General features: G+C 41.0%; 1 protein-coding gene across 2 annotated transcripts; it reads left to right on the top strand.

Annotated features, from left to right (window-relative positions):
• The first annotated feature begins 7,381 nt into the window (after positions 1-7,381).
• Nup58 (nucleoporin 58) lies at positions 7,382-42,401 on the top strand. Of its 2 annotated transcripts, XM_036198770.1 has the most exons (15): positions 7,382-7,668; positions 11,389-11,528; positions 15,444-15,593; positions 16,772-16,909; positions 18,381-18,491; positions 20,127-20,151; positions 21,552-21,617; positions 22,282-22,456; positions 26,028-26,107; positions 27,400-27,518; positions 27,909-27,991; positions 31,322-31,523; positions 37,059-37,157; positions 38,812-38,907; positions 40,316-42,401. In XM_036198770.1, the coding sequence occupies exons 1-15, from the start codon at positions 7,562-7,564 to the stop codon at positions 40,483-40,485; spliced, it is 1,761 nt and encodes a 586-aa protein (XP_036054663.1). In that variant the 5' UTR covers positions 7,382-7,561; the 3' UTR covers positions 40,486-42,401. The 2 variants fall into 2 exon arrangements, with proteins under 2 accessions (XP_036054663.1, XP_036054664.1); XM_036198771.1 differs by lacking the exon at positions 37,059-37,157 and having other exon boundaries at positions 7,408-7,668; positions 40,316-42,400.
• The last annotated feature ends 25,245 nt before the right edge of the window (positions 42,402-67,646 follow it).

The raw sequence follows: 67,646 nt of genomic DNA, 5'->3' as shown, positions 1-67,646 counted from the left end.
AGGAGATATATAGTAATTTAAGTGTAAGAGCTAGTTAGTAATAAATCTGAGATACTGGCTGAGCATTTGAAAATAATATTAAACGCCGAGTCAATTATTTGGGAAGTGGTTGCTGAATATTTGGGATTTGCTGGAGGGACAGAGGGAAACCTCTGATTACACTGTCATCCTATAGAGGGATGTTCCTCAACAAAAACAGTGCTGATGTATTAGCTCATAAACAAAAAGCTAGCCACCATACCGCAAGTTCAATGTGACCAGCAAATAGTTTGCAGCTGTTGCAAATAGAACCACGGGTGATTTTTGTAATTCCTCTGACAGTATTTAAAAGTATTTTCTTTTCATGGGATGTCTGGTGAAATCTGGAGATGTTTGTGTTGTCTTGGTTGGGGGTTTGACACAATACTACTGGCATCTAGTGGGTCCAAGCCAGCTGCAAAGTGCCAGAGAAGCCCACACCACAAAATCCTCGTGCCCTAGAGGGCACTAGTGGAGAGGTAGAGAAGGCCTGCTCCATGCTGTCTAAGACTTCTGAACTCAGAAATTTCACATTTGTAATTAGGGAATGTACTTTTAGGACTGGTGAAATGGCTCAGTGGGGAAAGCGCTTGCTACAAAAATCTGACAATCCAAGTTCAATCCCCAGAACCTCTAAACATGTCCAGTGGTACACACACACACACACACACACACACACACACACACACAAGAATTGAAATGGTAAGAGGCAAATTACACTTTATAACACAGCAAGACTCTCACAATAAAACTTGACTGAAACCATTCTGTTTTTCACCCTCCTCCTCTTGTTTCGTGACAGTTATCATTTTCTCCCTTTCAAATTTTCAGACGGTAATATTGATGTTAGCTATGTCAGGTGGCGGCAGAAAGGTCACTAAGTATCTTTTCAGTGTTGTGGGGAAAGTACTGTTTCTTCCCTTATTTCACAGATGACAAAAATGAAATACAGTGAAGTGAGTTGTCTGACATCGCAAAGCAGATAAAGTCAAGAGTCATGGCATAAAGCCAGACACTCTGACTCCAGAGTCTGTGTTCTTATTAGCCATTCTATATTGACTTGCTTTTTAAAATCCATATTAAGGTTCCATTTATTGGTAATATGAGAGGCTAGAAAATCACTCTGTGTTAAGACCAAACCTCAAGTAATGGAAACTATAAAATCAAGTTCTATGAAGCATTAAGTAACTGGTGAGATAGTGAGAACTTATATAGAAGTCTGAAGGAATGCATGTGTCTATAGAGGTGAGCAGGCCACTGATACTGATACTGCAGGAAGACCATTTCAATCAGGTCCATTTACTATCTGTTTGATACCCTCCCAGGATGCCCAGCTAAAAGTCCAATTTAGGCGGGAATCTAATGGGAGCCCCACGGACATAAAGCCATAGCCAGAGAGAAACTCAACCAATCCAGTGTCCCAAAGAAGGGAATCTACCTTGACATTGAGGACAGAAGACAGGGAAGTGCCTGATTTGGAAACGTTAAAACATGACAATGTCACTAGACAGATTTATATCTGTAGTGGATAGCCATCCCAGCATTGGCCTGGAAGTTCCAACCCCCACTGAGGCTTTGGTAATGGTCACGCCCACAAGGCGGGGCAGAGGAGGAAGCGGAAGACGAAGGATCGGGAAGAACTCACTCTCTTGGTTCCGGGACGCGGGACGCGAGAGGTGGACCGAGCAGAGTTCTCCAGAGAACGCAGAGAACGCTGCCGAACTACCCTATACCTTTGTCTTCCGTTTCCTCCTCCGCCCCGCCTTGTGGGCGTGACCATTACCAAAGCCTCAGTGGGGGTTGGAACTTCCAGGCCAATGCTGGGATGGCTACCCACTACATATATCCTGAATTCATTTTCAATTATCCAAGAACTGAAAATCAAGTTATCTAGAGGTAAATGGAGTTCAAACGGGCCAGGGTTAATTGTGCCTCAAAACTTCATTGTAGCAAACACAAATCTTTTGTGGTGGAACATGCCCCTGTAATGAACCTCATGTAATTCTTATAATTAATCTTCCAAGGAAAAATTGCATTAAAATCACAGTAAGGTAGCACACAAGGAAAAGATCTTGAAGTCAGAGCAACATAGTGACAATAAGATTATATAACGATCAGGCTTAGCTTACTAAAAAAATATGCTAGATATGTGTAAGGAAAGAAAAGACAGTGAAAATACTTGCAATACTTAGACAGTCCTTAGGAGAAGGCCTTGTTGCTTACATCAGACCTCTTTTCGGGGAGATGTGAACAAATGTCTACTCACTCTAGGTAGAGCACACAGGACACATCCCACCCAAGTCTAGTTTGGGCAACCAACAACTCATTGGGCTTGCTTACAGGAGTGGGCTGGGGCAGTCAAGGCAAAACAACTGAACAGTGAAGTCTTAGCTTAGTGGTGACTTCTCTACAAGTGTACAGATGGAGTCCCTTCTTCAGTTAACTTTCCACATGCTCTAGTTTTACACGCAACTCCTCACACCACGCACTGCTGGGGCAGAACTACATACAACTGGGAAGTATCAACAGAGGGAAAGGACTTTTTAGGGTTAGTCTTAAACTTGGCAGACCTAGTAGCATGCAATATGTACTACCATTGCTCAGACATTCCGAGTTGTTTTTGTCTATTCACTGTGTCTCTGTGGAATATGGGGGGTCATTGATCACTGTAGAATAATTGAAGTTTGACATATATCAAACAAGAACATATGAAAGTTTTATTAGGTTGAAAGAATAATTTTCTTGTTAACTTGAAGGGTTCATCTGAAGGCACAGCTTTTCTCCTCCTCCTCCTTCTTCTGCACAAACTTGTAAGACGAATTGCTAAACAGTCTTATTAATAAAAAACCCAAAGCCAGATATTGGGGTGAAACTGAGAGATCAGAGGAATAGGATAAGTCACAGCCAACCTCACCTCACTAACTTCTCAGCCTCCAGAGAGACATACTTCCTGTATGTCCATGCCTATATGGTTTTCTGTTCTACCATCTCACTTCCTCTCTACGTCCAGCTACATCACTTCCTGTCTGTCTGTACAGGCCTCCAGACTTCTATGGTTAGTGCTGGTATTAAGGCATGTGCCACCACAACTGGCTCTGTTCCCCATGTGGCCTTGAACTCACAGAGATCTGGATGGATCTCTGCCTCATGAATGCTAGGATTAAAGGCATGTGCTACCTACCATTGCCTGACTTCTGTGTTTAATATAATGGCTGGCTTTTTCCTCTGATCTCCAAATAAGCTTTATTAGGGTGCATAATATGTTGGGGGACACAATATACCACCACACAAACTTTTATTAGAGTCAGGTTGAATTTTTTTAGTAAACTTTGAGTTTTAAAGTTATAGATTTTATAGATTACTGAGTGTAGTTTTTTTTTTTTGTTTGTTTGTTTTTTTAACTCTTTGGGAGCCCGCCACCCACCTCCCAAAGAAATACATGGAGAGTTATCCTTACTTATGAATACCTGGCCTTAGCTTGGCTTGTTTCTAGCCAGATTTTCTAACTTAAATTATCCCATTTCTCTTTAACTACATTTTGCCTCTGGGCTTTTTACCTTTCTTATTCTATATATCTTTCTTTCCTTTTTACTCCATGGCTGGCTGTGTTGCTGAGTAGCTGGCCCCGGGCATCCTCCTCTCTTTCTCCTTTTCTCACTTTTTCTATTCATTCTCTCTACCTGGCAGCCCTGACTTTCCTTTCTCTCCTACCTAACTATTGGATGTTCAGCTCTTTATTAGAGCAATCAGGTATTTTACACAGTCAAAGTAACACAGTTTTACAGAATTAAACAAATGTAACATAAAAGAATGCAATATATCTTTGCATCCTTAAACAAATGTTCCATAGCATAAATGAATGTAACACACCTTAAACTAATATTCTACAACAACCAAGTGTTCCAATATGCCCACAGCCAGTTTTTCTGACCATAAATTTATTAGTCTCTACTTTATTTTAAAATAATCATCCCTTCTCACTGACCTCATGTGTCCTAAGTGGGAGACATGTTGCTCTTGCTAATTTTATGTTGGCATCTTCAAGTTCTGGAAAGAATACACTGGAGAATTAAAAGACTATCTTTCTATCAAAATCTGAACTCACTTTAAAAGTTTTTTTTTCAGTCAAAAGGAAATATTTTCAATAGTAGGACAGCTGTCCCACTACCCTATAGCCATAATTTTCTCTAGAGTTTAACACATAATAACTAATTGTTTTTCTCCTTTCAGCAGCTATGATTTTTCCCATAACAGTTTATGTCCCTCTTCTTCAAAAAAATCATTTCCAAGGAAAAAAAAACACAGAAAAAAGAAAAAAAAAATCATTTCCATTATCACTTTTGTTTAAAGTGCTATTTATTTTTCTTCTAAAATACATTTTTAGCCATCTTTTGATAATTTCATACATATATACATCATGTTTAGGTCATATTAAATCCTCCCCATTCCCCTTTGAACTGTTTCTATATCCTCCACCATATGCTCCTCCCAACTTTAGAGCTTCTTTTCATAGCCCAGTGAGTCCAACCAGTGCTCTCTTTATGTGCGCATGTAGACCATCTACTGGAGCATGGGCATTCTAGTAGGGGGCACTTCTCTGAAGACACGTGACTCTCCTACCCAGAAACTCTCAACTGTCAAAGCTTCCTAGCTAGGAGCAGAACTTTAGGAGCCCTTCTCTCACCTGCACTGGAATTTTGACTACTTGATCTTGTGTAGGTCTTGTATGGCTAACCACATATCCACCCAGTGTAATGGCTCTTACCTATCCACAAGTCAACCTTTCTAACCCATCTCTTGTCTTTTTGTCTCCTCCTTCAAGAGGTTTCCTGACGTGTGTGTGTGTGTGTGTGTGTGTGTGTGTATGATATAACATCTTATTTAGGAGTGTGCACTCCAATATCACTCATTTTCTGCACTCTGGTAGCTGCAGGTCTATGTTAATTTCCATCTACTGCAAAATTCAGCTTCTCTGATGAGGGTTGAGTGTTGCACTAATCTATGAATATAGAGCTAGGCATTAGAAGGCAGTTGGATGTTTGATACTATGCCTGGTTAGCAAAACAATATCAGATTATCCCCTACGGTCTATAACCTCACCAACCATGGGTTCTTGGTCAGGTTTACAGTATCAGATGGGAGTTCCATTCTATGGATTGCACGTTAAATCCAAGCAGAGGGGTGCTGGTTGCTCCTATATCATTCATGCCACTACTGTATCAACAGAGGTATCTTGCCATGCTAATCCTTATTGCAGCCATGGTTCATGGCTGAGTAACTGTTGATGATTTTTCTCACTCAGCAGTCTATAAAGCACCCTCTGGCTCTATGTACACTACTAACCATAGGGAATAATTTTTCAGGTCAGTGCCTGCTAAGTTTGTGTGTTTGGTATCTTCTAGAACAGAGTTTTATCACAAGTTCTGGTGAGTAACCAAGAGAAATGGCAATAGCCCTTTTTGTTTTGGCACTCTATGGGACCTCTCTATCAGCACATAGATGATGTGTTAGTTTGCTTGGGCTACTGTAACTAAATACAATACACTAGAGTGGTCAAATATTTACTTCTCACTGCTTTTGGAGTTTGAGAGACCAAAATCAAGATGCCTGCAGACTGAGTTCCTGCAAATGGTCTTATTCCTGCCTTTCAGAAAGCCCCTCACAAGATGGAGAGCTCTGTAGTCTTAGAAGGCACTAATCTCATCATGTTCAAAACACACCTTCTGATGTCATCTAACTTTAATCACCTCCCAAAGGGAAATGCTGAGGAACAGAGCTTCAACATTGCAAGTGAAGGGACACTAGCCCATTGGAGCATGTGGCTCTGGGAGGCTTTGCCCTTCTCTCCCATTCCCTCTATCTTGCTGAAATCCCTTACATTACATTCCTAAAGCTAGCCACTAAGGTCTATTTCCTTATTTGGCCACTTCTTCCTCCTAAGGTTGACCACCAAGGTCTAGTTATTAAAGTGTTGAAGTCTAGCAATCAAAATCCCCTTTGGTTCACCCAGTTAACAAGCCCATTTAAAATTAAACACCTCATCCTAGCACGGTGTTTCCCCTTTTAACCTTTATAAACCAACATTTTCCTATGGGCCATGTCTGTCTCCTCTCTCTCCAGAGCCAGTTCTTTGTCTCACTCAGGGACAAATATCCCAGCCCCCTCTCCCTTAATACCCTTTCCCTTCTCCCTTATCCTCTATCTCCTGTCTTTGTCTCTTATTTCCTGCTCTCTGTCCCTCTAGGGCAAATAAATCTCCTTTGTGCTGAGAACTTGGTTTTGGTGTGTCCTGAGCCAATAACGATACCCTTGCAATAAATACTTGGGGAGAGGACAGTTCTAGACTACGGATTTGGAGGATGCCCTAATTCAGTCAGCTGCAGGTCGCAATGCCCAAGGTAAACACAAAAGAAGTGCTGAATTATAGATAAGTCGAGAGAAAGGAAGTTCCAAAGATTTGTCATATAGAGGGCATCAAGCGCTAGATTTAGAGACTTCTGAGCTTTTGTTCAAAGTACTGCCGTGGAAAAGACTGTGCTTTAGAATAAATCTGAGTGATGGGACGATGGGACCAACTTCATTAACGTGATCCTGAAGGTAGGCAAAGAGCTTGCAGGAACAGTATGCCAATTTCTGACAGAGAACTAAAGAGCCACAAGAGCCACGTCATGATGGCAGCGCTTCCAGACCACCGTTAGGAAGCTTTCCTTGGTGCTCAGGTTGCTCCAGGTCCCCGTACATTCCATCTCTTAGATAGCAGGTTTCTGTCCTTTTATCGTCCACTTGGTAATTCATCTGGTAAATAGCCCAAGGTGGGGGAAAGGCATGACCACGAAGCAGCCATCAGGGAAGGTCCTCAAGAATGGCATGCGCCACACCCTCTGCCCACTAGGGGCTGGGACACGGTGTCCCCTGACCTCAGGCTGGGTGGCAATGGAGACAGGGAGTGCTACGCCGCTCCAGGACCCCTCCGCACACCAAAATCGGGAGCACCAGGGAAGGCTCTGGTCAGAAGCGTGTGTGAATTAAAACCCGGAGCATCAGAAGGTAGACAGACACCCAATGAAACCCAGATGCCCCCTTGGAGGAATATGAAGTGACGACCAAGGTTCTTCCCAACTCCGGGGTCTTTCGTATGGTTTTTGGCAGAAAGCCGGACAGAAGCAACATTTTAAGGGTTGGGGTGGGGGGGGTCTTCATTCAGGAAGTAAGGCACGAACTACCGCGAGACTCTCCTGAGTAGTTGGCACTCCCCGGTGCTTATCTCTTTAAGAGAGTAGGCGGGGCGCCCATCCTGGCTGCCTGACGCTAGCACCGCCCCCACTCCGGTCCCAGGGTCCCCTGCGCGGCGGGTGCGCTTCCGGTACGTTCGGCGCGCGTGCGTGCACGTGTGGCTCCGCCTCCTCCGGTCTCGCCGCGAAGCTGCTGAGGTTGAACTTCCCGCCGGGCCACAGCGATGTTGCACGTCCTGCCTCGGCAGTGAGGGGACAGAAGCGTCCCAGGTTTCTCCACCCTTGTTGACGGCGTCGCGCCCAGAGCCGCCATGTCCACGGGGTTCTCCTTTGGGTCTGGGACTCTGGGCTCCACCACCGTGGCCCCCGGAGGGACCGGCACAGGCAGCGGGTTCTCCTTTGGGACCGGCACGTCTAGGTAACCGTGTGAACAAGTCTTCAGTGGTCTGGGGCTTCCCCCGCGACGCTCGGCTTGTCGAGGTCTGCCTGGCTTCCCCGCGACCCCCGCAGTGTGTCGGTCACGGTGGGGTTGGGGAACCTCTGCTGCCAAGGCTCTGCGATCCCCAGACACGCGGAGGCCCGACTGCAGGAAGCGGCCTGGCATCCGTCTCAGGGATAGAATGGGTGTTGAATGAATGACAGCTTGTTGCTGACTTTTAGGAATAGAAAAATCGGAGGAGGATAATTAGAAATTTCCTCTTGATAGTTCAGATTTCATTACAGTATTTACGATTTTGAACGTTACGGTGCGTTGAATTTGCGATTATTTTTGTTTCGCGAGATTTTCAAGTCTTTGTGCACAGAGGACCCAATCTGTGTTTTTAAGCATTTATAGCGCTTATTAGTAGTAATTTCATTTCGTATGCGGATTAGCATAACATCCTAAAGAATTTTGTATTATAACCAACCGCATTATTGTTTCCTTTCACTACAAGTTTAAGTAGTATATTCATCAGTTTGTGTAATATATTCAGGTAGTGATAAATGTATAGCGAGGGACTTCAGAAGACCATATCAGTGAAGGAGTTAAACGTTAGAACTCGGGTCTCTTGTAAAGCGTTCGTAAAATAAGGAACTCTGTATGCAAACGATGAGGTATCTCCTGAAGCTTAACCATAATGTGGCTGTAGACTAAAATGGCTAGACATTTAATATCCCGAGAAAGCTCTTTTTTTTCCAGCCAATATTCGATACAGCAAATCAAAAATAACAGTACTGTCAGACAGCTCCAGTCAAATAATGTTTTGGGGTATGCTTTCTTGTACTACTTATGCCGTCTAGACACAAGCCACTGTGCTATACTGCCCTTTTTTTCTTTTGGTTTTTTCAAGACAGGGTTTCTCTGTGTAGCTTTGCGTCTTTCCTGGAACTTGCTGTGGAAACCAGGCTGGCCTCGAACTCACAGAGATCCACCTGCCTCTGCCTCCCAAGTGCTGGGATGAAAGGCATGCACGACCACTGCCTGGCACTATACTATCTTTTTTTAAACTTTTCTCTTTGTTTCTTTTTTGAGCGATTAATTGGTTTTAGGTTTGTCGTTTTAATGGTGTATCTCACTTAGTTCTTTTTTTCTTTTTAGATTTCATTTATTTTTATTTAATATGTGTGTGTGTTTAGCCTGCGTCAGTGCCACATGCATGTGTGTTGCCTTCTGAGGCCAGAACAGGGTGTCAGATACTCCCCTGGGACTGGAGTTAAGGCCCACTGTGAGCTACCACAGTTTAATCTGGAGAGAGAGAGAGAGAGAGAGAGAGAAGCAGAGAAAGACAGTGAGAGAGAGAGAAAGAGAATGAGTGTGTGTGTGTGTGTGATGCTACAAAGGCCAGAGGGGTGCTGGGAACTGAACACTGACCTAGCTCTACTTGGTTTTAATTATAGTCAGTAATATGTTTTAAAAATGCGTTTTAGACTCAGTGGGCAACCAACACAATGGAGTACTCATGCTATTGAACTCATCTAAAGTTCTCACTCTTCGAGCAGCTCCTTGTCACCACGCCCCACCACTCATTAGGCATCATCTGCTCCTTAACTTAAGCTTCCCTCTTGAAAGTATACATTTCTACTGCTTGAATTGCGGCTTTCCCCTCTTGGGCTCCTCAAGTGTGCAGAGGGCTGTATGGCTCTTCCAGCTGACTGTGGGATTCATGGTTCTTGAACTTGAGTAACTTGGAGTGATATTCTGACCAGGACTGTGGCTGTCTGAATTAGCTAGCAAACAGTATGTTTGTTAAATAGGAGCTATCTTAATGATCTCAGTACTCCATCACCATGTGGTTGGTTTTGATTTTGTTGTTATTGTTGATTTTGGCATATGTGTTGTGGATTGCATCTGAGGCTTTGTGCTTGGTTGGCGAGCATCCACCTCTGAGCCATGCCCCTGCCTCTTCTTAATTTTTTAAAACAAGAATTATGTTGCACGGAAATGAAGCTGTTACATGTGTGCAAGTGCTCCATTGCTGAACTGTATCCCTAGCACTCTTTCTATTTTTTTTTTAGTTCATAGCAATCTCAGACGTCCAAGTTGGCCTTGAACTCAGTCTGTAGCTCAGGAAGGCCTTGATTTGACAACTCTGCTTCTCCTGAGTAGCTAAGATTACAGACAAATACCACCAATCCAAGCACCTTTTTAAATAAATTTGAGGCTGGAAATTGATTAAGCTAGCATCAAACTTATAATTGTTCTGCTTCAGCTTCCTGAATAACTGGGATTGCAGGCATGTTAGCATTCCTGGCATGATTTTGGCTTTCTGAAAGGACAGAGTTGGAAGTAATGAGTATGTAACACGAGTAGTAAGATTTCCCATTGTGTTTTATGTGTTATAATCTATTACATGATTTTTGAGGTGTCAAATTGTTGAAACTTTGTGTTTATTTTCCTATCCCCTCCATAGGTAGCAAATGTGGGTCCCTGAGGCTTGTTATAAACTCAAGAGGCTTTGAATTTCACATTGACCTGTTTTTACTAGCTGTTCTTTTATTTTTTAACAAGGTTTTTTTTTTTTTTTTACAATTTATTATGTATACAGTGTTCTGTCTGCAGGCCAGAAGAGGGCGCCATATCTCATTACAGATGGTTGTGAGCCACCATGTGGTTGCTGGGAATTGAATTCAGGACCTCTGGAAGAACAGCCAGTGCTAGTAACCACTGAGCCATCTCTCCAGCCCTACTAGCTGTTCTTTATTCAGGTTTCCAGAAGCTCTGTAAAGAGTTTCTCCGGTGAATACAGTCTTGACAGAGGACATGGTATTATAACAGTGATGGAGTAGCAGAGACCTAGAGTAACTTTGATTGGAATGTGTGCCTTATGTGAGTAGCTGTGGAACTGTGGTACTTAGAAGTGTAAACTGTACTCGGGTAATTCAAAGGAAAAATAATCATCTTTGGCCATTTCAAAAATTCTAGGGTTCAGATAAAATTTCAGAGCAGTATATTTGTGACCCTGCTGATACTATCCTGTGAGCCAGCCCTCATTGCTGAAGACTCTGCCTTCCCAGGCTGTGTATCCCTTGTTTCTGTAGTAGTGAGGGCAGAACAGTGCACCTGGGAAGAGTGCGCTCACTGCTGCACTGAGGTGTGGTTTCATTAAGTTGCCCAGACTGGCCTTGAACTCACTCTGTCATCCAGCCATGAAGTTGTGATTCCTTTGCCTTAGCCTCCCAAAGAGCTAACAGGTTTAGGTGTGTTTAAGCATTGTAATGTTTAAGACTAACTTTACATTTGACGTCGTCTTCTTCTTCTTCTTCTTCTTCTTCTTCTTCTTATTATTATTATTATTATTTGGGGGGTTTTTGAGACAGGGTTTCTCTGTGTTGTTTGGGTGCCTTTCCTGGAACTCACTTTGTAGAACAGGCTGGTCTCGAACTCACAGAGATCCGCCTGCCTCTGCCTCCCGAGTGCTGAGATTAAAGGTGTGCGCCACCAACACCCGGCTTGACTTATTTTTAAAGGAGGCTTGACTTATTTTTAAAGGAGGGAAGGGAGGTATTTGAATTTGTTAGTATTCCTTTTAATATCTCTTAGATCTTAGATGTTTTGAGAGAAAACAATCGTAGGCAGGTTTGTTTTTTTTTTTTTAAATTTTTCCAAAGTAAATACTAGCCTTTAATAGACTTTTTTTTTTTTTTTTAAATAAACAAGCACACCTTCTGTGGGGCTCAACTTTGGAACTCTCGGAAGCTCTGTCACCCCAGCATCTACAACTGCTGCTAGTGGTTTTGGAACAGGACTCTTTGGAGCTAAGCCTGCCACTGGGTTCACTCTAGGAGGAGCAAGTTCAGGTAAGGAGGATGCTCTTGTTCTCCAGGGTAAAATGAGATATTTCTTTCCCAGTGTCCACCTTCTATCTTTATTTAGGCAGCCATCACTGATTGTAAAGCTTTAAAAAGGAGGAAAGAGTTGGAGGATTGGGTGGGTGAAGGAGCAGCTCTAGACAAACACTTGAAAGTCAGAATCAAGATGATTTTTGTAGTAGATTATATGATGCAGTATTTTGTTTCTTTAGTAAAGGTTGCTTTTACCCATTTGTTTTAAATTTTGATATTAAAACAGTTGTTTTAGCAGAAAAAAAGTGTAGTTCTTGAAAACTTCTGGTACACATTTGAGTGATAGCTTTTGTATCTAGTACTTCGTAGCTTTAGTACTACGTGCTTCAAATATCTGTTTCCTTAGTTACCTTTTATTCTCCACCTCCAGAACCTCTTGGTCTCAGTTGCTGCCTTTCATTGGCTGTTCAGTGTGTAGAGCACATTTCATGGGTGTGCCCATGGAATGTGATAACAGCAACAGGGGTTCTAACCAGTGAGGTTGCTGAGCTAGTTCTCAATTCTAGGGTTCTGCTTGGAATACCCCCCCCCCCCCTGCACCCAGGCTTTGGTCTAAGTAATACTTGTTGGCATTTTATCCACTTTTAAGTCAAATTATACACAGCCTGTTTGATCAAAACCAGTGCCCTAGGGAAAATGCTTGTGTTTGTTGCTAGATAGAATACGTGTATCTGTCTTATTAGGAGTGTGCTAGTCTCTGAAGGTGGAGTCTAGAAGGAAGTCGTCTTCATTGATCATTCATTTTTGTCTGTTTGTCTCTGGGAATAACTACAACTGTAGAATTAATTCTGGGTAAGAATATTTGAGAAGAGATCAAACTCTGGTTTTCTAATGAATTGAATAGCTTTTCTCCTCATCTAATATTTCAGAGTAGGGGGAAAGAAAATAATTATAAAGAACTTTGTCTGGATCCCACATAATTATTTTTTAAAAACTATTCAGTATTTAGTATATAAAAAACAATGCTTCTATATAGTGCCTTTGTAAGTTACCAATGTATTTTAAACATAGATGGCTTTTGATGTGGAAGTTTATGTCACATTACATTTCTAGGTATGGCAAAAGCACCGAACTATGGGGCAGTCTTATAATTGAGCCCTGGTCACATCTCTCAAAATTGAGATGTTAACTGTCCTATCAAACCTGAAAACAAAGCTTTTAGTTATGTATACTATTACAGAATTATGGGGCTGGGGTCATAGCTCAGTGGAAGAGCACTTGTCCTGTCTGTCTTTGTGTGTGTGTGTGTGTGTGTGTGTGTGTGTGTGTGTGTTTTAATCCTCACTGCTGCCAAAATGAAAAACAAAATATATACTAATGAAAGTTTTGGATTCTCTTCCACCTTGAAGACATAATAGTTTTTTAGTGATAAGCTTAAGGGAATGTAAACAACTAGATTGTCAGCCTCTATTCAGTCTGGAGAGCAGTAAATGATGGGTGGCCATAAAATAGAAAGAGTGAAGGGATGATAAAACCCAGTGTGGAGGTGCATGGCTATAGTTCTAACACTCAGGAAGATCACAAGTGGAAAACCAGTGTGGGCTACTCAGTGACTCCTGGGCCAGCCTGGGATAGCTAGGGAGACTATCTCAAGAGAAGTGTATGGGTGTGTGTGTTAAAAGTCTTGTATGAGGTTAAGGTCAACACTGGCAAACTTTACTAAGTTGCTGCTTACCTGTTAACTGTTTTGACAAGATTGGCTATGAGGACAAATAGTAGACATTTCTTGTTCTCTTATACCCCATCCACACACATTTTAAAGCACTGTGCCTTGGAACAAACTCTCAGTTGTCCTCAGGGCAATCCAGAAGCATGCTTTCTGACTTTTTTCAGCAACTCCAGAGAAGCCCAAATGTGGGTTATATTTCTTCATTTGATAGTATTTAAGCAATTAGTGCTTCCGAACTGTGTAGCCTGCCTTGGACATTCAGTATTAACTTGAGTTTGCAATAGTGAACATGGTACTAAGAAGATGATTACATCAAAACCATTAAGTGCATGGACAAGGCATTCATGAGCTCTGACATGGAGAGATAGGCAAGTGTATGAACATATTCTTGTGTTTGATACTGTGGACACAGGAATGACAGCACGGAAGACAGAAGACAGAGGAGAGTAAGCTTATCTGGAGTTGGGAAATACTTTACGCAAAGCAGTTAAAAATACAATGTTACATAATCATAAAAGGATCTAAGGGAATGTAAAAAAAATTGTTCTTGGAGCATAGGATTCAGAGGTGGAAATGGAAGGAAGAATTACCATTTAAATTGCTGGTTGAGACCACATAAGAATGAGCAGTATTTTGTCAGGCCTTTAGACTGTTAGACATGCTTGAGAACTTACGGGATCCTTAAGGTGGACAGATGTTGTAGAGCACTATCCTCTTAGCTCTTGCTGATTTAAAATGAGGTTAAGTGTGGTCACCTACTTGGGACTCAAAAGATTGAGTCCACTAACATTCCCTCACTTATACTGGGCTGGAGAGGGAAGGCTCACTTATACTGGACTGCTCACAAAGGCAGGCCTCAGGTCCTGCCCTTCCATGAGAGTAGATAAGCAATTTAGTTGCTGTGGAGAGAGAACTGTTTTTTCAATGGTATAGTTGCCCATGCTCCTGTAGATAAGCCCTCACTCATGCTTCTTTGAGTCTCCCCAACTAAACTCATTGTTGACCAGTGATTTCTTTTGGTTCTTTCCATGTGGGATGAATAGACACTAGTTCATGTCTCCTAAAGAAAAGTTAATGCCAACACTACGATGCTGTTAAAGTAACTGAGATGATACTAAGAGTAGATGAGAGATTGGAAGACACTGACAGGTTAAGAGACTGTTGAGGTGGCCTAAAGCTTTTGAAGGTGCCAGTAATCCACAGTACTTTTGAAATAGAATTATTAATAAGATTTGGAAGTAAAGCAATGCAAAGGAAGAAAAAAGTATCATGATTTCTTCCTGGAGTGATTGAATTGACGGAGGAGGGACTTAGAAGGTTTTGTTGTGAAATGCATGAGTCAAAGAGCCGTCAAAGTCCACCGACCAGTGGGGATTCAGGTAGACATAGATTTAGATTCATAGCTGGGTGTGGTGCATAGGTTTGCTTTTTCAGCACTCGGGAGGCTAAAGCAGGGGCCTAGTGAGTTCAAGACTAGTCTCGGCTACTTAGTGAGATGCTGCTCGGGAAAATAAAGAAGCTAGTGGTAGTTAGGGTTAGATTCATGTACCTGTAATTGACTGATGAGTGGAGAGATCAGTGGAGGAAGCAGCCAGAGAACTCTGGGAGTCCACTTAAGACTGAATGGAGGAATGAGGTCTGCAGGCAGGAGTGGAAGAGAGCTTGGTGCTGACGGAATGGGGTGCAGGAAGAAGAGGGTCTTCAGGAGCACACAGTGGTGTTTGTGTAGTCCCGGACAGGACAGGAGGGACTACTTTTTTGTTGAGAGCAAAGAGTAAAGGGACAAGTGCTATTATAGGTAACTCTGGGCATGGAATTGAAATGTGATTGTGTTCATATTTCTTTTTCTTTGTTGTTGTTTTGAGATAGGGTCTCACTATATTTCTCTGGCTGTCCTGGAGCTCACTATGTAGACTAGGGTGGTCTAGAACTCATAAGAGATCTGCCTGCCTCTGTCTCTCTCCTGAGTGTTGGGATCAAAGGCATGCGCCACCACACCCATCTTGCATTTTTCTTTTCTTAATCCACAGGACTATCTTTTTTATGTTCACCATGATTTAGTCTCAATTTAAATATTTTCTTTCACACCTACAAATCCTTCCATCCTATTTATGATAGAGAAAAGGATACTAATTAAAACCAGCACAATATCTATGTGATAAGAGAAAATGAGTTGTTTTTTGTTTTGTTTTTTTAAACAGGAACACCAGCTACAACATCTGCATCTACAACAGGCTTCAGTTTAGGATTCAGTAAGCCTGCAGCATCTGCCACACCGTTTGCCTTGCCTGGCACTTCTACCTCAGCTAGTGGTCTCACTCTTTCGTCTGCTCTGACATCCACTCCAGCAGGTGAGACAGAACGGGAAGAAAATTGAATTTAAATTAAATTTAAATACATTAAATTGTATCCAGTTAGAGAACATCAGAAGCCATTAATATTAAACATAGCATCAGGCTGGGGAGATGGGTCAGCAGAGAAAGCATTTGCTGTATAAGCATAAAACATTTAAAAACTATGCTTTGGGAAATTTTTATTTGAATTAGTTAGCAATTTTGTCTTACTGAGCTATTGGCTTTTTAGAGCTAGGCTTAGTGGTCCACACCTATAATTTGAGAGGATGCCTCAGGAGGATCTAGAGTTCAAGGCAAGGCTTGGCTATGTAACAAGACTTTATCTGGAAAAAAGTTAGCATTAACCATTAAAGCAGTTATAGCCATCTTGAAATATGGTCTCTACTCTGAATAAAGAGCATCAGAGGACTGAAATACAGAGATGTTTTTATCTCTGGTTTGTTTTTTTGTTTTTGTTTTTGTTTTTCCCCAAGACAAAGTTTCTTTGTGTGGCTTTGGAACCTGTCCTAGAACTCACTCTGTAGACCAGGTTGGCCTTGAACTCACAGAGGTCTGCCTGCCTCTGCCTCCCAAGTGCTGAGATTAAAGGTGTGCACTACCACTGCCCAGCTTCAAGAGACAGGAAAAAGTATCACGGTTTGTTCCTTGAGTGATTGAATTATTTATGGCAGGAAATATAAAGATATTTGTAGCTGGGTGGTGGCGCACGCCTTTAATCCCAGCACTAGGGAGGCAGAGCCAGACGGATCTCTGTGAGTTCGAGGCCAGCCTGGTCTACAGATCAAGATCCAGGACAGGCACCAAAACTACATGGAGAAACTGTGTCTCAAAAAACAAAAACAAAAACAAACAAACAAAAGACATTTGCAAACTCACCTGGCTCAGGATTGATTTGCTTTTAAAGGCAGACTTGTTGGTTGGGATTATAAATTATTGTTGTCTAGAATCAGTTACCCTTGTAATAGTGGACTGAGGGGAGGAACCCTGGTTTCTGCCTTGAAGCTACCATTCCTCTTTATTCGGAGTATTTTGAAGGTTGTCTTGAGCAAGTGGTTTCCCCAAAGATTTAACTGTATCAATGGGATTCTGTTTTTGAGAATGTGCTATTTTCCTGTGGTGTTAAGTGCTCTTTTTATATGAAGGCTTATTCATCTCTCTCTCTCTTTCATTCTCAGCATCCACAGGGTTTACTCTAAATAACTTGGGAACAACACCAGCCACAACTACAACAGCATCAACAGGACTTTCTTTAGGGGGAGCCTTAGCTGGTTTGGGAGGTTCACTTTTCCAGAGTGCAAACACAGCAACATCGGGTAATTGCTAGTATTTTTTTTTCCAGAATAGTAAATACTTGTATTTAAATTTACTTTATTTTAGCGTGTTAAAAAGAACACTTTTTTTCTAATAATCTATTTTTCTTTCAGTATGAAAACCACAATAATGGCTTTCCTATGTTAGTGGACATCTTAGCCACATTTTAGAATATGTTGTCCTTTTTCCTCAGTGAGCCTATTTAAGGAAAGATTCTGAAAGCTTCCACAGAAATTTGTCTTTTAAATAAATGTCAGTTAAGTTGTCTTGGGCAGGGGATGTGGCTCAGTGGTAAAATTTGCTTAGTAGGATAAGCATGTGAACATTTCTCACATAGATTTCTATAATAGCAAAAAGAAAATACAATAGAAAAGAGAGGAGGTCATTTTATAACTTCCCAGTGCTCTGAATTTTCTTTTCTTATTGCTGTAACCAAATATTCTGTAGAAGCAACTTGAGCTCAGTTAAGGGAGTACAGCAGAGGTTAGGGATAGCCCCTGGGCAGTGCTGCCTGTGGTGGCAAGACCTTGCATCTTCCTGGCTTGTTTATGTCTCCACAGGATCAGGAAGCAGAGGATTCTCAGACAAATCTGCACTACTTAGTAGACTCTTGACACAATACTCAGTGTTTGCTTTATGCCTGTGCTAACCTAAAAGTGCCATTGACTTTAAAAAGTTACAGGTGGAGTATCACTTTGATGAAGTGCTTGGAGCCAGAATTGTTTCATATTTCAGATTGTGAGTTGGGGTTACCTAGCATGATATTTTTTACCTATTCTTTTAGTCATTGCCACAATTTAAATCTAGTTTTCAGTTATCAAATCACGTTTTTTCTGCTTTTAAGACAGATAGCATTTTGTCTAAGCAACGGGCATACCAGTGTAGAACTGCATTGGTTTGTGGGAAAATAGGTTTGTCAACACAAAATCTATTGGCTTCTGAGTATAATTACTATGATTAACTGTAGTCCATTTGAGCCTTTTTTGCCAGTGAGGTAAGACTTAAATAAGAAAATAAAGGCTATTTACTTTTAAAATAAGCTTTTTTTTTTTCTTAACACCTTTTTATGATGTGTATTTAATATTTAACATTTAAGGTATATCATACTCATATCTTATGAATTCACACTAGATTGTTTTAAAATTGTCCAATTCCAAAATATCAAAAAGCAGTTGTATTCACCTGAAAATATGTGAAACAAATTTTGTAGAAAAAGTTTTAAAAATAAATAAAAATAGAATGTTTACTTGTGGGCCTTTTAATAAGTTCTCAACTTCCAAACTAAGTGTATTGTTAAATCCAACAAAATTAACAAAATTTACCCAAATCATTTGCTACAGATTTGTTTCATATTATTTTCCTAAAACAGGTAGTAAGAAAATCTGTGTTCTTAAAGTATTGTGTGCTTGGTCAGTAAAGGGAAATTCTTTTAAAGTCAGCGAAGTTGATAAATGTTATTTGGTTCATTCACAGGTCTCGGGCAAAATGCTTTAAGCTTGTCTTTGGGAGCTGCAGCACCTACTTCTGCTGCAGGCAGCGAAGGCCTTGGTGGTGTAGATTTTAGTACCTCCTCAGATAAAAAGAGTAAGTAATGTTACTCAGATTTCATGTTGTAACAGCATTGTGAGGAAACTTATAGGTTACTCGTAATTCCTGCCTCAAAGATCCCCTTTAAATTTGTTTATATTATCATCGCTATTTCACATATTTGAGCATAAAGTATTAGCTTTTGTAAATAGCTTAAACTTGTATGTATATATATGTCTTACATAGCTACAATAATGTGAATGTTAATGCTTATTTATAAATCAAGATCATAGTCTGTATGTTTTGTAATCTACTCTTAGTCAGCTAACATTGGAAGGACTTGTTTCTGTCAATAATTTATTTAGTTGGTTTTTTTTTTTTTTAATCTGAATAGGGGAATAAGAGAAATGTACAACTTCATTTCCCTTCTTCCTGTTCCTCCATTGTCCTACTTTTATACTGTGTCTGAGCTAGAGTAGAAAAAGATTATGTGAGAGTTAGTACCCATGATCTCATGTACCACCTTTTGTTTCCCTTAATTGGTGGTTGTCTGTCAGGATTCTTTGGTTAAATCATAGGATGTTTCCCCCTCTCTCTGTTATGTGTATATGTGTGTGTGTTAGAGGAGGCAAGTGCTCACAGAGTTCAGAAAAAGGATGAGATCCCCTAGAGCTGGAACTATAGGCAGTTGTGAACCACTGAAATGGCATGGGTGCTCTTAGGCTGCTGTGCTGGTTAGTTTGGTTAACTTGACACACACAACCTAGAGTTCTTTTAGAAGAGGGAACCTCAATTGAGAAAATGCCCCCTTCCCTCTGAGACTGGCCCATGGGCAAGTCTATGGTGCGTTTTCTTGATTAGTGATTGACATGGGAGGGCTCAGCTTACTGTAATGTCAGCCAACTTACCATTTAACCATTTAACCGACCCTTCATTTATTAATAAATGAAGACATTTAAAGACAAATGGAAGGTCCTGGAGATTATGTAAAGCAAATAACCCAAATACCTCTCGTTTCTCCCTCCCATGTGTGTAGGAGGTTGTGGTCATGAAAGGAGAGAGGACTGAAGTCTGAAGGAACAGGGGAGCAGGAACGAAAGAAGATAATCAAATGTGTATGCCATGAAAGCATGAGCGGGAAGTGTTTGAGGGGATGAAAGGAGCCTTTGAGACGATAGGGAGGGAGCAAATAAAGCAAGTTTAGTGATTGATGTGTGTGGAAAATACAAGGGAAGTGGAGGTTAAAGGATGAGGAACATTGGGATGGCTGTGTGGAAAGTAGCGAGCCAGAGACTGCAAGAGCAGGCACAGGAAGTGTTTGTAAGTGTGTTATTAGTGAGGGTCCGTGCTAATGTAACCTGTCTTACGCGTTGTGTATGGAGAGTTATAGCCCAGACGTGAAGTGTCAAGGAAACAGTGACGTCTTAATTACTGTCATGTTGCCATGCTGAAACACTGCGACCAAGGCACCACATAGAGTTGTTTCTTCCAGAGGGCAGTAGACACAGCTGAGCTCTGCGATTGTTATCTCCATCATCATGCTGTGTTCTTCCTCCAAGTTCAGGATGGGGAAATCACATTGCATGGTGTTGAAAACTTGTGTTTGTATTTTATTTCTGTTCATTAGAACTCGGAATGTGCTAATGTGTTGTTAAATGACCTCTTTTACATGAAGCTTCTTGGATTTTCTAGGTGATAAAACAGGAACAAGACCAGAGTAAGTTTAAAATTTAACTTTAAAATAGTTTAATTACTAAGTTGTTGGCAGATTGTATAGACAAAAGCATACATTTAGAAGACAAAAATCAGTGTTTGCCAAAATAGATAAATATATGTTCCGGAAAACCTCTGAAATATCAAATCTTTGATTACTAGTCAATTTTTTCAAATTTCAAATTTCAAGCCATTTCTTTCGGAAAAGGTGGTTGACATTTCCTAAATAATACAAATACTTCAGTTTTAGTCTTTTCAGTGCTGAGTATTGAGCCCAGGGCTCTGTACTTGGTGAGTGTGTGCTCTACTACTGAGTTCTTCCTGCGGCCCTTATACTACCAGTTCGACATACACAAATTACTACACCATTTTACACTGGTACCATGTTACTCCCGTGTGTCTTCAGCCAAGGTAATAGCTTCCATATGTATTATATGTATGCTTGGAATATGATCACTGTTTGACTCAGCAGTCACTGTGGTATTTTTATTGCCACTTGCCCACTTAGTTTGTCTTCTGTTAAGTGAGTCATTTGTAAGGACATAGTCAGTTTCACTCTTCACAAACATGTATTGCTTTAACCTGTTAAGGTTGAGTATTCATGAGATCAGAAGTGTTTCAGATTGTGGGTATTTATATTAACAAGTTAAACATCTCTAACTCCAACTCCAAAGCTTTAAAAGTTTTGAATGGAGGATCTGAGAGATATTGGGGTTTCTAGCCAGCACGGTAAAATGATTCTATTATCAAGTTTTATTTATTTTCTGTGTTACTTATAATTATATCAGTAGGGCTGTCTTTTCCCATTTGAGTGAAGGTTATAAAATACTAAACTATGGGCCAGGCAGTCAGTGGTGGCGCACGCCTGAAATCCCAGCACTCGGGAGGCAGAGGCAGGTGGATCTCTGTGAGTTTGAGGCTAACCTGGTCTAACAGAGCTAGTCCAGTTCCAGGACAGGCTCCAAAGCTACAGAGAAACCCTGTCTCACCCCCCCCCCCACAAAAAAAGTACTAAACTATGTTGAGTTTCTTATGAAAAATGCTGTTGTCTTTCTTTAATTAATACCTTACTGTTTTTTTAATTGAATGTCAATCATAGAATCTTTGAATCAGAAGAAAACATCTCGTTCAGTCTAGTATTTTCTGATTTTTTTTTCAGACATTTACTTAAATACTTCTAAGAATATTTATAATGGATACCAGTTTTTGTTAAGAAATGTTGTGTCAAATAAATTGGTAAAATTATTTTCAAGTCAAGTAAATCATTTTTAAGACTTTGAAATGAAAGAAAATATGAGTAGAGAACATTGTTATATTGTTAGCATAGGGAAATACAACTGATTGTCCGAATCGCATAGTGTTAATGTGTGTGTGGATGGCATTAATGGAGGTGTGCTTTCTTAGGGACAGTAAAGCACTGAAGGATGAAAACCTGCCTCCTGTCATCTGTCAGGACGTCGAAAACCTCCAGTGAGTACCAAGTGGGATTAGACAAATAGAACTTGAAAGATTCTTGGATACATTTAGGGGAAACATCTTTCTCCTAAATACTTTGTGGGATGGGCCTTCCCACATTAATTAACAACAAAAAAATGCCCAACAGACTTGTCCATGGGATAATCTGGTGGATTAATTGAATTTCCTCTTTCTAGGTGTCTCTAGTTTATGTCAAGTTGATAAAAATTAGCAGGCACACACACAAATAATGTTGAAAAAAAGAAAAGTAAGAATTAAAATTCAATATTATTCTATTAAAAAGTGTGAATTGTAATTTTCAAACATTAGACTATGACCAGCTTATTTTAAATGTACTTCTTTTTCTCTAGGAAAAAAAAGACAAACATTTTTATCTTGATTTCTTTAAATTTTTTTTTACTTAAAATTTTTTTCTGAAGATTTGTGTGTATGTCTGTGCACTGTGTGTGTACCTGGAGCTTGTGCAAGTCAGAACAGGACCTTGGACTGGAGTTAGAGATTGTGAGCCACCATGTGGGTGCTGGGAACTGAACTTGGGTCTTCTGCTAGAGTGGTCTATTGCTCTTCCCTGCTGCGCCATCCCCATCATTCCTTCCGTTCCTTTCCCGCCTCTAGCTCTCACCCCCACTCCTGTCACTTGTGGTGTTTGTTCTTTTAGGAAATTTGTCAAAGAACAAAAACAAGTCCAAGAAGAAATTAGTCGAATGTCTTCCAAAGCGATGCTTAAAGTCCAGGAAGACATCAAGGCGCTGAGGCAGCTGCTGTCGTTGGCCGCTAGTGGGCTGCAGAGGAACACCCTCAATATCGACAAGCTGAAGCTAGAAACAGCTCAGGTATGCTGGCCACCAGCCGTGTACTGTGAAATAAGAATTTACTTAATTATGAAAGCTTGATATGTACACACTAATTAGAAAACCAGAACGGTCATAAAATTTTAAATTGCTATCTTGTTTTTATTTAATGTCATATATGCTCTCTATGTATGTATAACAATATCCTAAGTAGTTTATACTTTTTTAGCCTAGATTAGTGTTCATGACAGCCGTTTGGGGTAGATACTGTTGTCTTTAGTATGCAGTTAGATACACACACTGAGAACTTCTAAGAGGTTGAGGAGCAGTCCCTGCTAGTCCTGCCCTTAACCATGAGCTCTCATAAGAGCTTCTTGCTAAGTTTATCTTACAAAGGAGGAAGATAGCTGACAGAAAACGTTTTCTATCTTGTTAGTTATTAGATTGAAACTGTGGCATGCCTTGTTAATACTAAGCTTAACTGGTTATCTGCTAGCCTTGGTTAAACCTGCCTACTGAGAATAACAATGAGACTAATGTCATCTGTCACTCATGCTACCGAATTTTTCCACCTGTGGGCCATCATACACATGCTACAGTAAGTGGTTCTTAACTGTACCACGGAAGAAGAGTGATAATATATGAATTAAATGTGTTTTATGTATTGTAATTAGGAAGTCATCTTTTCCTATTGTCTTAACTGAGTTATTGGCAAGTTTCATGTGAAACCTTTTTACTGTAGGCTTATCAAGTGCCGTGCTCTTCAGAAGTGAAGGGATAGAACCAAATATGGTTATGTAATAAGTCATTTGTTCAAGAATACTTTGTAACTTTTAAATAGTATTATTAAATTAGCTATTTAAATTATGATATTTGCTGGGCAGTGGTGGTATATGCCTTTAATCCCAGTACTTGGGAGGCAGAGGCAGGTAGATTTCTGAGTTTAAGGCCAGCTTGGTCTGTAGAGCAAGTTCCAGGACAGCTAGGGCTACCCTGCACAGAGAAAACCTGTCTTGAAAAAACCAATAAATAAATAAACTATGATGTTTAAAAAGAATTGGAAAACTTTGTTGTCTGTTCTCAGATTCCCACTTCCTAGTCTTTTCATGAAATATGAATGCAGTATTCCTTTGTGTGTTCTTGGTCACTTTTCCTTTACCATTAGGTACTTTCCAGGAAAAACAAAATGTTAAGTATGCTTTAGATAAGTGAATAGTTAAGCTTTAATTAAACCTGAATCATATGAAACTCAATTTTGTATGTGAAATACATGAATTTATATGTTTATAAAAAGATATAATTAGCCGATAATGGAGGTAGCAAAAACTAAGAGAACCTGTATTAGCCAAGGTTTTCTAGAGGAAATATATAGAACTTATATATTCGTGTGTGTGTGTGTGTGTGTGTGTGTGTGTGTGTGTATTCACCCTATAAATATATATGTATATAGAGAAAGGGACTTATTAGAATGACTTGCAAGCTGTGGTCTAGCTTGTCCAGTGATGGCTGTCTATCTATCTGTCTACCTACCTACCAGAGATCTAAGAATCTGTTAATAGTTGAGGCCATGAGGCTAGATGTCTCAGCTGGTGTCACATGCTAGAATCCCAGAGTAGGCTGTAATGCCCATGAAGGAATGGACTTACTTACCAGTGAGAGCGGGCAAGCAGAGAAAGCAGCTTCCTTCTCCCGTGTCTTTTATATAGGCTGATAGCAGGTGTGGCCCAGATTAAAGGTGGGTCTTCCCACCTCTGAGGTCTGGATTAAAAGTGGATTTTCTACTTCAGACGATTTCATTTAAAAAAAAAAATCCCTCCCACATGTGAGGGTTTTAGTTAATTCCTGATGCAGTCCAGTTCATAACCAAGAATAGCCATCATTGAACCCAACACTATACTTGGATTCACTATGATTCTAAAACTGGATATTTCCATCTATAAATGTGTGGTATTTGTGTGTAGTAGAATTGTTAAGTCAATTTGAGATAAATTTGGGTTTTAGGGAATCAAAAGACTAATTCTGCTAAAATGACAAACAAAAAACAAACAAAACCAAAACCTGAAATCAATGAAACATAATGTGTTTGGACACAAAGGACTCAAGTTGACACTTTTACCGTGAGTCTAAAGTGTGATGTTTGTTTGGTTCTTGAAGGTGTGTAAGTGTTACAAGGGCTTGCGCTCAGGAAAGAGAAGGGGGATGGCCAGGAGAATGCCCTGGGTGTGTGTGAAGGAAGACCTGCTAGCGTCTTCTTACTGCAGAATGCCTGTCAAGAACCATGCTCTCCTGAGAGGGAGTGAGAACTGCTGAGGTGGTAGAAACCAAGGGTAAAAGGCAGTGCCAGGCAGGGTTAGTGATGCAGGACGTGTAGGGACTTAGGAGACTGAGGCAGGGGGATCTTGAGTTAAAGCTAGTCTGGGGTACATAATAGGGTATTGTCTCTCTCTCTCTCTCTCTTTTTTTTTTTTTTTTTAATTGAGACAGGGTTTCCCTGTGTAGTTTTGTGCCTTTCCTGGAACTCACTTGGTAGCCCAGGCTGGCCTCGAACTCATAGAGATCCACCTGGCTCTGCCTCCCGAGTGCTAGGATTACAGGCGTGCACCACCACCGCCCAACGGGCATTGTCCTAAAAGCAAACAAAAAGTAAAATGGTACAGAGAGCCAGTTAGACTTAAAAGCTTGGTAGTTTAATAAGGGAAAAAGTTACTATTGGCAGCATAAATTTAAGACACTTCTTTTAAAAAACAAGTTAATAAAATAAAAGAGAGAGAGAGAGAGAGAGAGAGAGAGAGAGAGATAGATGTAGCCAGACAGTGGTGGCACATAGCTTTAATCCCAGCACTTTCGAGGCAGAGGCAGGTGGATCTCTGTGAGTTCAAGGCCAACCTGGTCTACAGAGTGAGTTCCAGGACTCCCAGGACTGGTTACACAGAGAAACCCTGTGTCAAAAAACCACACAAAAAAGAAAAAAGCAGCGGAATGACAAGAATGTGGGGTATAAATGTTAAAACAGAATAATAGTCCTGAGGACTCATTGCATAGAGGGTAAGATGACATTGAGGAAGAGTAGAGGACCGGCATTCAGCTCTCAGACTTAACTTGTTGTGTATTAGGCGGGTAACGTCTGTGTGGCCCCACTTCCTCATGTAAGAGAGAAGCAGCTATTTCACAGGGTTACCGAGGGACAGGATGGCGTGAATAAAGCCTTGAATGGTCAAGTGTATAGTGGTTGACTACCCTGCTGATGCTTAATTCTGCTTGTTTGCCTTTCCTAAAATAGTGCTTTCCACAGTTGCATCATGGAGATTCTAAAGCAGTAACATTCCTTTCACTGTGGTTGAATACATTTTATAAATTTGTAGAATTTTATGCATAGTTCTTCAAAAAAAATCAGCAGTTCATTAATTTTATCATAAATTTATTGAAAGTTTAATTTGTCTTCTTTAGAAAGAGGTTTCAGCACCGTGTAAAGCAGCTTGTTCTATTCCCTGTTTTTAAAGTATGTCCATCCAATTGTTTGACTTCTTAGTCCAGAATAGTTTGTACTAGCCTAACTCTTACCTTGCTTTTTTGTTTGTTTCCTATATGTGTTTCTAAATCTCTTGTGTATTAGGAGTTAAAGAATGCTGAGATAGCTTTAAGAACCCAGAAAACACCACCTGGACTTCAACATGAAAATACTGCTCCCGCTGAGTAAGTTACTGGATTTTTTTTTCTTTTTTTAAACAAAAAGTTTTTCATTTTAAGACTGCAGAGCAATAATCGTACACAGAATTTTTCATTTGCTACATGAGAAGGCTTAACTGGATTTTTGTTTTGTTTGTTTGGCTTTATTGAGAGGTTTCTCTGTGTAGCTTTGGTGCCTGTCCTGGATCTCGCTCTGTAGACCAGGCTGACCTCGCACTCGCAGAGATCTGCCTGGTTTTGCCTCCTGAGTGCTGGGATTAAAGGCATGTGCTACCACCACCTGGCTCTACCTTGCCTTTTTCATACCAACAGCACAGTTCATGTTGCCAAAAGCTTTCAAGCCCCCCTCCTCTCTTCTCCCCCTTCCCCTCTTCTTCTCTTTCTCTCCCATCTTTCTTCTCTTCCCCTCCTCTCTGTCCCATTTTCCTCCTTTCCCTGGCAAGTAAGTGCCTTATTACTAAACTGCCCTCCCATCTGTTACCTGTTTCTTAGAAAAAACAAAACAAAACAGTTTCTTTTATTATTCTAAAAACTGTTAAGTACTTGATTGTAAAATTTAGTGATAGCTGCACTTTGATTTAACTTTTTAAAACCTTAGACTTCCAGAAAACTTGTAAAAATAGTAGTACAAAAATTTGCATAAATTCCTTACTTCATTGTCCCTAACATTAACATATTATAGAGCTATAGTATAATAACCAATAATAGGAAATAGGAAGCTAACATTGATAAAATGCTTTTTTTGGTGGTTGTCTTGGTATTTTCCTTTTTTGAGACAGAGTTTCTGAGTGTAGACCTGGCTGTCCTGGAACTCACTCTGTAGACCAGGCTGGCCTTGAACTCACAGAGATCTGCCTGCCTCTGCCTCTGGTGTTGAAATTAAAGGTGTGTGCTACCACCGCCCAGCAAAATGTTTTTAACTACAACTTATTAGAATTTTACTGATTCACCTTCTCCCCATTAATGTACATTTTCAACCTCCTAGGATCCTGTTGTAGGACTATATTGCATTTGTTTGTAATTTTCCTTAATCTCTATCTGTTCGTAATAGTTAATTCCTAAATTATTGTGACCTTGCTTTTTCTAAAGACTATGAAGTCACTTTGTGTAATTTGTCCTCCATGATTGGAATAATGATACTTCAATAATATTCAGTGCTTGGAAGTTTGCTTCAGTGATATCTGTAAATTGTATCTTCATCCTAAATTGAAAGCCCCATTTAAAAGAGGACAATTACTTATTTGTGTTTTAAGTATAAAGGAAATAATGTTTTAAATATTTGATGTAACTTTTTATAGCTACTTCAGAGTCTTGGTTCAGCAGTTTGAGGTACAGCTTCAGCAGTACAGGCAGCAGATTGAAGAACTAGAAAATCATCTTGCCACTCAAGCAAACAATTCACATATAACCCCTCAAGGTAACATCCCTACTATGTCAATTCTGTGATGGCACCATTATGTTATTGATGAGCAATAAAACTTGTATAACAGATATGCAAAAAACTGCTAGTGCTTATCTTAAGCTGCTTTAAGAAAATTTCCTAGGAAGTCTTTGGTAAGTCTTGGTTCCCTGGAAATGTAGAATGCTTTATTGTTACTGTTGTGACAGGGGACTGTCTAGAATGTCCCCTTCTTTCCAGGTCTCTGATGGAAATGGCCATCTCTGTCTTCTTAGCCTGCTGTCTTCTGTAGTGTAAAGAACATCGATTGAGGCTTTTCCTTCTACACATTAACTACCCAAACTAGGACAGAGTAGTAGAAAAATAACATTAATTGTTACATATTTGTTTCTTAATTTTCTCTTCTAGATTTATCAATGGCTATGCAGAAAATTTATCAAACATTTGTAGCTTTAGCTGCACAACTTCAATCTATTCATGAAAATGTCAAGGTAAGTGTTCATTGCCAGTTCACCTGTCTGCATATATAAATCCAAATACTTGTTTATCTGCTAACATATTTCCATGCTCGGTCACAAAGAGCTCAAATGATGTGTAAGTAAAAAGGCCATAACTCCTGATCATACTCAGATGCATTCATTGATAAAAACTAAAAAGAAAAATAAAACGAAAGCTTTAAAATAGGACTTTGGGAATAACTTTGATTCAATGCCATTTTCCTTCATCACTGTTCTTGATAACTTATAGAAGGTGATTGTGTGTTTGTGTAATGCTTGTGTAACTGACATTCAGATTATTTCTTTCTTTCCCAGTATAAATAGCACTATAAAAAACAAACATCCCTAGTGGCAAATCCTTTTTTATGCCAACTCAGTCTAATGTGTGTCTTATTAATATTTATTTATCATAAAGTTAAAGAAAACTTGGTTACAATTCCTTCTAACTACAGGAAACCTTCTTACCAAATATAATGTTTATTTAAGTAATATATATTGAGTAATGTAAATGAAATAATTTGTCACTATTTTGATCTTTATGCAATAATGTTAGTTTTAAATTTTTATTTATGTGTAGAACAGATGGCTTTCTTTTAATTTAAGTGAAATGTAAGATAAAGTACACTTTTTCTTTTTGCAGTTAAATTAAACAAATTAAGTTCTTAGTTATGTATACTCCAGAAAACGTTGAAAATTCAGATGCTAAACCTGAATAAGTAATTTATGTAGACATTTCATTGTTTATGTTCATATCTGCTTGATTTGTGGTAGTGGAGTTTTTAAAAAGAAACTTGTTTTAAACTGGGTCATTTTTTAAATTTTTAGCACATACCAGCAAATTGGAAACTAAAGCATTTTTAAGAAAATTTCTGAAGGAAGATTATAAGATTTTTTTCTTATCACTGATAAATGTTGCTTTAAGATTTTAAACTGGTAAAGGTGATTCTGTGTTGAGTTATGTCTTATGCTAATTTTAAAATGAGTTTATTATGAATGTTTCCAAACAAACAAAATAGAAGAACATTATATAATGGGTGCTAGGTTCCTCTGCTTTATCTCAGCCATCATCAGCACCTGAGTGTTTGATCATTATGCCGCTCTCAGAGCTTTGTTTCTTTGATGATTTTTAAATTTCTTTAAAAGTTATTTTATGTTTCTGTGTATGAGTGTTTGCCTGCATGCATACCTGTGTACCATGTATGTGCCTAGTGCCTTTGGAGGCCAGAAGAGGGCATCGGTTCCTCCTGGAACTGGAGTTATAATGGTTGTGAGCTAATAAATTGCACAGATCAGCCTTGAGCTCAACTCTTCATCCCAGGCAAGCCTTCACTTGGTTATGTCCTGCCTTACCCTCTGCAATATCTGGTATTATAGACCTCTGACACGAGGCCTCATCACCAAGTTGTCTGCAATGGATTTCCTTCCCTGTGCTTTGAAAAATAGCCTTTTTTTGGTAATGAGGCCAGAAAATAGGCTGAAATTGTCATAAATGATATTTGGATAATCTGTTGTCTCTAATCTGTTTGAGACAGGGTCTGGATAGGCCTGGAGCTCCTGTTTCAGCTTCCCTAGTTGTTTCTTGCTTTACTTAAATATATTTCCAAGAATCAAAGACTTTACTCTGATCAGATTTCTTATGTGTTTCAGTTAGGACTTGTGTTGCTGTGATAAACACCATGACCTAAAGCAACCTGGGGAGGAAAGGATTGATTTCCTCTTATAAATCGCAGGTTACACTTATAACTGAGGAAAGTCAGGGCAAGAACTGAAGCAGAAGCCGTAGAGGAGTCTTTCTTACTGGCTTTCTTCTTATTGCCTTCTTAGCCTGCTTTCTCATACATCTCAGGACTACCTGGCCAGGGTTGGCACCACTCACGATGGTCTAGGTCCTCTCACATTAATAACTAATTAAGAAAATACTTGGCAGACTTGGCAGTGTTATGGGGGCATGCTCTTAGTTGAGAGTCTGTCTTTCCAAATGACTCTAGCTTATGTCAGGTTTCCTGGATAACAACTATCCAGGAAAGGATGTTACCATTTATCTTCATCTGAAGTAGTGAGCAAGCTAAACATGTAAGCTTTAGATTTGTGCATCTTTGTGAATCTCACAAGAAATTGTCTTTGTTCCTTTGTTTTTATTCACCCAAATGAAAGAGACTTGAACTCCCTTATCCAGCATACCCCAGTGACATTAACAAAGTGGGAGTTTTAGAATTCATCATATATACCATGACTGGTATTAAGTATGTGGTTGGTTCCTCCCCTGCTCCCCTTTTAAAATGTTTTTATGAAGTCTTAGGCCCTTACTTCTTTCTCATTGTGGGAAGTTGCACTATGTGTGGGAATGTTTATAGAACACAGGGAAAGGAAGAATGGGCTTGAGAATAGTAATGAGATTTATTTCCCTTACCTGCTACTAATGTCACATTTCTAAATATTCAGTTCTTAGCAGGTCTTACTTTGGGCCTTCATAACAGTAGCTTGGAACTGGAGTATTAAAAATCAACAGACACATAAAAGGATGATAATAGCTTTAAGTACTATAAGTAATAGTAAAATTTTAAGTGTGTTTCTGATAGTGGCAAAGAGTCTGATATTTAAGGAAGGTAGGAAATATGAAAACTGTCTCTTCAAGTCTATAAATTAGGTTAGATCTGTAATAAAAATGTTTAATAATTAATGTGAGATGGGGTCAATGGCCTTAATATTGCATTAGGTAACTTGGTAACTTTTCTTACTCTGGAATTGTAAAACTCATCTGTGGGATAAGAAGGAGGAGTTGGGTATACAGGCTTACATCTTGTGAAATAGTTAAATAGTATTAACAAAGTCGAAGCTCTGCTTATACCCTCAGGCTTTCTGTGCTAAAAGTATGAAATCTTCCTTCATTGTATGGTACCCACTCATTTAAAAATGTTTATTTAACTGGTATATATTTATTACTTCCATCTAAAGGTTAAAAAAACTGGGTGCTTAAGGGAAAACTTAGGTGATAACTGTAGTATCTATTTAAATATTATTCTGCTTTCCTAGAATCTTGGCCTGCGAAACCGGAGTATTTTAGGTGCGTATTCTAAAGAGTTCTGACGACAGTAACAAACATTTCTTACAGTAGTGACAGAGCTTTTAAGGCCAGCCTTGTCACGTCAGTGTCCGTTGTCAGCAGCCTCGTTTGTTTCACCTGGAACGGCAGTAGATACTGTGGCCACTGTCTTTGACTTTTGCCAACTTAGTTCATGTGATTACATGTTCTCAACATGGAACTTAATTTCTTTCCCTCCCTCCCTCCCTCCCTCCTTCCCTCCTTCCCTCCCATTATTTTAGGTGCTTAAAGAACAGTACCTCAGCTACAGAAAAATGTTTTTGGGTGATGCTGTAGATGTGTTTGAAGCCAGGAGAACAGAAGCCAAGAAGTGGCAGAATGCACCCAGAGTTACTACTGGACCTACTCCTTTCAGCACCATGCCAAATGCAGCAGCCGTTGCCATGGCTGCAACACTTACACAGCAGCAACAGCCTGCTACAGGTCTGAATGCATTCAAGTTATAGCTTCTTACTGTTCAAATGCAGAGAACAATATGTGCATTTTTATAAGTCTTCCTTCTGTGTGAGCACTGACGAAATTTCTATCAATAATTGTTCCAATACAAATCTAAAAATTGTGATAGACACAATTATAAACATACCTGAAACAAAAGGCAGGGTAGTCTAGCAATAAATAATACATCAGATGTTGAATATTGTGAATTTAGTTACTGTTATTTGCTGTATTGCTAAATGCCCTTTAGAACATAGTGTTTCACTACTGAATAATATTTAAGAGAAACATTAGATTCTCAAGTTGTGATTGTATCCTTTATTGTTTTAAACTCAGAGGTAATCCCACCCATACATTGCATTTTCTAGGTGTGAAAATAATAGATGGTGTGTTCTTATTCTCATACGTATTGATTGCAGAGTACTTGCATTCTGAATGCAGTATGTTTCTGTTGACTGTTGGTGTGTTGAAAGTCAATAGGTTCATTTGGATGTACTTTGACTGAAAACAAAATGATAGGTCCTCTGAAAGAGTCCAAACCACATTTGAAGAAAATGCATTCTAGAGTTTTTATAACTCCAGCGTGGACTCAACAGTAGCAAAATCAGAAAGAAGGTTTGAGATGGATTGTACATTATGTAGGACCTTAGTCCTTCTTTGAACGCCATTTGTAGTGTTTCTGTGGTATGGTTCTTCAGTGATTTGTTTGGAATTTTGCAAGTTGATTAGTTGTCTTGTTCCTGGTAGTTTTTTTTTTTTTAAATCAGGTTTCAAGTTTGACAGAAAATGCAGTCTTAGTAGTTTCCCTTTTTGCCCTTGGTCATTTAAAAATGTTTGAGTGAGGCTTACTTATTCTGTAGTGTATGTCTTTCTGACAGATTTTATATAATCCAGTAGTAAACTGCAATATTAAAAAGTGAAAATCAAACAAAACACACGTTTGGGTTGCTTTCAGGCCACCTGTAGTAGAGAAGCATGCTCTACTCACTATCTTCACATTTGAATGACAGCATTGACCTGCCATCAGTAAAGAGTTGTTGATGGACTAAGGCTCAGTCCTCCATATTCCATGGCTGGGTCTGTGTGAATGGTGCTTCCCACAAGCACTATCTAGTAGCTCTCTCTAGCTGGCTAGAGTGTAGATTTTTGTAGACAGATCATGGAGGAGAGGCTTTGCTCTGGAGTAATGGAGTATCAATCCTAATAGTGTAGTTTTTCAGTTGTCAGAGAAATGTGATTTGGAGATGTGTTAATATACTTTATTTTCAAGAGAATAAATAAAGCTTGAGAAAAGTGAGCTGTCTAAACTCTTGAGCTCTGAGTTAATCTCTTCTATGGTAAATAACTAAATATGAAGCAAAATCACTTGTCAGAGTGCTTTGCTTTCTCTTTTCCTTAAGTTTTTGAGACTAGGGTTTCTTTGTGAATCCCTGGCCATCCTGGAACCCAGAGATCCATCTGCCTCTGTCACCAGAGTGCAGAGATTAAAGGCATGTGCCACCATGCCTCGCTTTTTTTTTTTTTTAAAATTGTATAGACTATGTAATCTTGAAGTTTATAGGGCACAGACATGAAGACAAATGCTTATTCTGTAAATGGATGTTCCTGTGAGGTAGGTTTGTGGAATGCAAAGGTAGAGAATACAGGAAAGGCCTTTGCTCTGTGTCATGTAGAGAATATTTGTTTAACCTTGCAGGAATTCTGGGGAGCTTCTGCTTAAGCGCTTTAATTTTGCCTGTGCTTTTACCAGGCTACCCCCTCACCACACCCCACGTCCCCCAACCAGGGGCAATAACTGCTTTTAGTGTGTTCTTGTAGTTTTAGGGTGGACTTAAGACTTTCTAGTTAGGTAGCAGGAATTGGAATTTATCAAATTTAGTAATCTTACAGTGTTTGTACTTTTGGGTTGTATCAAGTTGTTGAACTATGGATAAACAACAGAGGTTACAATCTTGCATTCTGTTTTTTCCCATTTTGTTTCCCTGAAAGCTTCTCCCAGGCTCTGTAGTCACTCTGTATCCTCCCATTACAAATGCTAGTTTAGTTCTTAGTTAGGACACTGGATTTTGACATTGAGGAGTTGTGTTAGATACATGGATAGTGACATTAGGAATTGCATCCCATTTAGTAAAGCCCTTTTATGTTTTGTTTTGTGCCCAGGGAAGTACTCCTGTGTAGTACTTTTCATGAAATCCTTCTAAGTCCCAATTTAAAACCATCTAGAGAAACTGGACAGAACTTGTATACTGTTTTTATACCCAGTAGTTTTTTTGTTTTTGTTTTTCGAGACAGGGTTTCTCTGTGTAGCTTTGCGCCTTTCCTGGAACTCACTTGGTAGCCCAGACTGGCCTCGAACTCACAGAGATCCGTCTGCCTCTGCCTCTGCCTCCCGAGTGCTGGTATTAAAGGTGTGTGCCACCACCGCCCGGCCACAATAGTTGTTGTAAAGATATGAGTTATTAAAGTATTTGGTTTATTTACATATGGATTCTTGGTTTATTGGTGTAAACAGGGACACAAGGATGATAGCTTTTCTTAGAGTGTTGCTTTTTTTTTTGAAGGCTGCTTTTTTTTTTTCTCTTGTCTTTCTAGGAGGTGGAAGGATGGACTTAATTTTAAATGACTTACTGTTTGTTTGTTTTGTTTTGTTTTTTTGGTGGTGGTGGTGGTGGTGGTGTGGTACTGGGATTGAACCCAGGACCTTGTATATGCTAATAAGTGTATACTCTACTACTGAACTGCCTCCTCAACCTTCCATTCTTTTTTAATGAAAACAAATAAACATTTGGACTTAGGCATGTTCAATTTGTGGCTGTTTGTTATGAAGGCTGAGTTCATGAAAACTCAGTAGGCTATTCATGCATAAACTAAGCATCAATGCATGGATAAGTTCATATACATTTGTCCACAAATGGTCCTCAAACCTCCCTAAAACCTTAGTTGATTTTATATTGGGATTTTTCAATATGGTCTTGATTTAGGATGGAATTTTTTTTTCAATCAGTGTACTGAGGTTAAATTTTGTTGTGTTTTCACACTTAAGAGTTGTTGATGTTTACAGAAGACTTTTCTCCTGTGACTTAGCTGCTGTTTTTCAGGAGAGCTGAGGCATTTGTGAGGAATTCCTACTTTCTAGCTTTAGGTGAAGGTTTGGACATTTAAGGTGTAGAGTTACATCAGAAATGTTAAGTATTTCATGTTAGTTTCTTATGGATTTGTGATTTTGTTGTTTTAATAACCAAAGGAACATTCCCCACTAGAAGTAACAAGAATTAGTTTTTCTTACCAGGGGAAGGCATTTTTGTTATTTTAAAAGGTAACTTACAAGTAATGATGGCAATTACACTAGACATTTTTGGTGACCTTGGAAAATTATAAGAAATTCTAGCACTTTAGTCCTTTTCCTATAAATGTAGTTTTACATTAAATAAGGTAATATTTATTCTAGAAAATATAAATTACAGTGCTAAACCTGATTTTGTTGTGTGAATTTATCATGGAAACTTTTGTAAAATGTTTCTTTACATGGAAATTTCACTCTAGGCAATCAATGGTTTATATTTATTGATTTAATTTCACTTGTGGAATTAAGCCTCTCATTGAATGACTATTCAGATTTCAAAGTGACTTGAATTGTTTACATAGCTTCTACCTGAAGGATTTAGACTCTGTTTTCTGATAGTGAAACTAATACATGTGGTGGCCAGAGTATCATATATGTTAACACTTTGGCATGGGAGATAAGTTATCATAAGCTCTTACTACTTAAAATGTTATACATTTGCCTACTAGTTTTCTAAATGCTGTTGCCTTCAGAATCTGTGTGAAGGTAGAAAACTCAAACTATCCTGCATCTGTTGTGCAATGGGAGTCTTGTCACTGTCAGATGCCTTCTGATGTCCTAAATATGATGACTACAGAAACTGTTCTGTCGCTCTTAAAAATGGACCCACACATGACAAAACCATGCCTTTGGGTGACTCTCCCAACTTGTAAGGCTGAGGACTGTGGTGTGCATTGGTCTTTAGCGTCTTCACCAGCAGTGCCTCCTGCTACAACGTGACAGTCTCCCAATGTAAAGAAACTGGATGCGTGCTCTCTGTTATTTTTGTTAGACATAAGAAAGTGGTAAGCAAGCTGTTTTTCCTGTTGAAACATTTTAGAAAAGAGCTACTAGTCAGGTCTTTATTCTTAAATTAATCTCAAACTGGATATAAAATCTTAAAAATATTTTTTAATTTATTTTTTTAATAGTAGTATAAGAATTCTGGCTGCTATTTAGTTATTCTGTTTTCTGGATAGAAGCAATTTGAAAAGTCCAGTTTCTGTCCCAGGGTAGCAAAATGTCCTTCCTCATTTTGTTGTTGTTTGTGCTTTATAACTTTACACTACCTTTTGAATAGACACACCTCATTTTTCATGGGACAGCATGAAGGCTTTGATTTCTTGGAAGTTAAATTTGAAGATGCATGTGTCTTTGGCATTCCCTCGGCTCTGAGATGTGCTAACCACTGTGTGCAGAGGCCAGAGAGGCCAGGGCTAAGACTGTACTGTGAGGCTTACTGAGGAGTTTCCATAAATCAATATCAAATGACAGTTCTTAGATTTTTGTATTCTGCTTAATTTAGAAACAAAAGTAGTTACCACGAGAGGCTAGTAAGTTTGATGCTGTTCTTGCCAAACAAACTCAGCCAAAATCCCTAAAGAGGCAGTGTGGAGAGGATGGCACACGGCTCTGATTTTGGGTGCATTTTCATGAATGCTGGAGCTTCTGAAGTCTTGAATGTATTGGGTCTGTCAAGGTACACGCGTGCCTTTGTGAACATTCATTCTTGATCTCATCAGGTGATGAGTGGTGAAATGTAGCAGAGCTGAAGGATAGAACTCAATAACTTTGTGAACAAGTTGGAATTGTCATGTTACTGTGTAATTGGTTTGCTTTTAAAATGAACAATAAATTAAATAAAATAAAGCATTGTCTTGTTTTTTTATCTATTATAGATACCATTTCTATACTGTAAGAAGTCATGCCTAATTTTTTGGGTACTTATGAAGTAACATGATAGTTTTGCTATGTTAGTGTCAGTCTCTTGATCACTGGGACTTGACTCTAATACTGGGAGCTTGTTTTTTAAAAAAGGAAAGTAAAACCTTAAATATTACACCAAATAGTTGTATCAGAAAACAAGTAGAGAGAACTAAAACAATTCTAGAAATATAAAAACTATAATTTGTGATGCATTAAATATTTCAAACTATTAGTACATTAAACTTTTGAACATTTTTCATTGTGGTAAGCCTCTTAACTGTGTAGCTATAAGCAGATTAATTAAAAATTCTTTCTCAGATAAAACATTTGGGATAGATAAGCTAGGTTAGAAAGGCATCTTGAAATCATAGTTTTAATATGGAATTTGTTAAAAAAGTAATCAATGTTCAGTTTAAAAATAATCTCATATAGGAACTTTAATCTTGAAAGAGTAAGGCAAATTTGTTTCCCCCCCGTTTTTTTTTTCATACCAGGGCCACAGCCATCTCTGGGAGTTAGTTTTGGAACGCCATTCGGCTCAGGTATTGGCACTGGCTTGCAATCAAGTGGCTTAGGTTCTTCAAACCTTGGAGGTACACTTTCCCTTTTCTCATATTTCATTGAGCTATTACATTTGAACTGACGGTGGCCTAGAGCACATTTCTAAGAGGATCTGCTGCTATATGGGAAGTTAAGGTTCCATCTGGCAAAAAGGATTCTCCAAACAAAATCATTGCTTTCTAGCATTAGCTTCAGAGCTTAAAAAGTCATTCTTTCCTCTGTGGAAAGTAGATATAAAAAAGCACTAAAACTAAATGCAGGGAGTTTTGTGTGTTCCTATCAGAATGCTGAAACAGGAACTTGAGAATTAGTTTAAATCAACTTAGTTTTAATTAAAGTTTTAAAAAATAGTTCTAATATACCTTGGAAATCCAGTCTACATCTAGATCATATATATATAGATTCCTGATAATTATCTTTTTTTACCTGAGAGTGCCCTCTTTAAATGTAATTCATTTTATTGTAAATTAAACAGCTCAACTTTGTCATTTCTTTGTACTCTTGGCATTTTGACTGTATGTGTACATAAGCAATTCAGATTATTCTAATTGTTTCATAACTTAGTAAGGTAAGTCTATAAAAGCATGTTAATTATAAATGCACTCACAATTCTTTGTGGATGATTTAGAATTTATTGTATTTTGATAAAAGTATAATAGTGTAATGAAGGTTCCTGTATGAAGGTTACACTAAAATATAAAGAGAGGCTACAAGCTACCACAGTTATTTAATATAAACTGTTCTAATTGAGAATTTTAGAACCACGACAGGTAGCATAGTCCCTCTTGACTACAGTCCAGTTTCCATAGTGTTTTTATAAGCAGCGATAGTTCACTTTCAACTTTAGTATTTCAGTAAGCCATTGCAGAATAGCAAAAGGAATTTGAACTTTGCTGGAGGTGCATCTTAGCTGGTAGAGTGCTTATCCAGCACACATGAAGCCTTGGTTTCAACCCTAACTGCAAGTAGAGAGTAGTGGTGCACATCTGGAATGCCAGCACTCAGGAGGCGAAGGCAAGAGGATCGCGAGTGCTGAGCCATCCTCAGCTGTGTAGGAAATAACATAAGACTGTCTCCAAAACAATAATAATAATAATAACAATAATTTGGAGTTTGTATAGAGAATTCCTGGTTAATTACCTTTGAGTACTTAGAACTTTTTCATGGGCTTTGTATGATGAAAAATATTTTTTAAGAGGGAAGACAGTTTGTCAGTGTTAACATGGAGAGTACCATGGCAAAATTTAAAGTAAGAGAATAGATTGAGGTAGTTAACTGTCCTGTGGTTAGTACAGAGCAGAGAGCACTTACCTTGGATTATTGTAGTGTTTACACTGTTGTACAAGACATGCTTGTTTATGAATTTAGTCAGCCGTTTTATTTTTATGAAACGAAATAATGCTTCAGCCAGGCATATATTTAACAGTCTGTAGTCATTTCAGTGGTTGAAATACCAATTTGATCTTTAGTAACCTCATTTTTAAAAATTGCTGCTAGGTCATGAACTAGTCCGGATAATTATAAAGTAGTGTTTTATTGAGAATGAGTCTGCTCAGGAAGTCTGAGGTCACGGAGACTGTTTGTGAACACTGCGTTTATTTGAGCTGTGGTGGTGGTTGGTTGGTTGTGAGTAGCCTGTAATCTGTGTTTTATGTGCACTGTATATTTCTCTGTTACCTCCACTAGGATTTGGAGCTAGCTCTGGTTTCGGATGCGGCACCACAGGGGCCTCCACATTTGGATTTGGAACAACAGATAAACCCTCAGGAAGTCTTAGTGCAGGTTTGTGTGCTTCTGCCTGAGTTCCAGGCAGGTGAAAAAGTACAAATCATGTAACTAAAGATGACACACGTTCTTACTCTCAGTAACCCTAAAGAGCCCTAATTTACTTTACTCTGAGGAAGCAGGTTTGACTGACTAAATTGTATAGCCTTACCTTTCATGGTTGTATGTAACAAGACTTAGAAACAGTTAGCTAGAGATTCATTTGAATCTTAGTGAATGACTTTATGGTTGAAGGCTCCCCCCTACACCCCAAGTAACCCAGTAGTTATATTTTGGTGGTTTGCTTTTTCATCCTGGAGAACGTTTTTTTTTTTTTTGGACTAGGGGTGAACATTAGGGTTTTACCCATGCCAGGCAAGGACTATACCACTGAGCTATTTCTCTAGCCTACTTCTTACTTTTCACCTGGAACCACGGTCTCACTGAGTTGTCCAGGCTGGCCTTGCACTCATGCTCTGGCCTCAGCCTCCAAAGTAGCTGACACTGTCGGCCTGTACCACCAGGTATCAACTAGGAGAGACATCTCCGTCCAAACCGGTCATCTTTGGTTGTTAATACCTCTGATTTTAAGGGGTAGTGTAGTTTATGAATAATGACTAACTTGGTTCTTTGCTCATTTTTAAATAGGTTTAATCTACTTCTAGTAGAAAACTCAAAATTATGTTTACCTTTCCATTCACTTTCTATTTGTAAATAATACTTGTCCTGATGTGTAATGTGTAGGGATAATAGCAAGTCTAAAATAATGATGTAACACTGTTAAAAAATGTGTTCAAATTTAGGAAATTCCACTTACTATAAGAAATATTTAAAGTCAGCAGTGCCAGTAGAGTAAGATGTGTAATCAGTGGTATCAGGACTAGAATCTTAAATATTAACGAGGTAGTCAGAACACTTGCTCTTCATTATAACGGTTCTTACAATACACATTATTTGCATTGTCTTGAACATTGAGGTGGGTTGAGGTTTTCCTGAAGGGCTCAGGATTTAAGGACAGGTCCAGATGCCTTGAAGGTCTTTTCTGAAATGTTTTTGGTGAGCCTGAGTAGGAAGACACTAACATAATGTGTTTGTAATGATGTAATTTTATGCACATAGCACATAAAACATGTTAGCATACAAACAAGGAAGTTTCTGCCAGCTTGAATTTTCCTGCAGATTTCAGTTATGTATGCTAGCTTGCTTTCTTGGTCAGTATCACCAGACTTCTGTCTCTCAAGGTGCTCTTTAGCTGTTAGCTAAATTATTTTTCTGTTAAGTTCTACGTTAGAAATTCAGGGGCCATAGGTATTTCCTACTCTTATAAATTGTGTATTCCTAGATAGAAATTTCCACTCCTCCCTGTTTTTTATATTTGTTTTGTGATTTAACTTCTCATTTGAATATTTTCTTCCCTGAACATAAGGCTTTGGCAGCTCAAGTACGTCTGGGTTTAACTTCAGCAATCCTGGCATCACGGCATCAGCTGGTTTGACATTTGGGGTGTCCAATCCTGCCTCTGCGGGGTTTGGAACAGGAGGACAACTCCTTCAGTTGAAGAGACCTCCAGCTGGAAACAAAAGAGGAAAGAGATAAACATACGGGTCAATGTGTTGGGAATGCTTAGCCGGCGCCACTCAGTCTATGATTCTATTTTTCTAATGATGTAGTAATTGAACTGCATCTAGGCAGATTTATAAAGTTTTGATATTCTTCTCTGGAAATTGAACTTTGTTTGTTTACCTTACCAAACTTCTTTCTTGTGAATTCAAAATCCAGTTGTAGTTTTGTTGCTATTATTTTTGATTCTCCATGTAAGAAATATTGTGATTAAATTGCTGATTGATAATGGTGAAAAAGATCCATCAACCTAAAACCTATGATTTCTCCTAGTGTTATAGCAATGTTTTATTGCTAAGGTTTATGCTGTGAGCACATGCACATTGGTTTCTTATGCAGATAGTATGAACTCTAGGGCCTGTGCTAGAAGTAGTTTGTTCCTTGACAAGGCCTTTAGAACTGTGCTGCAGGGCATCTTGTGGATATGTATGTAATTATATAGAGAGTAATGCACACAACATGTGTGCACATAAAATATATATTTACACACCTACAACTCTTGCCTCAGACTCTTCTCCTTTTCTAGTGTATTGAGTTACTCCCTTTATGCTTCAGGTCCTCAGTACTTATAGAAGGAGTAGCTCGGGGTACCTTGTCATTTCATTTGTTTACTAGACATTACTATTGACATAAATATTTAATCCAGTCAACTTCATTGTCCTCACTCTTCTGTCTTTCTTTATACTTTGACCCTTGGTAGTTACTCCAACTGAGGAATGCTCTAAGGTTCATCAACAGATTTTAGAAACCTTTATTATTCTATATATTCTCATGGTACTACTATGGAATCTGGAATCTGTTTTTCTTAAATGAATGGACTTTTAGTTAGGAATGTATGTGAACCAGACTGATGTTCTGGCACAAAGAGCTATTAAGCCAAATTGAATCTATGCAGTGAAGGATGCAATGCTAATTCAGTGAGAACTTGTTTAGCTGTTCCAATACAGAATTCCTTATAGGGCTATTGAGAAACCAAATGAAGTGGCTTCTCAGCCTCTTAATATCTCGAGTTCTTAATTTGTACTAGAGAAATTGCATTTTAGGATAAGTCTTTGTAGCAACTGTAAACCCTGGTTTTAAGAGTGAGTAGAGTTCCAGGGAATGCCACAGAGGTATGTCAGGTTGTGTCTATGTGACCTCTTGTCTGTGCTGCCATCTTGGTGTTGAGTGGGTGGAGAACCACTGTAGAAGGAATTGCCTTAGGACCATGTCAGTGTGAAATGTCTTTCAAATAGTTTTCAGGTGGGATGAAAACATGAAATTGCACAAAAATAGTTTAATTTTTTACATAGAAGGTTTCATACATAACGTTCATCAGTGAATATTTTCAGAATCATTTTCACCAAGGCACCTTTTTTCTAAAATAGGTGTGGTGTATATAGATACATATACACATATATATTTTTAGTATAATGTTAGTTGGGTTTGATTATAAAAGTATTGTTTGGTCTGTTTTGTTTTATCTGCATATAACTGGCATTCCTGAATTTAATAATTGCATCTTAATGCATTGAAATAAGGAGAGTTATTTGTCTCTGAGCACTAAACTGTTTTTATTTGTATATTTTTGTAATTTTGCAATCCTCAGTCTAGATTATAGGGGAGGACAGGAAAAAGATGTACGTTGACATTTTAAATTACTATCAGAGTTACATATACCATTACAAAAATACTGCTTTGTTGTCTTTTTAAGGACATTGTATTGTGCGGCAAATATCTGAATATTTATATTTCTCTGGGTTTTTCTCTCTATGCATTTTCCTGTGTTGAACCACTGGAGACTTGTAACATTCATTTGTGGTAGAGTCAGCATTGTCCTTGTCTCCTTTGTCTCCACTTGTCCAGAGCCCAGTATGGAAACAATAAAGTTGTGGTAGTTGCTTTGAATCTTTGTAGGTCTCAGCAGTTGTGCATATATAATTCTGTTATTGCTTCTTTATTCTCTCTCTCTCTCTCTCTCTCTCTCTCTCTCTTTCTCTTTCTCTCTTTCATTCTCTCATTTCTTGAGACAGGGTTTCCTTGTGTAACCACCACGGCTATCCTGGAACTCACTCATGTAGACCAGGTTGGCCTTGCTTCTTCATTCTCTTTGAGTTTCAGCATTTCCTACACTAGTAAGTTACAGCCCTGCTCTCTTCTTTTGTTTTTAGCAAAAGGCTAAAGAAGATGGAGTACATTCTGACTGGGTGATGGCCCAGTTGTTAGAGTGCTTGGTATGCCAGTATGCCAGTCAGAAATGCTAGTGACAGCCCTCCTATCCAGGCATGGGTGGCAGAGCCAGCTGGTCAGGGAGACTAGCCACACCAGCAAGCACTGGCTTTGACCGGAAGACCCTGCCTGCCTCACTGACTGAGGTGGAAAAGCACTCAAGAGTGAGTCCCAATTTCAGCCTCAGTGTGCCTCTCTGCCTCCCCTGCCACAAGTAGTCTAAATGGACAGAGGGAAGAAGGATAGTAGCTTCTGTGTCACGTGGTTTTGTCTTCTAAAAATGATAGCATTAAGCATCATAATTAGGCAGGTGGACATTGGAGTAAAAAGCAAGGGCTTCTTCAGCTTATTCCCAGTCCTACCCAGCCAAGTGTGCACTTTAATTGTTTGGGTCTGTCTTGCCAGACTGTTCTAAAAATGTCCTTTGAGTGTGTATGAGTGGTCACTCTGCCTTTTTTTTTTCTTTTGTATTTTCATTTTCTCCTAGCTCCTTTTTAAACAAGCACAACAACAAAGTATCCTAAGTATTCTGTGACTTTGATTTCCTTGCCTTTGTGGCATATTCTCCACCTCTTCCCATCTCAGCTCAAGATTGCCATTTGCACACTCTTTACCTCTCCATACCCCAGTGGTTGTCCCGGGGTCTTTTCAGCTGTTCCCTGCTGATGGTCAATTGGGTTCAACTCTGTAGTTGGGAGTAGTTTTGCACATGGCATGGTAGAAGGCCCCGAGAAGTTAACAGGAAATGCCTATAACAGGCTGGTCAGCACTTTGCAATGTCTCACTGCCTATTCTATAACTGGCTTCCTTGCCCCTACACTACAGATGGCTTGTGATTAACTCTGCTGCTTGCTTATGGGGCAGTTGAGCAATCTCTATTAGGCAAACTCAATATAACCAATCAAAATATATATCACTGGATTACTGTGGAAGTGGGTAAGGGAACAGAGGGAGTGTAAAAGGCTCTGTTCAGCTGAATGGCCTTCGGCATTTAGACTGTTGTCATCTGGGCTGTTGTATGCATACAGTAAAGCTGCTTCTGGCTCTCAGCTTGGGGTTTTCTTCCCTTAGTTTCTGTGCATTTCTGATGCATTGACCAGGAAGTGATTTTACCTTTTTTGCATCCCCAACTCCTCTCCCTCCCAGGATGGTGGGTGTTTCCAAGACATCGAGAGTGGCTACTTGCGTGGCACCAATGGGTGGGCCATTTCATCTGTAGGAGATTGGCTCTTCCCGGGGAACTGGGACAAAGCTCCTGAATGTGCAGTTGAGTCCAGGCTCATGAACCAGGTCAGGGGACCTCATCAGATTGGTAAGAACCTGGTTCATATGGTTCTGGTTCCTGTTAGCTCACTCCATTGAGTGGAAGAGAACAGTTGTCTAAGAGGCCTTGCTGTCTGAATAATCTGCTTAAAAACAACAAAGGACAACTCTGCAGTGACTTCTGAGCATTGGGCATGGGGTGGGGTGAAGCGAGTGTATCCTAGCCATGGGCAAGGGGTGGGGAAATCCTGTGTATTTGAAGAACTGAGGAAGTGGCTGAGCACCACCTATGGGTGGACAACAGAGTAAGCCTACACCTTTTTTTTTTTTTTTTTAAGAAATTTTTTTTAAAAGATTTATTTATTTATTTATTATGTATACAGTATTCTGCCTGCATGTGTCCTTGTAGGCCAGAAGTGGGCACCAAATCTCATTACAGATGGTTGTGAGCCACCATGTGGTTGCTGGGAATTGAACTCAGGACCTCTGGAAGAGCAGTCAGTACTCTTAACCTCTGAGCCATCTCTCCAGCCCAGCCTACACCTTTTGAATGAATCACAGTTTCCAAAAGGTATTCAGGGTAGACAGTGAATGTCAAACTCCAAGGAAACAGGGCGTTTTGTGAAACAGTGGCTATATTTGGGGGTGGGATGACTCCATGAGGGGGTCACTGCATAAAGAGATAGTAAAGTAGTAAGACATTAGAGGAGATTGAGAGCACCCCGACCAGTTTCCTTCCATTGCTCGGTGGCAGGACACTGTCATCTCAGTATGTGCCACCTGAAAGGCTGCTTGGAAAAGAACTATAAAATCATGATGGTTGGGGATAATACAGAGCCAGAGCGGAGCCTACGCCTAAGAAGAAACTTGTTTTAGCTGAGGAGCTCCAGAAGTTTCTCCACCATATGTACAGTTGTACCCCCTCACTGCCACCACCTGTGCCACCAGCACCTGGTGGGAACGGAGCTCAATACTCTTAGCCCTGCCAGTGCCAGCATCATCACCAGCTCCCACGGTAGCAGAACCATCACTTGGAACTGTCCCTTCCTTTGGAACAACCATTCCTTCTGAGACTCCTGGAACCACTGGATGTAACTCACTACACCCCAGTGGGAAAGAGCAAAGAACGCCAAATCTCGGCCCTTTGGACATGATAGATGTCCTGGATGCTCTGCAGTTACCATTCTGAGAGATTTGGAGGTCCATCTATTTTGACCAATAAGGACAGATCCCAGGAGGCAAATTACCAACCTGTCCTGCTTCCTGAGGAGGTCTCATTGGGATCACAGTGATGGTGGAGTATGGGGTTGGAGAGGCTCAGGTGATGAACTGGAGATTCTTTTAATTGGAAATAAAGGGGGTAGAAAGGTAATAAACCTGGGGAAAGTTTCAGAAGTGGTTCGGGGACCTGTAGAGAGCCTGAATCTATTCTATGAGAGACTGAAGTAGTCTACACTCCATTTGACTTCAAAGCAGCCAAGCGCCAACAAAGAGTAAATGCAGCCTTTGTTGGCAAGGCTCAGACACATCAGATGCAAGCTGCAAAAACTTGTGGAGGGTTTGAACGAATGCCAGCCCATTACTGGGAGTGTCTTAGAAAGTTCTGAGAACAGGAAGCCAAGTGTGAGGCAGATCAAAGGTTAAAAAGAAAAGTAAATGTGCTGACTGCTACCTGGTAGAACGTTCAGAGCTGCCATGCATGGGGCAGTGTCTGACCAAATTGAGGCTGATGCCAATAGGGAGGCTGACAGGATGGACCACCTTGCTCAGAGGTGAAATTGACCCAAACTGCATATTTTCATAGAAAGACCATTGGAAAAATGAATACCCACTCAAGGCAGAGTCCCTGCTCAGTTCCCAGGCGAGGAGAGAGAGACTGGATGATAGCAACTGGGACAGTGAAAGAGGCCCCAGGAAAATGAGATTGTAGGCTGCTTAGCTGCTATAGAAAACGGAGAAAGAGTAGACGAGGGCCCATTTCATTGGCCCGGCAAAGAGCATATAGTCAAAGTATCTGCTGGAGCTGCCCAGTTGATCTTCTATGGACACTGAGGCCACCTATTTGGTTGTGACCTAACCCACGCCACCCCCCCCCCCCCCCCCCCCCCCATTTTCAGAAGCACACTACCAATTGTAGGAGCCACAGGCATCTTTTCCTCATCTCTGGCTGTTGGAGTCTGGGAGCCATGAAGTTATCTGTGACTTTCTATATCATCCTGATTGTACAGTGTCTCTGCTGGGTTGGCCTGGGAAAACTGCAAGCTCAAATAACCTTTAATTCCCCAGAACCAGGAAACTTACACTGTGGGAAGATCTGAAACAAAAATTTGGACTCCTGCTGTCCACTGAGAAAAGGAATGATGACTATTTGGGTTGGCTAAGAAGCCACAACAGGGACCTGAGCTCCCTCTCACAGTTCTTGGGTTAGGGCCTGAGGTCAGCTCACAGGGCTCTCCTGAAATATTCCTTCAGTTAAGACCAGGGATAGCCCACTTGCCAGAGGCAATATCCCTCTCAAAGAGGCACAAATTGGGACTTTAAAATGTCTAGGAAAACTCTTAAAATACAAAATCCTCTAGTCCTGTCAATCAGCTTGGAGTATACCTCTCCTGCCAGGCCAGAAACGGAGGATTGATGATTATCATCCATTACAGGACTTAGGGCAGTTAATCACCGTGATTTTGCACCCAGCTGTCCCCATCCCTTACCCCCTTCAGGGTCTGATTCTGCTTAGGCTGTTTTCTTTAGATGTAAAGGATCAGCTGCTGGATTCATACCCCTTTATCCCTGCAGCCAAACAGTGACAGAAGTCAATTAACGTGGTCCAGATTGCCCCAGATTTACAAATTTCCTTAACATTTTTGGCACTGCTAGTTGACGAATGTCACTGTACTGAATATAAACTGAATATAAACTCTAGTAAAAAGCCACAATCTGCCAGATATTCTGGCCTTTAATCCCAACACTTGGGAGGCAGAAGCAGGCAGGTCAAATTGAATCTGAGGACTCTGTAGTCTACATAGCGAGTTCCAGGCCAGCCAGAGCTACATAGAAGAGAGCCTGTCTCAAAACAACCCCCCACGCCACACACTCAAACATCTGCTAAGAAAGGGTCAAATATCTCAGGCTTCATCTGTCACAGGTGCAGTTCCAACTTGGTCCTTAGAGAAAGCAGGCTGTTTGCTCTGTTCTGCAGACCCCCATTGTCATATTTGAGTTTCTTAGAGAGACTTGTGTGTTTGGGTACCAGATTTCTCTGTTCTGGAAGAATCAGCTTTATAAAGTTGCAGAGCAGGGAGAACGTTCTCACTGTGGAGAAAAATGCCAACAGAAAGCTTTCGAAGAAATCATCACAGGCTTCAGCCTCCCATGTGTGAGTGCCTGGTTTCAGACAAAAAGACACTTAGGTTGTCATAGATTCTCTAGTTCAGGCTCAGGTACCGTATATCTTTTAGTATCAGCCCAGCCAGCACTTTCCATTGATACTATGACACCATGCCGGTTAAATCTTAAAATGTACTTTTTGTCTTGTGTGTGACCCCTCAATATCAAAAGAAAACCCGTAGGCCTATGTTGGGGCTACAGAGTCAAATTACTTTCTGTAGCTTTGACTAGTTAGAATTTATTTGCACAAATTCAGGTCAGAAATGGGTGCAAGGAATTAATCATTTGCCAGCTAGCAATAATTGGGCTGTTTTGTATTTACAACCTAGCCAGACAGCTCAGTTACGTCCTTACAGATTGCTTTTCTGGGAATGTTATCTTAAAAACCATTAGCAAGGCATCTGGTCTAATCTAAAGCTATTTTGAGGCTTTGTGTCCTCAAGTGGTGCTTAGCAAAAAAATTAAAGGAGTTTGAGCCAGTCTGGCTCCCAGTTAATTATTAATTTGTGCTGTGATCTGAAGCAATTCCTTAGGTGAAACTCATAGGCCCTGACTGTGTAGCATTTCCTTATATTCATTTTTATTCATCAAAATTCTGTATAGACTATAATTATTATTACCAATTTAGACAGTACAGCAATAAGGAGGAACCACAGATATAAATGCCCAGTAGATCAGGATGTTGCCATGAGATAAACACACTACAGTACAGGCAGTGGGGGACTCCCCACATCCAATATACCATGTTGGATATCAGAAAGGTACAGCAGAAGCAAAAGATATTCTGGAGTCTGTAGCCTCGTGCATGGTCTTGCTTAACAAGGTATATATCCACCAGAGAGGTTTTCTTCTGGTGGGCTGACACCCTGAACCCCAATTGCCACCTGCTGTTCTTCTGACATGGCTACTGGCTACCAGCATAGTACAATTGGTAGCTAGAAGGTTAAAAATCACCTAGAAGCTACACAAATATCTTCCATAGAGCTCTTGAAAGGTGGGGGTATGTGAACAGTAAAATTATAGATAAGCAAACTATGGCAAAAGGTTCATTGGCACCAATTAATTGCTGCCAATTGATTTGTTAAGAATTAGATCCACTACCAAACAAACAGGGTTTCCTGTTTATGAAATCCTCTGTGGGTATCCTCTCTTTGTCAGGGGAGTACATGGAAGTTTAAAAGGATTGAACAACAACACGTTAAGACAGCAGATGCAGAGGCTCTGCTCAGCCCTGCCCCTATTCATCACAAAGCCAGGGAGCAGTTGTTGCCTGTAAGCCTAACCACAAACACACACACTCCTCTAAACCAGCATATGCAGTCTGCATAAAAGAATGGAATGTCCAGTCCCTGAAGCCTTTATGGAAAGGTCGACTCACTGTTACTTTATCCGCTCTCACTTCAGTAAAGGTGGCCAAGATGTCTCCCAGGATTCATCACAGCAAAGAGAACCCAGCCTCCAATAACTGGGAGTGTGTTCTTGATCCAGCGACACCATGCAAGCTGACCATCCGAAGGAATGCAGCCGCACCATCAAAGGGCTTGAAGAGATCAGGAGGCACAACGAGAGCAGAGGACAACAGCCCTGCTTCAGTCACTCCAAAAGCTGACTGACCTACTCAGTGTGGAACCTTGAGGAATCAGCCGTTGGTGGGACAGGCAGACTGCTGCCCTTCTTCCTAGCTCCTGAATGCATTGCCAACCCCTTCTTACCTCCTGCAGTCCTCCTGCTTTGGGCCTTTGCTATAGGATTCAGAGGGCTGCCCCTGCAGACTATGGCCAGAGGCTCCTGTTAGCCGTCTGTTACCTCTTTTGCACAGGATGCATGGCTGTTACCTGTTTCTGTTAACTTGGCTCTCTGTCATGGTCTCTGAACCTTCCTGTGATTCTTGCATGGGTTTACCTGGACCTTGTTCTGTCACACTCATTTTAAATCCCAGGAAAAGACCTCAAAAACTTGTGACTATAAACACCAATCCACCCGTTTTAACCCCCAGTACCTTTCCCCTTTTGTGAACGGTTAGAAATTCAAAGATGGGACAGAACCTTATTACAGAAACACAGCCTCTGATCCTTCTGCACCAAAGACCATCTTTTGATATATGTGGAAGGCAAGCTCATTCCATTATAACAGGTTATGTGGCAGCCTCTAACAAGGATGGAATTAATAGTCAAACAATTGCCATGTAAACAGCCCCTGCTGTCTAGGACAAGCTAGCTATAAAATTCTTGGAGGCAAAGAAACTGAGGACAACATGGTAATAGCATGTCTTCAGTTGGATAGTTGGATTGCCCCCAGGTGGATGTAACCACATCCTGCTATGTGCCTGGGGCTTATTATTATGTTGACTTTGCGGTCTTCAACCCAGCAAGCCCAGAATTGAGAATGATCATCTGTCTTGAAATACATATAGCCAACTTGAACCCTGGAACTCCCCAGAAGGTTGAAGGGTTAGTGTCTTGCACTGAGCCTCCACCCATGCATTCTTTCTACTATGAGGATGCACTCACATCTATTCTTATGAAAGAGACATCTGTTCTTGTTACATATATGGGGGAATTGACACAGGAGATGAATGGCCCTGGGACGCTAGGTGGTTGAGTCTTCTAGGGCCCTATAATGAGATCAGATACCCCACCAAACTACAGGGGTCTGGCTCCTCAAAACTTAAATCATTGGGAAAACTATGGCCCAATGGGGAAGCAAATTCACTTCTCCTGTGGAAATCTTAACATGTTTGGGCCAGAGGTTTTAGGATGTTACCACCCAAAGGACTCAGGTGAAGATCTCCTAACTACTATGAACCAAACTTCCACCCACTGTCAAACTGTTCTCATCTCTGACAGGGTTGGAGTGATGTTGAGCCTGATGTGGAGGAGTGTATTAGCTCTTGGAGAGAATAGCATGAACTCCAGCCAATTTGCCAGACTCCTGGAACAGGGAACAGCCAGAGGATGGGTATGCAAGGGCTGGATATTCAGAGAAGGAAAAAAAAAAACAAACCCACCAGCTGTAAAAATGAGTGACCAGGAAGACAATGACTGGCCCTCAGAACATGTAACTCAAAATTCTCTGGCCTGGCCCCTAGGCTAGCAGCTAGGTCCTCGGCTAGCATACTGTTCCTGTAAGCTAAACTGCAACATTAGGTCACAGACTGTTTTTGTATTTATGACTAATACAACTTAACATTGCTCTTGAGTTGCTAGCTAATCAACAAGGCAAGATATATAGTTTCCTTTATCAAAAGCGCTCAGTCTTAGACTATGTGCCTGCCTCTATGGCAAGGCCAACCGAAGCAGAACAGCAAAGACTGTAGAGGACATCACAGATGGAGGGGCAAAGCCTACTCATGCGCCAGTCCAAAGCTTGAACACTTTGGGACCCCCGAGATTTATTTCTAAGATGGTTTTGGCATTTGGGGGAGTTCAAAAGCCTCATAGGCACTGTGCCTTTTCATCCTGATTGGTTGCTTGATTCTGCCCTCTAATTTCCTTGGCTAAAAACATCTCTATGCTCACGGAAAGCACAATTGGGATTAAAAACTGACATTTATGACGCTATGGAAATAAAAGCCTGAAGCCAAGATGATGCTCTGTGACCCAAAAAGGGATCCTAGCCTCAAAGCAGGAGAATGTAGCAGAAGGCCTGGAGAAGCAACAGGCTGACATTCTTGTGATATCTCACTAAGTCTCATCTGTAACCAAATCTTTCCCCCTTCCTTCCTGCACTGTAAATGGCTTGTAAACTCTGCTGCTTGAGTGAAAAATTCTGCCTATGGGGGAATTGAGCAATGTCTATTCAGCAAGCTCGATATAACCAACCAAAATATATAGCACTCTGGATTGCTGTGGGTGGAGGCAAGGGAGTGGTGGTGGTGGTGGTGGTGGTGGTGGTGGTGGTGGTGGTGGTGGTGGTGGTGGTGGTGGTATAAAAGGCTCCGTTCAGCTGAATGGCCTTCAGCTTTTAGACTGTTGTCTGCTGGGCTGTTGTATGCATACAGTAAAACTGCTTCTGGCTCTCAGCTCGGGCATCTCTGCCCTTGGCTTCCTGTCTTTGTGCATGTTTAATGCTTCTTTGCAATTGATTCTCAAAAGGATTTGATTTGCTAAGTGGTATATAAAGTGTAATTTAAAATTTGATTGCCCCCCCCCCCAATTGCCCTGTACTACCAGTGTGTAGTGCTATCCATTTCTTTGTAATCCAGATTCTCAGTTGTAAATCAGTAGTTGTTGGAGTTGAGCTTTTAAATGTGTGCCCACACGTATTAGCTGTTTGCATTCCTGTAATAACATGTAGCAGCCTTTGTCTTTTTTAATATTAGGTCATTTGCCAGTTTGTCCTTGGTGGCTTGTAGGCTCTGTTCGTGGGTACTAAGATTTTTTTTTTTTTTTTGCTGTGAGATGTCTGGAGTCAACTGGGCTCAGAACCATGTCTTTACACTGCGTGATCTTTTCTAACCTAGACCTCAGCTTCTTCAGTTGGAAATGAACCTGATATACATGGGTGGTTGTATTAAGGAAACAATCTACTAGAAACAGTTTACATTCTTTTTCTTTTTGTGTGGGGTACCTGTTCTAGGACACTTCGATTTGTATGTCAATTGTCATCGACTGTGAATTATAGTTGTTTTCACCCCACACCCCTCTCTCATCTACCTCCTTTCCTAGGAAACCCTTCTGCCCAACAAGCCCTCTCCTAGGCTGTTACTTTGTGTGTATGGGTGTCTTGCCTGCATGTTATATCTTTGTACCACACGCACTCCAGGGGCTGTAGGAGCCCAGAAAAGGGCACCGGACCCCCTGGATCTGGAGTTACAGATGGTTGTGAGCTGCCATGTGGGTGCTGGCAACTGAGCCTGGGCCCTGTAGAAGAGCAGCCAGTGCTCTTAACCACTGAGTCATCTCTCCAGCACCAACCCCATGCCTATCATTTCTCCCTTTTGTGTGTGATTTACTGAGTTTAGAGTTCTTTGCCTGAGCACGAGTGGGAAGTTCTTTCCTGGAACAAGGGCAATGTATCAGTTCCATCACTGAAGAAAATGACACACACACACACACACACACACACACACACACACACACACACCCCACAGCTGTTACGCTGTCAACAGTAGTCCCTTGGAAGGAGTGGGGCTTGCTGGATGTTTTTGTTTTTAGTTTTCTTCTTTTTGATTTACTTTTATATTTTGCTAAGTTGCATCTTCCTGGTTCTGCCCATGAAGCCTGGATTACAGACAAGTGCACATCACTAATGTTTGGTGCCTTTAGAAATACTGCTTTGGGGTATTTGTTTCCTGTGCATAGAAGTCCAGCTGTCCCTTTAAATGACCCAAGAGAACCGTAAGATGAAGAGGAAGGATTACCTAGGATGGCCCATTACTTTCCTTTCTCTTAGGTGCTCCATATATTAGCTCCATAGCTCTGTGAGGTGAGTTCCACCTCTAACACGAGGAACTGGCCACAGAGACAAGGACCCCCACAGGGACTGAATTATAAATGGATAGGCCTAGATTCAAGTGAGCAAACTACACTAGGCTTTTACATTTAACTACACACTGTAAGAAAGGATTCTTGTTAATTGAGAAAGAAACAAAGAAAATTAATGTGCGTTAGTGTTGACAGTAGTTGGTTTTTAGCAGTGAGTATGAGTTTGACTTAGGAAGTATCGCAACATTAAAGAGCCCCACATAAAGGGGGCCTTGGAGTTGCAAGGGTGGCTTAGAGATGGAGCACTTGTCCCGTGCACATGAAGGCCTGGGTTCAGGCTCCAGCACTGTTAATAATCACCGCAATTTGAACATATTAAAAGGGCTCTAAACTCTCCACATTCCTGTTCAGCTTTTTTGTATCTTGTTCCATAGTTCTTGGTGACTTAAGGTCATTTCTTTTGTTTGCTATTAGAAGTAATCCTTCTGCTAGGATAGGTGACATCTGTGTCTAGTCACAGTAACTCTAGCTGTTGTGTGTGATGTTCTTTGCCCTTCATCGGGCAACAGAAGCAGTTCAGTGAATGTCGTGCTAACTGATGATGTGCTGAGTGATGAGGCTAAAACACACTCATCCCACACAGAACCCTTGCAGTCTGTCAACAGATGGGTAGTGCCTCCACCCTGTGGTTTCCCATGTTAACAGTGCTCTCTGTGTTCTGGAAAATTGAAAAGGCAGAAGAAAGCTTCCTTCTGTGGCCAGTAGACATCCTCCCGAACCTGTTTCTTTTGAGGTTTTACTCTGTAACTGAACATAAGGACATAAAAGATACCAAGTCTAGATAAACCACACAAGTGTGAAGTCTATAACATTCTAGGTTGCATCTGTGTGTACTGTTTGAGAATGAAAATAACCTTACTGGACCTTCTAGACTGTGCTTATTGGAGGTGATGGTTCCACTGACTCTTTAAAAACTGCCACTTGGAAACAGATTCTGTGCTGTTTTCTTTTTCCTATAACTATCATGAGTGTATATGTAAACTTTGCAATACAATTTAAAGCATGATTGAAAGTGGTCCCTGTAGGCAGAAGTTTCTCTGTCCCACCTGGCCCTGTGGTCCTGACAAATCTCTCCCACCTGTGGTCCCACAGCCTCTTATAAAATAATCACACAGAGGCTTATATTAATTACCAACTGTATGAGCTTTGACAACTAGCTCTTTCAACTTAATTCAACCCATTCTTATTAATCTATCTCTTGCTATATGGCTTCGTGGTTTAACGGTACATTCACATCTTCCTTCTTGGGTGGCTGGATCTCATCTCAACAGACTCCACCTTTCTGTCCTCTCTCTCTCTTGGATTTCCCGCCTGGCTGTGACAGCTTTATTTATTAGCCACATCCCTCTTCCCACTCAAACCTGATCCCTTTCTAGTTCCTTGGATTCTACAGGAATGTGTGTAAACACATAGATCTAAAGATCCACACAGCAGTGAGAACATGCAACTTCTGTCTTCCTGGGTCTGAGTTCATCTTTTATTTTTTTTTTCTCTCTCTTTCTATATATAACAGTAATGTTCTCTCAAGTTGATGATAGTCTGGTTAGTTTAAACTCTTGAAAATACTATAATGCATTTCCATTTTTAAAATTCAAAGTTAATTTGAAACTTTGAAAAGTAGTTTTTTAAAGTTACTCAGAGACATGGCTTTCTAAAACTTCTGAGAACTTTATAAAACATAGGATTTGTTTCCTCTGACTTTTTGTCAACTTGGCATACTGTAAGCACATCACTATTAAACCAAATCCCTTTTTTTTTTGTTTATCTCTAAGATCTCATGTTAATACCATAATATAAAACATAGACTCAGAGTCTCATGGTCTTTACAAATTTCAACACTTTAAATGTCCAAGATTCATTAAAAAAATCCAACTTCTTTTTAAAAGTCCAATGTTTCTCAAGTAAAATAAAAAACAAATAACATACTTTTTATCCCAAGAGGAAAGAACCAAGGCATAAATCTACCAAAACTTAAGAAAAAACAATATCCAGCAGTGTAGCTCCAAATCTTCTAGTTCAGTGTCTGCCATCTGACACTTGTGATCTTCTGGGCTCCACAGGGCTTGGGCAACTCCATTTCTCTGGTGCCATCCATAATGTACACAGCTTGTCTTACAGGCTCAGGCCAACTCCATGCCACATCTGCTACTATCCTTGGTGGTCATAGCATGTGTGTGCTGTCCCATGGTCTTGGTAACTTCATTATGCTGGGGTCTCCACTGCAAATGAGGCTGCACATTCACCACCGTCTTCTCCTGGCCTCAGCTGCTCTTCATGACCCCTTCATATCTTTAGAGCCAACACCATCTGGCAATCTCTTACATAATATCAGGTTCTGCTTCCAGCTTGAGACAAAGCTGTAGTCTCCCTCTGAATCCTTGCTTCTGTGCGGTGACCCTAAGTGAACACTTGTAAGATTTGGCCTCAGTAATGCTGCTCTCTTTTTTTGTTTTTTTTGTTTTTTTGTTTTTTTGTTTTTGAGCTGAGGATCGAACCCAGGGCCTTGTGCTTGCTAGGCAAGCACTCTACCACTGAGCTAAATCCCCAACCCACTGCTGGTCTCTTAACTAGTCATACCTGACATTTTAGCTGTGGCTATCTAGCACTAATGGTTCAGCAAGCAAAAGTTTCATTGCAATGACGCTAGTCTCTTATTAATCACAACTGATTCTTCATATCAGTTGACTAGAAACCACAGATTCTTAATTCAGATATATCAGATGAATAGCCCTGAGAGAGTCTTGGCTTCCCTCTGAAACTTCACATTCCAGGGCTCTGCCAGCCGCATTTCTCTCCACGCTCCTATCTTCTAAGAGTTCCAAACACTTCCACAAGTTCTTCAAACAGCATGGTTAAGGCTGTCACAGTAATACTCCAAACGCCTGGTGTCAGTTTTTGTCCTAGTCTACCTTTTCTTGATGTGATAAGCATTATTACCAAAACAATTGGTGAGGAAAAGGTTGTTTTTGTTTTTGTTTTTTGGCTTACACATCCCAATTACACTCCATCATTAAGGAGGTTAGGGTAGGAACTTAAGGAAGAACCTTTGGAGGAAAGCCGTCTACTGACCTGCTCTCCATGGCTTGCTTGCTCACACAAAGCCAGCACTGTTTGCCTAGGGGCTGTGCTACCCACACTGGGCTAGGCCCTCATATCAACCACCGCTCCCCACAGGCCAATCTGAGAGAGGACATTTCTCAATTGAGATTCCCTCTTCCCCAGTTACTCGGGGTTGTGTTAAATTGACAAAAAAAATGTAACCAGCACACTCTCCCGTTCCAACTCCAACAAACACAGTTTACTCCAATCTTTATGTGCTCTTTTTTTGTTTAAGTTTTTTTAAATTTTTTATTCTATGTGATCGGGAGGTTTGCTTGCATGCATATGCCCACTTGTATGACTGATGCCCTGGCACTGGAGGTACAGATACGTTGTGAGCTGCCACATGGGTGCTGAGAATTGGACCTGAGTCCTCAGGAAGAGCAGCCAGTGCTCTTGATGATGAGCCGTCTTTCTAGCTCCGTGTTCTTCCTCGTTCTCTCTCTCTCCTCTCTCTTTCCTTTTCTCCCTCCCTCCCTCCCTCCCTTCCTCCCTCCCTCCGAGTGTACTTACTGCTGCTAGAATGTTCATGGTTGTAGAGCCATGTACTATTGCAGCATGGGTAGCATCTCAGACTATCCTAGAAGAAAGCAGACTTTTCTCCAAGCAACCATCAGCTGTCAGTCGTTGAGCTGGGACTTCATGAGCCCTACCCTTCCATGCTGAAACTTGGGCTGGTTTGATTTTGTGCAGGTCTTGTGCATGCAAACACAGCCTCTGTGAGGTCAGAAACGGTTGGAAGAGTCCTATAGTAGTTCTCTATGGTTTCTACAACTAAAGTAGCCTCTACTTTTCTTTTTTGGAATGGCCCTATTTAGTCCCATCTTTACACTGGTGGAAAGACAATGGCTCTTAAGATTAAAATTTAGCTTTCATGGTCTCCTGCGTCAGTCAAGTCCTCCTTTGCTTGCTCCTCGTGCTCAGTTTGTGGGCACCCTTTGAAGTTTTAATTTCATTATCCCAATTATTCACAATTCATCTAATTTAAGTTTATTCCCCCTTTCCACTTTTAGAAGTTCTAATTGGTCCCTTAAAATCATGTCTGGCCAGTTTTCAATAATAGTACTCAACACATTTCTATTTGTCATTGATAATTTTAATAATTAAAGTGATTGAGGGGCAGGATATATTGGGCATGTAGTACATGCTTATAGTCACAGCATTAGGGAAGCAGATGCAGGAGGATCTCCCTAAAATTGAGGCTATATAGCAAGTTTTAGTCCAGTCAGGACTATATAGCAATACCTTATCTCAAAAAGTCAAAAGTACTCGAGAGGCAGAGACAGGAAGATCTCTGAGTTCAAGGCCAGCCTGGTCTACAGAGCGAGTTCCAGGACATCCAGAGCTACACAGAGGAACCATGTCGTGACCTCTCCCCCCAAAAAAAGTCAAGTAAACAATTGATTGTTGTATTGTGTTGGTGTCTTGCTGACATTTGTTCAGCATGGCTACTCTGCCATCTTTTGTATTATTTGTGAGCTCTGATGGGAATTTATCATTTGGAAATTCCTCGAGGCCGATGATAAATTCTTCAGAGGACATTTGCGTTTGTTTCTGTGAGGCTCCTGAATGCACATCCCAACAGGACTGCATTAAAATAAATCCCACTTGGAGAGTCATCTTGAGGAATAAGTAGTTCATGCCACGGTTTGTCTCTCCTTTCTTTCCCTTCCTTTTTGCTTGCTTACTTGCTTGTTCATTTGTTTGTTTGTTGTCTAGTCTTGAAACAGTGTATAACCCTGGCTGGCCTAGAACTCACTATATAGGGCAGGCTGGCTTTAAATGTGGTGTAGTCCTCCTGGCTATGTATCCAGAATGCTGGGAGTGTGTGCCACCCCTTGGCCCACAGTTCCTCCTGACAATCATGCCAAAATAATTCTCAGAACATAGATTAGGTTTTTCCCTGTAAGAAGCCAAGGCTATGAAAAGCCTATTTATTTATTTATTTATTTATTTATTTATTCATTCATTCATTCATTCATTCATTCATTCATTTATTTGTGAGACACCTTTGTGGGAAAGCGGAAGCAGTGGTATTGACAAAAGGTTGACAAACTATGGCATATGAACCAAGTTTACCCCACTGCCTGTTTTTGTAAATAAAGCTTTATTAGAATACAGCCATGTCTGTTTATTTGCAAGTTGCCTATGCTGCTTCTGCAGTGTGGTGGGAGAGTTCAGTTGGGAAGGCAAACATGGTCTTCTAACACATTACAGAAAGTAGCTTCTGAATATCCCAGCTTACGGGGTTCACTGATCTTTCCTCACATGGCTTAAATAGGGCAGAGAGCTGCTGTGTTAAGTGACTCCGATGTAGTGGACTAAGGAAGGTGGGTTGCTTCTCTTACATGATCATCCAGGCAGGCAGTCGATGTGGCTGCTGGGTGGAGCCAGAAGCACAGACTCCTCTAGGGAAAGTTCTGAATAGTGGAGTCAATGTGCTTTCCAGCTCACAGAAGAAAGGCACAGTGAGAGCACACCTCCTTTCTCAGTAAGATTGTGATCCGAAGGTGGCTTACATCTCTGCTGTACACCACATTGACCAGAACCTAGTCCCAAGCTGCAAGTGGGGCTGTGGTGTGGCCTTCTGTGGACTCAGCCAGAATCCTGCCGGGAAACAAGGGAACTTACTAAGGGGCTCTGGGTGCGGCACACTGCCACAAGTGCCTGGGCTTGCCTGACCCCTGAGAGCCACTAGAAGCTTTGACAGCCACCAGTCTTGGTGCGACATCTATGTGCCTGGTCCTGATGGTTGCCAGAACCAGGGCATTAGATTCCAGGAATGGGAGTTGCAGACTATTGTGAGCTGATGGGAACCAAACCTGGGTCCTCTGCAAGAATAGTAAGTGCCCTTAAACTGCTGAGCTATTCCCATGTGTTTTGTTTTGTTTTTGGTAGTGGTCTAGAATGAGTGATTCTCCACTTTTAAATCACCTCTCAGAAAACAAGGCGTATAATTAGTGGGCCTGTTATAAGCTAACCAAGAACTTGGTAAGTACATCTAATGTGGATGAAAAGATACGGAATCTGCACTATCTCAAAGGGTAGCTCCTGGCTACATGTGGCTAGAGAATCCGTGAAATGTGGCAAGTTCAACTAGAAAGGAAGCTTTAAAATGACATTTTGAAAAGTTTTCAAAATGCATTTAAAGGCCAGGCAGCAGTGGCACACACCTTTAATCCCAGCACTTGGGAGATGGAACGAGGCAGATCTCTGTGAGTTCAAGGCCAGCCTGGTCTACAAAGCGAGATCCAGGACAGGCACTAAAACTACACGGAGAAACCCTGTCTCAAAAAACAAACCAAACAAAATGCATTTAAAACGACACTTAGCTATAATATTAAACATCCAAATGTGTTTAGAACAACTTGGGTTTAGGAATATGCATTTTCTTCCTCCTTTTTCTCCTCTTCCTCTTCCTCCTCTTCCTCTTCCTCATCCTCTTCCTGTTCTCCCCCTCCTTCTCCTCTTCTTTTTTGAGACAGAGTTTCTGCCTTTGTTTTCCTGGAACTTGCTTTGTAGACCAGGCTGTCCTTGAACTCACAGAGATCTACCTATCCCTGTCTCTGGAGTGTTGGGATTAAAGGCATGTGTCACCATTGCCTGGCTTAGAATCTGCACTTTCAATTTATTTATTTTAAATCAAAATGCAAACCGAGTAGTTTCCAGGAAAACCTGACATCATTTAGTGTTGGAGCCTGCCAACAATCAGCTGGGTATCTGAGTGAGGGCGTGTGGATTGTAGAGACAATGAAGAAGACAGAAAAGACCTGAGAGGACTCCAGTCGATGCTGGACAGCCCCGAGTTTATTTCACAGGCAGCTTATATACAGTTTTGAAGGACAGAGGTAGAACAATGCACAGCTCAGGCATTCAGCCACTATCTATCCTGCCTTGTGTCACAGAGCAGGCAGTTTCTTTTTCTATCTCAATGTACCTCTGGCTGGCATCAGCAGCCTGCATCTAGCTAGATAGCATATTCCTTCCCAGGGGCTCATCAGGACTTTCTCACAGCCCTTCAAGGAGACTCTGTGGGCTAATCAGGACTGTTGGAGCAAACAAGCTTGAACTCCATTGACTCAGAATAGACTTCAGATTCAAACTGGGAAACTGAGTCAGTTGTGGGCTCCCACAATTTAGATGTAAAATTCACATTGAAATTTAAAAATTTATTGTTAAAAATGCCATTTTCATATTAATGTCATATGTGTATTTGTTATGATGTATTTTGCTGAATACATGTTAGGCCTTATGCATGTTAGACCAGTGTCAAGCCACACCCCCAGACTTTGATGCAATTAGTATAACTATGTATTGTAAGCAGTTTGCCTTGTGTCTCTGTGAAGCCGTGCTGCTCTCAGGGCTGTTAGCCGTGATTGTAAGGCCACACGTGGCTCACATACTTCAAAGAGGATTCCAGGTGTTTAATTCACTCCTTGTCTTTTAAACTCTGAAGTCAACTGTTCGCACGCACAGCATCTGGCCTGGAAAACTGCTTTCGTTGCTCACACCCCTGTTCCACTCAGAGTTCATACAGTTTATCTCTTCAGAATTCAAGCATGATCACATGGAGCCCACACTCATGACTGCTCATTATTCCATGCTGTAGCTTGTCACACACAAGGGCCCTTACAGTCTGGCTTTCCCTCCCTTTACCAGACCTTCCTTCTGGACCTCTCACTCAGAGACCCTTCTAAAACCCTGTGCCCTTAGACAGGTTCAGGTCACAACACAGGTGGTTTCTCTCATCTGAGATAAACATCAGCCTTTGGGTGCCCTCCTTCTTTATCCTTCCTCAGATCCTACAGCAGACAGGATGCAGCCACCTCCCTGGCAGATAGTAGACCTGTGATAAACATTGCATTAGTGACTTTTTGGCTGCTGTGGCCAAGGCAGCCGACAGAAAGAGGGGTTTACTTGGTCTTACCAGTTCCATCGGGGATAAGTGTCCATCCTCATCAGATGGGGAAGCATATGGCAGCAGACAGGCATGGTAGCTGGAGCAGCAAGCTGAGAGCTCACATCGAGGAACCACAAGCATGCAGCGGAAAGGGTGAACCGGAAACGGTGGGAATACTTAAAGCCTACCTCTAGGAATGTACTTTCTCCAACAAGGCCACACTTTCCAAGCCTCCCCAGACAGCGCCACCAACGGGGAACCAAATATTCAAATACACGAGACTATGGGGAACACCTCATTCAAACCACACCCACCATGTTGTAATTTCTGGTGTTTGGAGATACACTGACTTCCCTTGTTAGACTGTAATCCCAGAGGTCCTATCTTTTTATTTGTTTGAGATTGTATCACCAATATTTAGTGTGGGATTCAATTTTATGAATATTTCTTAATTGGTAGTTAATCACCCTCCTCCACGCAGGCATACAACAGTGTGGCTAGGGTTGGATCTCATTACCACCACTGAGCAAAGTAGCCATTAGGCCAATTATTTAGTAAATAATTTAATAAGGCCAGGCGGTGGTGACGCACACCTTTAATCCCAGCACTCAAGAGGCAGAGCCAGGCGGATCTCTGTGAGTTTGAGGCCAGCCTGGTCTACAGAGCGAGATCCAGGACAGGCATCAAAGCTGCACAGAGAAACCCTGTCTCAAAAACCTTAAAAAAAAAATTAATAAATTGCCTCCTTAGTAAAAAAGAGGTAGTACCTTATAGAACGAACATCTGCATGAGTTGGCACATGTAAGGTATATAAATGTATGCCTTGTGCAAGGCCAGGATGCAATAAATCATAGTTGTTATTATTACCGTTGCAGTCTAAACTATTTCTCTCTTTCTCTCAGGCCAAAAATCACACGTTTTAACTGGATTTCGAAAACCTAGTGTTACAGAAACTAATGAACTGGGAAGAAAAATCCAGTTCTGAACAGTCACTGAAATCAACAAGTATCTACTTTGCAAGGACCGTCTGACACTCATTTTGTGACTCTTGTTATTTAAGAAGAGTAATATGAGGCGTAGAGTGAGTTTGCTCAAGATGTTTAGAATTCAGGAAGGAAAACTTGGCCTCGATGTTGAGAGTAAACTAATAGGTTATGTGCTAGATCCAGGGGTTGGGAAGTTGGCCACTGATTCAGTTCTAGTGGATTGTGGGAAATTCACAGAGGAAGTAGGCAACATCGATATGAAATAAAATGGACCAAGTAGAGTGAAGTGAATATTCATCATTTTAATTGTGCCACTTTTAAAATCTTGTTGAGATACAATTCACATTTGTCTGACTGAAGTTTACAGTTCAGGTGGTTTTTTATTGTATTTTCTGTCCACTTAAACTCCATCCTCATTCACTTTCATCCCCTCATTTTTTTTTTTTTTTTTTTTTTTTTTACCTCCATCACTCTCGTCCTCCAGCTACCTGTTCTCCACTTCTCTATACTTTTCTATTCTGAGTAGTCCATATAGAGGTGACTTGGGATTGGTGGGTTTGTGTGGTCTCATTCTGGGGCAAGCTCAGGGATTGGTGTCATTTTGTGCTTAGGGATGGTGGCATTTCAAGCTGAGGGATCTCAGGGATTGGTGGGATTCTGCAGCCTGACTCTGTGGCAAGCTCAGGGATTTGTGTGGTTTCAAGCCCTGATCTTAGGGTCAAGTCAGGGTCAGGGTGTTTTTCCTTGGCCCTCTTCACCTTCAAAAGAATGACAACAAATAGAAATTGGATCTTATTTAGCTCTTTAAAACACATTTGGGCGGTAGTGGCTCACACCTCTAATCCCAGCATTTGGGAGGCAGAGGGAGGCCTGATCTCTGTGAGTTCTAAGCCAGCCTGGTCTATGGAGCGAGATCCAGGAAAGGCGCAAAGCTACACAGAGAAACCCTGTCTCGAAAAACAAAAACAAAAAACAAAAGAAAACAAAGCAAAAGTCACATGGGTTGGGGATTTAGCTCAGTGGTAGAGCACTCACCTAGCAAGCTGAAGGCCCTGGGTTTGATCCTCAGCTCAAAAACAAAACAAAAAACAAACAACAACAACAACAACAAAACCACATCTAACTATTAAGACCCCAAACTATAGCCTTGTCTGGTGGGGTTATCAGTAGATGTACTGTTGTATACAGGATCATTCAACACAAAGGGCATTTGGGAAAGGTTCAAGAAATGTACATGGCTAAAAGTTTCTACAATTTATGAATACTATATAGACCTGAAAAGTGTAAGTATACTCTGATTGCAACAACAGCTAACACCATCAACAAAAATACAAAGAGATAAATAAGATTCCAACAGACAAAGTAGAATGGTGTGTGTGTGTGTGTGTGTGTGTGTGTGTGTGTGTGTGTGTGTGTGTGTGTGTGTTGGTTTGAATAAGGATGCCCCTCTAGGCTCGTGTTTGAACACTTGGTCCCCAGGGTGGCCTTGTTGGAGGAAGACTGTCAATGGAGGCAGGCTTTGAGTGTTTAAAGGCTTGCACCATCAGAGATTCATGCCATTTCCAGTTGCTCTCTGTAGTTCATACCTGCTGTCTGAAGATGTGAGCTCTCAGCTTCCTGCTCCGGCCCTCATGCTGTCTCTCTGCTATCATGGGCTCATCTTTCTGGAACCGTAAGCCAAAATAAAATCTCTTCTCCTTAAGTTACCTTGGTCATGGTGTTTTTTATCATTGCAACAGAAAAGTAACTATAAAGTGTTCAAAGAACACAAGATAACAAACTTGGGAGTGAGGTACATGTCTTGACTCTGATTATTTCTCCTGTAAATACATATGCCACATCTTACTGTGTGGGTTACTTTGTATCGCTGTGACAAAAACTCCTGACAGAAACAGGAAAGGAGTTCACTTTGAACATGGTTAGAAAGCTTTCAGTCTATCATGGCAGGGAAAATGTGGAGGAGTAGTTGTCCTCATGGCAGAGGGAAAACAGACAGGGTTGTTGTGGAATATTAACTAGGCAAAGATGGGTTACATTTGTTTATGCTGCAGAATATTACTTTAGGTTGTGTGTTATTTTGTTTATGCTGCATTTGTTTAATCATGTAAAGATGTGTTGCATTTGTTTCCCGTGCCTGCCTAAGGCACCTGGTTGTTCTAATAAAGAGCTGAATGGCCAGTAGCTAGGCAGAGAAAGGATAGGCAGAGCTGCTGTGGGATGTTCTGTATGTCAAATGTGTTGCTCTGCTTGGTTAAAATAAATAAAGTGCTAATTGGCCAGTAGCCAGGCAGGAAGGATAGGGTAGGCGGGACAAAGAGGAGAATTCTGGGAAGTAAAGGCAGGGAGAGAGATACTGCCAGCTGCCATAACAAGAAACATGTAAGGTACTGGTAAGCTATGAGCCATGTGGCAAAGTATAGATTAATAGAAATGGGTTAATTTAAGTTAGAAGAAGTAGATAACAAGAAGCCTGCCACAGCCCTACAGTTTGTAAACAATGTAAGTTTCTGTGTATTTACTTGGTTGGTTCTGAGCGTCTATGGGCCTGGCGGGAGAGAGAGATTTGTCCTGACTGTGGGCCAGGCAGGAAAACTCTTAACTACACAGGGCTGGTAGGCAGAGAGAATAAGTAGGAGGAGAAACATCGGTTAAAAGAGAAGGAAGAACATGAGAAGAAGGTAGAGAGAATGAGGTACAGGCCCAGGGCAAGAAGCCAGCCAGAGGCCAGCCAGCCAGAGAAGCAGTGGAAGTAGATGTACAGACGTAAGAAAGGTAATCAGACCTGGGACAAAAGGTAGACAAAGAGAAACAGGTTGGTTTAAGTTAAAAGAGCTACCCAGAAACGAACCTACGCCAGGCTGAGCGTTCATAACAAATAAGTCTGTGTCATGATTTAGGAGCTGCTTGGTGGTCCCAAAGAAAAAGCCTGGTACACGGGATGCTGGCATTTGGCTCTCTGCTTTAGAGAGGAAGGACTCAGGACGGAGAAGAGTGAAGAGGCTCAGTAGTGAAGGGGTGCCCCCTTTTGAAGCTGTAGTCAGGAGTTCACCCCAGGGGATATGGCCAGTCATTCTCCTGTAGATTGATGATTTGGGCATGTATGTGACAGCCTTGGATTGAATTCCATGCAGGGACAAAGGAGCTGGGGAAGGATGGGGGCAGGGTGGGGGGTTCAGCTGGAGAAGTATAATAAATATGGACAATACAATTACAGATTCTGAGGAATGATGATAAACACTGGTGGAATCTATTCAGTTTAGAATGCAGAGCAAGATAAGTATTACTGAAACTTGGGGATGGATTTGGTCCCAACACATTATGTATACGTATGAATGTTAGGAGCATGCCAGGCTTCAACCGGCTCTGCATCTGTCCGTGATGTTTGTCCATCCCAGGTCTGTGGGTGCTCAGTGGGAAGCCACAAACAGGATGCTGTAGGCATTACAAAATGAGTACTGGCCTACCTGGGGATGTCACAAACGTTTCCATGGCAAGACAAGGAATCTAGAATGTCAGACACCGTGGCCGAGGTTGGTGGCTCCAACAGCTGCTTGCCAAGAGGATGGATGTGTGACCTGAGCATCTAGGCACTGTCACAAGCTGAGGTAGGTTCCTGGAAGTGAAGAAAAAACCATGGGTGCAAAATGGAAGCCGAAAGAGAGAGACTCGCGGGCTCAAAAGAAACAGCAATGCACTCTACCCCTGGAAAGGCGCTTCGTGACACACCAAGGTAAGGAATCAGAGCACCTGTGTAAATTCCTGCAAAGAGAGTGGAAGATGTGAAAAACTAGAAAATGTCAGCATGTATCACACATAGTAAGAGCAAGTGCGTTTTTGTTAAGCCCATTTCATCTGTACGCATTCTGAGCTCCTGTACCGAGGTTCAGGCTATTTCTTACCCTGCACTGAGGTACAGGCTCGCTCTGTTTTCTTTTTTCTTGATTTTTTTTTTTTTTTTTTTGAGGCAGTGTTTCTCTGTGTAGCCTTGACTGTCCTGAAACTCGGCCTATAGACCAGGATGTCCTTAAACTAAGAGATCCGCAAGTTACGGGGTATTATTATTATTTTTTTTACCCCACACCGAGGTACAGGCTGTTTCTTACTCTGCACTAAGGTACAGGGTATTTCTAATGGTGGTGGTGATGGTCAGAAGACGGATTTGGGAATGCACCTGTGCACAGTTTTTCCATGAGAATTTGTACTGGTGACTTCCTGCGTTCCTGCCCTGTAACCACACTGGCATGCTCATCAAGAGATCTTTTGACTATTGGCCATCTAGTTGGCTCTCAATAGCGTCTCCCATGATGCTCACTTTAAAATTCAGGCTTTCTTTTCTTATTAATGCAAGTACTCCAGCTGTTCACTTTTGGTTGGTTGACTAGACTACAAATATTTAGTCCCAGTGTGTGGCTTGTTCTCCCCACTACGATGTCTTCTGACAGATAGAAGTTCTGGGCGTTAATGTCATTGGAATTCATTGTTTTTCCTTTAAGGGTTTTTATGGTATTTAAAACCATGTTAAATGTTTTTTAAGAAGACACAGGACAGTCTTATCTATTGCATTTTTTGTAGTTTTAGCCTTTGATGGAAACAGACTTGTGTGGGATGTGAGAAATGAAGTATCTTTTTCTTTCTCCCTTTTTTTAATATGTGGAAACTCAGCAGTTTATTGACTGATCTGTTCACCCCTCACTGCTTGAGTGGGAACTGTTTTGTGGAGCTTGCTGGTGCGTGTGTGTGTGTGTGTGTGTGTGTGTGTGTGTGTGTGTGTGTGTGTGTGTGTGTGTGTTTTGTCAGGACTTGAACCCGGGCCTAGTGCATGCTAGGCCAGTGCTCTACCATTGGCTTTACCCCCAGTCTCTCATGCTTCCTCCTTTTCACTTAATGTGTGTTCAGCTTTTTCTGGTTGTTCTATGTGGAGTTGGGAAGAAGATATATATATATTTTAAAATTACATCTATGTATTTATTGTATGTGTGCACATATGCACTCAAGCACACCATTATATGTGTGGAGGTTGGAGGACTCTGATTGTGGGAGTTACTGTGTGGTCCTGGGGTTTGACCTGATTGTCATCAGACTTGGTGGCAAAACCTGTTGAGCCGTCTAGAGCCCAGAAAGCAAATTGATTATTTTTCAGACCTTATACATACATCCTGCTTTATTGGTTACATTGCTTAGGTAATCACCTTTATTTTTGCCCATATCACTTGATTTGTACTGAGAATGGTTACTGAAAATAAAATCTATTATTAATGTGATGTCCTAACAATTTCCTTCCTTGTTTGCTAAGTCCCTCCCTCTCCCTCCCTCTCCCCCTCCCTCTCTCCCTCCCTCTCCCCCTCCCTCTCTCCCTCCCTCTCCTCCCTCTCCCCCTCCCTCTCTCCCCCTCTCTCCCTCCCTCTCTCCCTCCCTCTCCCTCCCTCTGTCCCTCTGTCCCTCTCCCCCTTCCTCTCTCTCTCTCCCTCTATCCCTCCATCTCCTCCCTCTCTCCCCCTCTATCCCTCCCTCTCTCCCTCCCTCTCCCTCCCTCTGTCCCTCTCTCCCTCCCTCTGTCCCTCTCTCCCTCCATCTCCTCCTTCTCTCCCTCCCTCTCCCTCCCTCTGTCCCTCTCTCCCTCCCTCTGTCCCTCTCTCCCTCCCTCTGTCCCTCTCTCCCTCCCTCTGTCCCTCTCTCCCTCTCTCTCTCCCTCTCTCCCTCCGTCTCCTCCTTCTCCCCCTCCGTCTCTCCCTCCGTCTCTCCCTCTCTTTCTCCCTCCCTCTCTCCCTCCCTTTCTCCCTCCCTCTCTCCCTCCATCTCCTCCCTCTCTCT

Source organism: Onychomys torridus, chromosome 9 (assembly GCF_903995425.1).
Source record: "Onychomys torridus chromosome 9, mOncTor1.1, whole genome shotgun sequence".
In the NCBI taxonomy this organism is placed as follows: Eukaryota; Metazoa; Chordata; class Mammalia; order Rodentia; family Cricetidae; genus Onychomys; species Onychomys torridus.
This window is presented reverse-complemented; position numbering and strand designations above follow the sequence as displayed.

Bases quoted from the DNA above. Each gene is read 5' to 3' on its own strand.
- Nup58 (XM_036198770.1), top strand. From the start codon at position 7,562: ATGTCCACGGGGTTCTCCTTTGGGTCTGGGACTCTGGGCTCCACCACC. The intron at 7,669-11,388 runs GTAACCGTGTGA...TAAATAAACAAG, and splicing joins TTTGGGACCGGCACGTCTAG to CACACCTTCTGTGGGGCTCA. The intron at 22,457-26,027 runs GTATGCTGGCCA...CTTGTGTATTAG, and splicing joins TGAAGCTAGAAACAGCTCAG to GAGTTAAAGAATGCTGAGAT.